This window comes from Puma concolor, chromosome B1, assembly GCF_028749965.1.
Source record: "Puma concolor isolate L17-30 chromosome B1, mPumCon1.1.hap2, whole genome shotgun sequence".
Taxonomy (NCBI): domain Eukaryota; kingdom Metazoa; phylum Chordata; class Mammalia; order Carnivora; family Felidae; genus Puma; species Puma concolor.
In genome coordinates, this window is record NC_141670.1 from 187,667,630 (window position 1) to 187,739,718 (window position 72,089).

Below are 72,089 nucleotides of genomic sequence, written 5' to 3' on the forward strand. Positions count from 1 at the left end.
AGCATCAGTCACCTGTTCTTAGGTTTGTGTCCAAAGGCAGAAGGAAGTTTCTCCCTGTGTGTGTGTGTGTGTATGTGTGTGTGTTTAAGAGCAAGAGCAAGAAATCTAGTTCTTGGCACATTTCATCGGTCAGAATTATCGCATGCCTCTGTCTACACCAACGCCTGGCAAGGGAGATGGAATATTCCTGCGAAGGGTTTAGGTTCCGTAAGATCACCATGGCAACTAGGGAGGGCCCGACCCGGGACACGCACACTCTAAAAGGGTGAACACCAAAACAAAATCAGGTCTGAAGAAGTACAGGAAAGTTAGAAATGGATTTAAAATAGACCACCGACAGCATTGTCTCTGAAGTCCATGTCTGATTTTGTTTCATTGTCTTCCCTTTAAAAGCCAGAATGTTGCGTTACTCATGGGTTTGGAGGTGGGGGGAGGGGCAGTGGTTGTTTGTTTGTTAAGAAAAATGCCATCTTCTCTCTGCTCCTCCCTGGCTTCTTTATCATCTGTTCTGTTTTGCAGCTGGAACGTTCCCACCTTTGTTCCCATACTCTTCCAGTATGTCTGTCCTTCCATTATTTTTCCAGCTCGGTTCCCAGCAGAATGCAGAGCAGTCTGGATAAATGAAACAGAGCTGACAGGCCTCTTAATGAGAGCTTGTTTGCACACACTGCATTTCTTGTGACGGCTCTGTACCTGAGAGCCTTTAGGTGTGGATTTTTACATACGAGCGTTTGTCCTTCTTGTAATTAAGGCCCCTGGAAACGGATTGGCTTTTTAAAATCAGGCATTTCTCTTCCTTAACTCCTTTTTCCATGCCTCCTCTGTCCACTTTCCCCTCCCCCTCTGTCATCTTCACCTCACGTGGCTATTCCAGAAGCCTCTCTAGCTAGGAGGCTCCTACTGGCATTCAGCTCAGTCCCTGCTGGGGCCTCCTCCCAGTTGGCAATCTTACGTTAAATTCATTTTCCCCTATGGGTCCTCTTGTGTCCTCAATCCCAAACACACACCATTGTGACGACGTGGAATTTTGTGACGACGTGGAATTCTAAACGACTGGCATCAGTCGTTCACATGTTGGGGTGAACTTGGGGATGTGTTATTCCCACTGGGGCATTTGTGCCCCTATTGACCATGTGACATAAAAGGTTCAATCTCTTCCTCAAGGAATTTCAAAGACCAGCTACTTGCCCATTGGTGTTTTCGTCCCTGTTTCTTTAAAATTCCAGCACGCCTTTGCCACGCTTTTCTCCTGGTTCCATCACTTTCCTGTAGCCCTTGGGATGGCTTGGTATCCGACTTCTCCTTGAAAAAGCCCTCTCTTTGCTCTGCCCTCTGCTTTCATTCTGGACGCCTCCATTTGGAACAATCTCTCTTAATAATACAGAGGGTACCATCACACAGCTCAGTTAGGATGTCAAAGAGCCAAAAGATTCCCCTTACTTAACTCACTACTTTAATATATTCCTTTTTTCCAGATGTCTTTCTGAACAGAGAAAAATTTGAAATTCCGAGATGCAGTAGAGAGCTCAGTAGTGAATCTAATTAGAAATGAGAAGCAGAAAAATAAGAAGGGCCTGTCTCTCGATATTATGATTGCTCACGAAAACAAAACAAAACAAGTTGATACAGCATGAAGGCAATTTAAGATGATAGATACAGATGTGCTGCCTTACATTTCATATCACCTCTTGAATGGGATTTTTTTTTTATAGGGAAAGTTTGTACAATACCGACAGGTTAGACTTTCTGGAATCTATGTAAACCCAGGAATATATTTTGGATCTTAGCCAAGGCCAGTGATAGCCTATTAAATTTAAAACAATTGGTGAAAGAAAGAAAAGAGAAAGAAAGAGAAAGGAAGGAAGGAAGGAAGGAAAGGAAGGAAGGGGAAAGAAAGAAAGAAAAAGAAAGGAAAGAAAGAAAGAGAAAGAAAGAAAAAGGAAGGAGAAAAGAAAGAGAAGGAAGGAAAGAAAGAAGGAAGGAATGAGAAAGAAGGAAGAAAAGAGAAAGAATGAATGAAAGAAAGAAAAAGAGAAAACCAGCTGCTATTTTGTAGTTTAACTTAAAGACAGAAGTAACTTCTATTCATTTGCAGACTTTGTGTTATTGGATTCTATGACCATCATGTAACATAACTATATATTTTTTTTTGTTACCTGAAATAAACATGCAGTAATTTTCCTGATACAGATGATTATCTTTATTATTTGCACCATTCTCCCTCTCCACCCTCGCCACAGGCCAGGCATATAGACTGAGCGTTCCTTCTGAACATATTGTAACAACTTATCAGTTGCAATCTGCCACCTAAAATTATTAGATCGTATGGTAGTCATGAAAATTATGGAGAATGTAAAGATTTTATGCATTCCATCAAAAATGCCAGATCTAAAATCAGTTAGTTTATTTCCTGCAGTCTTTCAAGTTGACCAAAGCACTCACTGATTTGCTCTATTTTCTTACGTTTTTAGTATTTCTGCATATATATATATATATATATATATATATATATGCACTGAAAAGCCCCACTCGGAAAAAATTTCACTGCAATTCTGAGAAAAAGCTTATCCTAAACATCTAAAGATAGCATTTCTAATTATTGTCTACATTGTGTTTAAACTGTGCAAACTCGAGCATTATTCTCACTTTACCAGCTGTGTCTAGGTAGAGTCATTACATCAAACGCTTCTAATTTTACAAAAAGAAATCAAAACAAGTGTGTGTTTAAGTCTCAGTGACAAATGCAAACCCTGTGAGTCAAACAGGCAAACTGATTAGCAAGCTGGCTGGGAAGTCAAAACAGCAAATATAAGGAGATTAACAAAACAGATCTGTAAGATGAGAGGGGTAAAAATAGCTTCCAGGGGCCAAGTGGGGTCCAGTGGGTGGGTCTGGCCGCACGCATCAAGTTCTGTGCCCAAAACCAGATGCCTGCCTGTACCACTCACAATCTTCCTCCGTCCCAGAACTCTACCTGCCCTCCCCCAGGAGCGGGGATCAAAGTTCAGCAAGCCAGCCTCTTCACCGGATGCAGAAACTTTCTTTCAAACCTACGTGGAAGCAACGTTTCCTCTACTTGAATCTTTCTAGTTGCAGGCACTCACTAGGACACAAGGTCGTTCAATCTGTTGGTACGTAGCTATTTTTCTGACATTAGCCATCATTATTAAGTAGACATTTATTAGATACTTAGGTCCTCCCTTTATACAGCTCTCACAAATGACACTCGATTTAATTCTCACAACAATACAATATAATGATCTTATCTTACAGATGAGAAAACCCAGGCCCAGAGAGGTGAAGTGACTTAACTCAGGTCACACAGCTTCTAAAAGTGTGGCGGAGCGGGGGTTCCAAACAGGCCACTTCACCCTTCTATTATTTCCTTTCATTGTTTCTCGTCTCTGGAGCCCCATGGAAGAGCTTATCAATCCAATTCCCACCGATGGACCGAAAGAACATGGAATGGGTCTGCTAGGTTACCTCTTTGGTCTTGGAGGGTTGAGGGTCATGAAGAGAGAAACTAAAACCAGAAGATACTATGATCTGAATGTTTGTGCCCCCCCCCCCCCGCCAATTCATACATTGAAATCCTAACCCCCAAAGATGATGGTAACAGAAGGTGACACCTTTTCCCAAAGGTGTCCCAAAGTCATGAGGGGGGGAGCCTTATAAAAGGAGCTCAGAGAGATCCCTAACTCCTTCCTCCATGTGAGGACACAGTGAAAGGCACTGGGTGTGAACCCCAAAGAGGGCTTTCACCTGACCATGCTGGTGCCATGACCTTGGACTTCCAGTCTCCAGAACTGTGAGAAATGAAGTTGTGTTGTTTATAGGCCACCCAGTCTGGACTGTTCTATGACAGCCCAAATGGACTACGACATAAGGTAAGTGATGAGAAGCACCAGCCTCCTTCTAAAAAAGAAATCCAAACCTCCCTTGATGATCCTGAATTTAGCCTATAATCGGGGCAGCGAGTGGAAGATGGGGTGTTGGGCATCCATCCGTGGGGTGTTCATTCCTCTCCACTGTGTGTCCTATGTGCTTCCTGCCTCGTTTTCACCACTTTAAACTGTGGGGATAGGCAAACACATCTGTTGGGATCAGGATATTTAAAGAAGCAGTTTGCTAGTCCCCTTTCAACGCTAATCTGCACGGTTCAAGCGAACGCTTCAAACCAGTGAGAACAGTTGGTGGAGCAAAGTCACCAGGCAAAAACCTTTCTCTCCAATTGTCACTTGGGTTCAAGGAAAGATTTGTAAATAACAAGTTAGTCCTAGTAAGCGATAAATATAGCCACCGGGGATGGGTTTCTGGCGAAGGTTCCGTTTGACTCACTGCCTCGAGTCTGGGAGGAATGGAAGTCGCAGCTAGAAAGTGGGTCTGCCCAAGGAGCGTAAAAAGTTGTTGGGTGCTTTTATTCCACAAATGAAGGTGGCTACGCATTCTAATCTAGTCTGTGTAGAGATTATAATTTTCAAAAAGACAGGCTGAACATCCAAGTCTTAGTCAATATCAGCCTGCCCATGGGCTTCATTGTTCCAACCGCCTCTGTGTCAAGAAGTCAAGAGAAGCCTTGTCCTTATCCTGACTGTGGAGAAGGCCAGCAACTTCAGATCCCAAAGCCAACCGCCCTGTAAACTGCTCTGTCACACTGCTTCACCGGCCCTCTCACCATCTGGGACCTCAGGCTGCCCTCAGAGGCACGTGTGAGGAGACACAGGGCCCAGTGAAGTGGCACTGGCCTTGTGTCATGCTGGCGGCCCCAGCATCAGAACCACCAGGAAGCTTGTTGCAAATAGCTGTCCATCTTTCCCTTTGGATTCCAGCCCAGGATGCCCAGGTTTTTTTGGGTTTTTTTTGGGGGGGGTTTTGTTTTTTGTTTTTTGGGGTTTTTTTTGGTTTTTTCTTTTCTCACTTTCCTGAGTGATCCTGGTGCCCTCCATCTTGGGAGCCACACGGAAGGACAATATAACCAGAGACCCCACGTCGTGGTCAGCAGATGTAGAGAGAGAAGAGGATAAGGAGAAATCCTGCCTGTTTTGGGGAAATATCTTTGCGGTTTCCAAATAGTAGCTGAGCCTAGGAGCAGAGCCTCAAACAAACAAACAAAAGTAACCAAGGCCCCAGTGCAAGACTGAATTGCTGAGTTTTAATATGCAACACGAAGACTGCCAATCGGCCTCTCTGTGGGTGGCAGCGGGCGAGCAACAGCCGAGGACACCGGGCAGGGGCGCCTAACTGCAGGCTGCATGTGCTGGCATGGTGTGTGAGAGGTCGGGGGTCGGCGGTTGGGGTGGGGGGCTAGGTGACCTCAGGAAGGGTCTCAGAGCGCCTAGAAGGACTCTAAGGGGTGGGAGGAGTTGAGCCCTTAGGGCATAGCAGGATTGGTTCAGGGCTCCTGGAATGAGGGTAGAAAGGAACCTGGGGTGGGGGTGGGGGGTCCGGGAGGGTAGGTGGGTTACTTCAATACGTCCAGGGCTCCTCAGAGCTCGAGATGGGGGTCTCAGAGGGCACGGCCTGCCCTCTGGATGCGGAGGGGTGTTACCGCATACGTGGTTGGAGGCCTCAGGGTGGAGGGGATTTTCGGGGAGACCTCAGCCGCGCAGAACTGGGACCCCGGGCGAGAAGGTGTCTCTGGGAGCTGGGGGGAGAAAGTCAAGGCCGGCAGGGGGCAGGTGCCTGGCGCGCGGAGGAGCGGCGGGGCCCGCAGGGGGTCTCCGCGGGCCCCGCCCCGGGCGGGGGGCGCGCTCAGACGGCCTTGCACTCGCTTTCCCGCCGCCGCTTCCGGCGCTCGGCGTGCTCCTGCGCCTGGCGCGCCCAGGGCAGCGGCCCGCACACGCCCACCACGCAGCAGGCGAGCCGGGGGCCCGCGTTGCCGTTCTCCACGCTGGCCGCGTTGCCGCCCCGGCCCAGGTCGTCCTCGCCCGCGTGGACCACCACGGCGCGGCCCACGATCGAGTGCGGGCCGAAGAGCGAGGCGGCCAGGCCGCCGCGGTACTTCCAGAGGCGGCCGTCGCGCACGGCGAAGTTGCCGAAGTCGCCCGGGTGCTGCGGGTGCGGCACGGCCCGCGGGTTGTAGTGCGCGCCGGTGGAGTCGCAGCCCTGGCTCAGGTCCCCGAACTGGTGCACGTGGATGGCGCGGCTGGAGTTGTTGGGCTCGGCCGGGAAGCCCTCCAGGTCGAAGAAGGCCTCGAGCCGGGCGCCGGGCACCTGCTGCCGGAAGAGCACGAGGCCGCTCACCCGGGGCTGCGCCGCGTCCAGCGTGGCCGACGGCTGCACCCGGCAGGCGGCGTGGAGCGCGGCGTCCGGGCGGTCGCCCGCCGCCTGCCGCTGCGTCATCTCCTGCCAGATCGCCGTCACTTTCTCGTGCATGTCGCGGATCTGCGCCGCCGTGCTGGAGCCGGGCTCCTCCGGGTCCGGGTCGGACCAGGCGCGCGAGGCGCGGGCCGCCAGCAGCAGGTAGGCACACAGCAGCGCCTGCGCCAGCATGGCCGGAGTCGGGCACCTGCGGGCGCCCCCAGGGGTGGAGCAGAGCGAGCCTTAGTCCCTGGCAACGTGAGGACCCCCGACCCCAGGGGCTTCCTCGCCCAGCGCGCATTCCTGCCTTTGGCCCCGTGCCTTTCTGGGCCTGCTTTGTTCCGGGACCTGGGTCAGGTGCTGTGCTTGCAAAGATGGCTTTGACACAGTCTCAGGCAACTCATGGGGATCTTTTTGAGCCGCCAGGGTGATCATGGCCCTCTCAAGTCCTGTCTGCATCACTTGGAGGAAGTCATGGGGCAATGGGGGGAGAGTCTCAGGGCACATAAGGATGGCCCTTCCAGACCTTCCCCTCCCCCATCACCCCTTGCCACCCTCGCTAAGCATCCTCCTGTACAGACCAGTTAAGACTTCCTACCCCGCATTCTCGGCCCTTAGAATAGCCGTGCCCTCTCCGAAGTGTCCTGCCCCCTCTTCTCTGCCGGGCACAGCAGACTTGAAGACAGAAACTCGGTTTTCCTCCTCATCAGCCCCAGCACCTGGGCCCACACCTGGCTGTAAGGAGACATTTAATATGTGATTGTTGAATGAGGACTTCACCGAGGGACAGGCGTGTCATCAAGTCATTCTAACACCATCCTGTGATTGGAGATGGATGAGCCCTGGGCTGGGGAAGGACAGAGAAAGTAGTAGCCATCCCACCAGGGGAACGCCAGGAACGCTTCCCCAGAGGAGATGACATTTGAGCTTGGTCTCCCAAGACAAGCCGTTTTTGAGCTGAACCAGACTGGAGACTGCTTCCAGGCAGGAGGCACACCCTGACGTGTTCACAGCCTGTGAAAGGACACGGCATGTCTAAGGGACGGGGGGGGGATTTTGTGTGGGAGAAGTAGAGACAGCCGGAGGGAGAGGAGTTGCCCAATTGCAGCAACCCCGATGCGAACCAGTGAAGGCCTTCACCAAGGTGGAGGCAGCAGTGCTGGAGGGGTATGGACTTGAGAGACATCTCGGATAGCACGGACAGTGGGGGGGGGGGGGAGAGGGGGGCACGAGCCGGCGCGATGACTGAGTAGCCAGCAGGGGAGACTGGGCTGGGCCCATGGACAGAGGCCCTGAGAGGACAGCAGGGAGGGTGAGTTCAGCCGAGCCCCCGGGGGTGAGAGTCTGGTCGGTGACGCACGTGGGGTGTTTGGTAGACATTTGGAAACACAGGTCTGGCACTTGGAAAAGGCAGCGTCACTGGGGGGGGTTTCCCGTGACGACTGCACGTCACATTCCGGTTCATAAAAGTCACGTGCCCAGGCCGTGCCCGAGAGCTTCTGATTCAGTGGGCATGGATTATTATTTTTGTAAAGCTCCGTCAGAGATTCTGGGACCCAGCCAGAGCTTGAGAGTCCAACACAGGTTCAAATCCCAGTTCTAACGTTTGCTCGCGGCGATATTGTGGGGGAGTTACTGGCTCTGTCTTAGCTACCTGTAAAATAGGGTAATGTCTCCAAGGATCACGGCGAGGATTAAATGAGGTATTATATGGCAGGCCAGTTTCATATTTTTAAGTGCATCTTCAGGGGTCAGGTCAGCGGCACTTTCAAGGGTCTTCTCCAGCCCCACAGCAGGTACCATTTTAAAAATAAACTCTGGGGTTGAGGATTTTTTTCTTTCCGTAACCGTTACAGAAAGGCAATCTAGTATGGTGAGTACAAGAAGGTGGTTCTGGAACTCACTGTCTGAAGCCTGCCTCTGCCACTTACTCTCTGAGGGTTTAGTTATTTTTATTGCAGAGTTAGGCAGAGTAACTGCCGGACTGAAAACTGGTGGGGCTCCAGCTCTTTCCTGAGCCTCAGTGTGTTTTTTGTTTTTTGTTTTTTGTTTTTTGTTTTTATCTGCAAATGGGGATAATAATACATACCTCAGGGGCTGGCTGAGACTTCAGGGAGACAGTTCGAATCGTTAACATTTATCAAACACACAGAAGCGCTGTTAAAAAGCACTTTGTGTATGTTAATTCGTATAAGTCTTCCATGAACCCTATGGGGTAGGTGTCACTGTTATCCCCATTCCAAAGGGCAGGAAACTGAGGCCCAGAGAAGCAAGTGTCTCGCCCGAAGTTACACAATGAATAGCTGAGGGCAAGATTTAAAAGTGTGTGGTCCAAGCCAAGGTTTAGCCGCTACACCGAATGGCTCTCAAGTCGAAGGCACTTAGCATAGAGCCTGGCTGGTAGAAAGTTCCTAGTATATGGCGACTCGTAGCGACCAGAGGGAAGCTGCTGATAGAAGTTTCGGGACAGGGGCACCTGGGTGGCTCACTAGGTTCGGCATCCAGCTCTCAGTTTCAACTCAGGTCATGATCTCACAGTTTGTGGCACCGAGTTCCTTGTCGGGATCTGTACTGACAGCCTGGAGCCTGCTTGGGATTCTCTCTCTTCCTCTCTCTCTCCCTCCCCTGCTCATCATGCTCGCTCTCTCTCTCTCTCTCCCCCTCCCTCTCTCAAAAATAAATAAACATTAAAAAAAAAAAAAAGGAGAAGAAGTTTCAGGACAATCAGGTGAGAGATGCTATTGAAGCCGTGACAGGAGGACGTGATGCCCGGGAAGGGCTCCCAGGAGGAGTGGCGGGAAGGCAGGAGAAGCCCAGAAAGTGAGGTCCAGGGAACCACCACCTCAGACATGGCCTGGTATGGGGTTACCGCCCTGGAGCCCCAGGGAGCAGGAGCGGAAGTGGGGGACCGTCCCAGGCCTCAGCCTCAAGCTGTCCACCATCATTGCCTGCCCCAGCCCCGCTGGCCGTCCTGCCCCCCAGGAGGGCTCTGCCAGTTGGAAAACTCTTCCTTAAAAACAGAACAAAAACAGATGGCGCGGGGTGTGTCGATGAAGCTTTTTTTCAGAATTGGCTGGGTAATAATTAACATTTTAAGGAGATCCTTTTCTCTTGAGAGAAAAAGCATCTTCCTCCACCTCAGGTGAGCCGGGACTCCTTGGTTCTCAACCTGGACTTCTACGTCCTGAGGCCGGTCCCCGGGAGGCTCCCCTTTCTCACACACACACCGTGTCCCCCTGAGATCGAGCTGTGAAGGACCAAGTGGTTTCGGGGGGCCCTGCTATGTGCCTGGTCTGGAAGGGGAGACAGGTCGTTGGAGAAAGAGGTCAAAGGAAGCCACCAGGCCTGTGCCTCCTTCCTGGGTCTGGATCTGGGAAGACGGTGGCCCTTCTGACACCTTCCCCGTGTTCCGGTCCCTCGGCCCACTCCCAGAAGGAGCCCTGGACGTGAGCCTGAACCGGCCAGGAGCCCCCCTCTGTGCCTCCGCCAACCAAGCAGGTGGTTCTGCAGGAGGAGGTCCTGGGAGAGGCGGCCTTCCTCACTCGGGATTCACTCCTGACACTAAAGTCCACTGGGACTGGCCTCCGCGGTGCAAAGGACAACAGTTTCTTTCTCCCCGGAGGCCTCCCTCACCCCTTCTCCACCTCTCCGCTCGTCCCCTCCCCAGCAGCCAGGTTCTGTCGTTAGATGACCAGTCGCTTTCCCAAGAAGCGCCCCCCCCATGCCCCGCCCCAGTTTCAGACTCAAAACACGCGCTCTGGGAAGAAGGAAACTCCAACTTGGCACCCACCTTTCCCGCTCTTCCAAGAGAGCTTTCCTCCTGAGAAGCGGGGAGCTGCACCCAGCGTTCCCGGGAATGCAGGCTGGCTCCTGAGGCCGGGCTGTTTGCGGGCAGCGAGGGGAAGCCGGCCCAGGGGAGTGGTCACGGCGGGGAAGGAAAGAAGGCCATTGGGCTGACTTTGCGAAGGAATGTAGGCCAGGTCCCTAGTTGTCTGATTGCCTCACCTCCTCCTCTGACTCCACCCGCCTCCGTCCTCCCCAGCCCCCCGGGCTCCCTGGCCAGTTGTTCCTTCCTGTGACTCCACTGAGTGGCGCCCAGACGGAGCCAGTGACCTTCAGCCGGCAGCAGGGGGATAAGAAGGAGACAGAAAGCAGCCTGTTTGGAGAGATGTACAATGGTCTCTTTCTTGAGCGGCCTTTAGCTCTTCCCTGATTTCCTCAGCTGTTGACTTATTTTTGCTCGATGCTACCAAGAAGGGAATGGGCCCCTTGCAGATACACGTGGTGTTTTCGTCCCAGAGCCTTTGAGAGGTGAGAGGCAGGAGGCTGGGGGGGGCCGTGCACTCTGGCTGCCCAGGCCCGGCTGTGTCACATCCTGACTTTGCTCCCGGACCAGCTCCCCCGGGACCTCCCTTTCATCATCTGTAAAATGGGGATATGATGTCAACCCGGCGGCTGGCACACCATCAAACTCCTCAGCAATCATCACCACTGTTGTCGCTTTATTATTAAAGTTCTCGAGAAGTCTTTGGAGGGTATGCGGCCCAGGGCACCGCGAGCCTTTTCCACATCCCCCCCTCCCCCAGTGGCCTTCCTTCCTTTGCTGCCATCATGTTTTCTCAATCACAGCAGCACTTTCCTGAAATAGCAGCTTTTCTCTCCCAGAAAAGCCCACATGGGAGAAGGCAGTCCTGTCTGCCTGCTTGTCTGCCCTCCAGCCTTCTTTCCTTCAACAAATGTTCTGTGGGTGCTCACTCCATGCTGGGTGCCCAAACCTGAAGGAGCCCCTGCCCTCTGGGGGTTCGTAGTCTGGGAGGGAACAGTGGTGTGGACAGATCCATCCAGTACAGAGTGCGGAGTGAGGCTGCAAAGGGACGGACAGGGCCCCTAGAGACCCAGATACTAGTCCTGGCAGCCGGAAAGCTTGTTCAAAATCTTAGATTCTGGGCCCCACCCGAGGCTGAGTGAATCAATTGCCAGCTTCCTAGAACTGTTTGTTTGTTTGCTTGTTTTTTCAGGGTGGTCATTCTGGCGGGCAGCCAGCTCTGGGATCTTCTGTTCGCCCCCACCCTTCCTTTGGCAACGGCACCTCAGTTTTCTGCATTTGCATTCCATGCAGGTGGAATTGACTTCATCCCTCACTCCAGAGGTGGGCTTGTGACTCATCAAAACATTGCATTGGTTCCAGGATAATTCACGCAGAGCCAGTGAAATGTAATGCCACTTCTGCCGGGACTTTTAGAAAGACTGGAGTTCTAGCCACCCCCTGGCCCCCACTGGGGGAGAACCCAGCTGAAGACTGGGCCAATGTGGAGGGAAGCAGAATAAAAATTGAGTGAAATCGTGACTCAGGGGCAGAGTTTGCACCCCTGGATCTAGCCGTACCTGAAGCTCTGTTTTTTTACGTCAGTCAATACGTTCTCATTTTGCTCAAGTTGTCTGGGTTTTGTTTTCCGAACTGGCAACTGAACACTTTGCGGAACACTTTCTCATACGGTATTTTATGTAACGTTTGTATTCATGGCGTGGGATGGGCATTAGCTTGCCCACTTGGTAGATAAGGAAAATGAGGTTCGGAAAGAACCCGGAAGGGGCCCGAGGTTGCAGAGCCTAGTAAGTGGCAAAGTCGAGAGCTCAACTCAAGACTCTGATCCCTAAAGCCTGCCTCCTTAATCGTTACACTTTACTACCTCGCAGGCTGAGAGATGAAAGAAAGAGACAACAGGTGAGCCGGCCCCCCACGGCTGTCTCCTCGCATCAGTGACTGCTTTGCAGCCAGACACTGAACTGCTGACCTCTCTTTCTTTTCACGTCGGTTAATGTCTAATACAACAACCGAAAAAATCAAGGGAGTGTTGTAAAAGCAGCAGTATTAGAAAATGCAGTCCGAGGTACTCCTGTCTGTGTAGAAGAGATCTCTGCTAGAGAACTTTGAACTTCCTTTGTGCAGGGACACCGATTATAGTTTCCTTTTCATTGTGTTCAGAAAACGCATAGAACAAAATTCCACCAGGAAATAAAGCGGTTCCCACGAGGAGAAAACTTTTCGAAGCAGTGATTAGGGCCTCCAGGTGGCGTCCCTAAAAGGCCAAATTCTGTGTGATGATAGTTTAACCCAACCCTAGTACTTTAGACACGCCTGAGAAGACTCCCAACTGTGTCTGGCTGCCTCAGGTTGGCCCAGACACCCCAGAGGGAGGGAAACGGAGTCAGGAAATGACAGGGTCTAAGTTTGGATCTGATCTGGGTCATTTTGTCCAAACACATCAGGGTAATACAGGGGCAAGGAGGTCCTTGTTAGTAAGGTTGGGCAAAGAAGCATCATTCTTAGTGATAGCAATAAACTAATAACATCTAGCATTTATTAAAGTGGCTCTTGTGTGCCGGGCACTTGTTAAACAATTTGTGTGCACCTTTGCGTCCCCGTGAATAGCCCCGCTCCTCAGTGAAGAAGGGAGATTGCATTCTGGGTCCGTGGAGCATTCTGGCAAGTTTCCTCTTCCCTGTGAACGCGTCACCCTTCCGCTCACAGGTCAGGACAATGTGGGCGAATCAGAAGGTAATGAAAGCCAGTCAGAACCAGGACCTTCTCAACTAATTATACTTGGCTGGCCATGTGACGAGAATGACCAATGACAGGACACGACAGCGGTGCCTTTTCCGACCAGAAGGCTAGGGTGTGCGAAGGAAGTTACTCTCAGGAAAGCACCAGAGTGAGACCCTTCCAGGCGAAGCTCTGCACGCGCCCTGACCCTGCCTCCGGTTCCCCTTCCTGCCCGTATCTGCGAGAGGAAACAGGTCATTCCTGCTTTACCTACCGTCTGAAAACAAGATAGCAGCGTGAATAACCAAAAAGCACATCGGGCGTGGTGCCTCTTTCCTCAAAATAATCGCACAGTGTATTCCTCTTGGGAAAAGGGAAGCATTTTCAGCTTACTTTCTCGTCATACTTTAAAAAAAATACTTGCCGAGCGCAACGACCACACCTGCCCTTCCCTCTTCTTGCCTCCCCCCCCCCCCCACTATAGAAGCTGGAAAGTCAGACACTTGCTTTCACCCAGGGGCACTCATGGGACCCAGTAATCCGGCAGTGAGATCCAGAACCTGATGTCGCTTTGGGGAAGGCAGAATTTTAAAAGGGGCAGAAATGGTTGGTGCCTCTTTCCTCTTGCTCTTGCCTTGAACGTGGGTGCGACGTCTAACGACGTGGCAGCCACGTTGGGACTACATGTCGGCAAGAGTGAGAACAGAAACCAACAGAGGGGAAAGATGGAAAGAATCTAGGTCCTCAGAAACCTCATGGAAAACGTGGTGGAAAAAAAAGAAAAAAAACTAAATGAAACCCAGTGCCCCACTGAGCACCTTAACCAACACCCGTGCAGCTCTAGTCTTCTTGTTCTAGGAGAAAAGAAACCTCAATACGTTCTCCTGTTAGTGAGATTCTGTTATTTGCAGCCAAATTCATGCCCAACTGATATGGTTAGATGCCAGACCCTTCGGTGGGCATCATGACTAGGAACTTGTAGAAATCAGAGCCTTCCTTCAAGCAGCTTGTAGTCTATTCGGAGAGACCTATATATGAGAGACCAAAGCATACTCCTATAGGGAGGATATAGTCACTCCCATATTTTACAGATAAGGAAATAGACTCACAGGAGTTAACTGACTTGTCCAGTGTCATACCTATAGGTACAGAGGAGGGACTCATGCCCAGGTGGCTGAGCTGTCAGGCTCTTGACCTTGTACCTCACCAGTTTTGAGGCTCCATTCACCATCTCTTCATTTTTCCCATGCTGTCACACACACACACACACACACACACACACACACACACACACCCTGCAACCTCACCCTGAAGAAGCAATACTGTCCTCACTCAAGACCCAAGAATGACCAAACTAACAGAAAAGATGGGCAGAAAAACTCCTCAGGAACTTGCGCAAAAAGCACAAACGTCGCGACATGTAGAGAGTGAAATCTAGAGACAAAGGCGATAGAATATTCTCTACTGCTAGGGTTATGGAAAATTGTTGCTGGAAGCAGCTATAGAGAAAAGAGAGGTCCTGTGACTCAGCTTCTGTTCTAGAAGAGAAATTAGAAAATCTACATGCTAACAGGATTCAAAAAGCCTTAGAATCAAGGCCCGGGAACGAAAATAGGGAAGCAGCCATGTGATTCATTCAGAAAACAAGTCCAATATGGTTCTGGCCCTTCTTAAGTGATGGTTCCAAAGGGAGTGGGTTGGAACCCCCATCAGAGCTTCCAAATCACTGTCGCCCACCAGGCCCACTGATGGGGGCAGCAGCAGCTGGAAGATTGGGACAGTTAGAGTAGTTAATAAATTGAATTAATTTTGGAGCAATCTAATAAAGTCATGAACCTCCTCATAGTGCTTCTGGGCCCTGGCCCAGATGTACAGGGCACCGCCTTGCCCTCTCTGGAAAGAACAGGAGAGATAAAGTCGGGTCTTATGACATTCTGCTCACAATGGAGAGGTGAGAGGATCTACTGGTGGCTCCAACCAGGGACCAAGACATGGAACTTTTTGAGTGTTTCCCTCAACTTTTGTCCATCGCGGTGTAAGAAGCTTTTCACGTTGGTCTTTCTCCACAAAACGTACATCAAATACAGGCGTTTATCTATCATTGGCCTATTTCCCTCAAAAGCCAAAGCAAAAGAGATGGGATCTAACTATTGGTTCAACTCTTTTATTTTACTTATGGAGACATGCTTAATAATCAGAGCATTGTTCTAGTTGGGTTTTGTCTATCAGAATAAAGTTGTCTTTTCATTTGTGAGCATATATTCATTATATAATCACTAGTATAGACTTGAAATTGCTTTTGCAGCTGAGAGCAGCTATTTGTAAAAGAAAATGGCTATGCATAGCCTGAAACCAGCCTCCCTTTTCTTAATTCTAAGCCTCAAAGTTAGATCATCTCAAACGGAACTTGAATATTTACTGTAACAGGAATTGAAAATTCAAATGCCTGTGGGGGCCAGACAGGTTATACAATGAATAAAATAGGCCAAGTGCATGCCCTTTCCTTTTTGCCTTTAAACACACAGCCTTCTTATTTACCTCGTGTCTTCATATTGTAGTGGAGATCTTTATCTGAAGAAATATTTGCAGCTCATTGAAAAATAGCAATCCAGCCCCCGGTGCGTGGGCAGAACGCAAGATGCCAAGTCTGTTGGGGGCAGGGGCAGCCCAGCCATGTGTTGCCCTGTGTTGCCATATTGGAATGCAGCCCATTACCGCCAGATCTTCCACTCCTCAAGAGACGCCAGAGATTCAGATTTCCACGTGATACCTCTCATTTTTTAGAAAGTAGTTAAGGGGCACCTGGGTGACTCAGTCGCTTAAGCATCTGACTTCGACTCGGGTCATGATCTCGCGGTCCGTGAGTTCGAGCCCCACATCAGGCTCTGTGCTGACAGCTCATAGCCTGGAGCGTGCTTCAGATTCTGTGTCCCCCTCTCTCTCTCTACCCCACCGCCCCCCCTCACACTCTGTGGCCCTCTCTCTGTCTCAAACAAATAAACATCAAAATTTTTTTAATTAAAAAAAATTAAGAAGTAGTTCATTAGGGTTATTTGCTGCCTACAAGAGTTACGTATGAAATATAAAGACACAGATAGGTTGGCAGTAAAAGGGTGGAAGAAAGATACACCATGTGAACAGTAAGCATAAAAATGAGCATGGTTGTCTTTTTTTTTTTTTTTTTAATTTTTTTTTTTTTCAACGTTTATTTATTTTTGGGACAGAGAGAGACAGAGCATGAGCCGGGGAGGGGCAGAGAGAGAGGGAGACACAGAATTGGAAACAGGCTCCAGGCTCTGAGCCATCAGCCCAGAGAGCCCGACGCGGGGCTCGAACTCCCGGACCGCGAGATCGTGACCTGGCTGAAGTCGGACGCTTAACCGACTGCGCCACCCAGGCGCCCCGAGCATGGTTGTCTTAATAGCAGATACGGTAGATTTCAAGACAAAGACTGTTGCCATGGTCACAGAAATTGGACAGCTCATGATGATAAAGGCACATTCATCAGAAAGACAATAATCCTCAGTGTTTATCTCTCTAATAGCAAAGCCCCGAAATACACTAGACAAAAACTTACAAAGCTAAAGAGAGAAATAAATCCACAACCATAGTTGCAGATTTTTAACATACCCTCTTACTAGTTGATAGAAGAAATAGTATTTAGGTTATCTGAACATTATCAACCGACATGACTGAAATGATATTTTCCCAAGAATTCAGAACAAGTGTTCTTTGCAAGTTTACACGAAATGTTCACCAAGATAGACCGTATCCTAGTCTGTCTTGTTTCATTAAATTTGAAAAGGTGAAAGCTTTACAGACTATGTTATCTGGTTGCAATGAAGTAAGAAATGGAAATCAGTAACACTGAGAGATCTAGAAAATCCCCAAATGCATGGAAATTAAATCATGCACGCTAAATAATCTGTGAATCAAAGAACCCATAAGAGAAATTAGAAAATATTTCTGAGTGAGTCATAATGAAAGGAACATACCAAAATTTGTGGGATGTATCCAAAGCAGTTTTGAGAGGAAAATGTATAATTTTAAATGCCTAGAAAAATACAAAGGTTTAAATGTTATGAAGCTATAAAAGTAGCAGCAAATTAAACCCAATGTATATAGAAGGAAAGAAATAGGAACGTAAATCAATGGAGTTCAGAACAGATAAACATTACCGAAAGTTAAAAAAAAAAGCCAAAAGTAGCTTCTTTGAAGATTATACAATTGATAAAGCTCTAGCAAGCCTAATTAAAAGAGAGAGAAATCTGAATTACCATTGTGAGAAATACAAAAGGCATATCACTTCATGTCCTATTGCTAACAAAAGAATAAGGAAATATTTTGAACAAATTTATGGTTATAAATGCAATATAGCCCCATATATTTAAAGTCTATTTTCTAATTAAAATTTTTTTTCCCACAAAGTATAGTCCACATGGATTCACTGGTGAATTCTACCAAACGCTTATCAAATACTTGAGAAGTTACACCAAACGTACACAAACTCTTGCAGAGAAGAAAGGAGAAAATTCTTCTCACTTCATTTTATGAGGCTCGCATAACCTTGAAACCAAAATCTTGATAGACCAATATCCCTCGTGGGCCTGAGAAAAATAATAGCAAAAGAAATCCAGAAAATATATGTGGAAAATATATCATGGCCAAGTACAATTTATCTCAGAAATGCAAGATTGGTTTAACATTTGAAGACTCACGGATGCAATTCACCACATTAACAGAATAAAGAAGAAAAATATTTTATTTTCGTGATAAAAAACTGTTAGCAAACTAGAAATAGAGGGGACTTTCCTCAATTTTATTAAAGGCAGCTATGAAAAACTTACGGGTACTAGCATACTTAATGGAGAAATCTTGACCGCTTTCCACTTAGGGAACAAGGCAAGGATATTTGCTTTCTCCACCTCCATTCAACATTGTAGTAGAAGTCTAGCCAGGGCAATATGACAAGAAAAAAACATAATAAAAAGCATGGATATTGAGAGAGAAGAAAGTAAACATACAAACGTCACGACTATCTACATAGGAAAGTCGAAGGGCTATTAAAAAAACACTACTATGAATAACAAGAGAACTTAAGGTCATATAATACAAAGTCAGAAAATAAAAATCAGTTGGAACTTTATATACTAGCAACAAACAATTGAAAATAGAATAGATACTATTTATAACGGCACCAAAGAAGAAAATACTTAGCGATAAATTTGGGAAAGAGTTTAAGACCTCTGTACTTAACGTGTACAAAATGCACACAAATGTAAAATGTTTCTGAGAGATATTAACGTAGATGTAAAAGCGGGTATTCCATATTCACGAATGATAAGATTCAGTATTGTCAAGATGTCCATTATCTGACTGTAATTCTAGTCAAAATCTCAGCAGACTTATTTGTAGAAATTGAAGAAGTGGCTTCACATCGTACGTAGAAAAGCAAAGGATCTAGAATTGCTAAAATAATTCTGAAAAAAAAAAAAAGTTCACAGACTAATACTACCTGACTATTGTAAGACTTTAGAATAGGAGGTAAATCTTTGTGACCCTCAAGAGGGTAACGATTGCTTAATAGAAGGACGACAAGCAGAAGCCATAAGAGAAGAGATGGACAAACGGACTTCATCTTAAGTAAAAATGACACCCCTGTGAAACTGAAAAAACAAATCACAGCCTGGGAGAAAATACTCCTAATACATAGATCTACCAAAGGATTTGTATCCAGAATATATAAAGAACTCTCAGAACATAAGAAGAAGAAGAAAGATGACCCAATTTTAAAAACAGATCAAAGAATTTAACCAGTGGCTTCACAAAAGAAGATATATAAATATAAGTGTCTTTATTGGTCATCATGAAAATGCAAACCAAAATCACGATCAAATGCCACTTGATCAGGGTGCCTGCTAAAAATAAAAAGACTGGCAATGTAAACGTTGGTGAGGACGTAGATTAACTAAAACTCATACATTTTGGTGGGAGTATAAAATAGTACAACCACTTTGGAAAACTGTAAGTTTCATATAGGGTTAAATACATATTTAACATGTGATCTGATTTTTTCCCCTAGATATTTACTCAAGGGAAACAAAAATGTATGTCTATACAAAGACACAAGAGTATATGTAAGAACTTTAATTGTAAGTTCTACTGGAAACATCACAAATGTTCATCAGCAGGTGAATAGATCTTTTGTGTTATATTTCCACAGTTGAATATTGTTCAGAAATAAAAAGCTGTTGGCACATACAACAATGTGGATGGACCTCAACACTATTTAACCCTGAGTGACAGAAGCCAGACACAAAATAGTGCATACTGTACGATTCTGTTCACATGAAGTCCTGGAACAGCTCAACTAATCTATTATCATAAAAGTCAGAATCGTGAAGGGGTTAGGGTACAGGGGCATTGGATATGAGTGTGTTAGACTTGGCTGCAGAGGGACTTGAGAAGTTTCTCTAGGGTGATGAGGTGTTCTATATACAGAATATTGAATATGGGATGCTTACGTGAGGGTTTACATTTGCCAAAGATCATGCATTTTATTGCTTGTAAGTTATACTTTAATAAATTTGGAAAGCAGAAACGTTTGTAAATGGCCTGATAACAAGGTTGGCAGCTGTTGGGCTGACCTCATTGGTGTGAGGATAGCCTCAAGTTCAAAGTCTTTCCAGGCAAAGTCATTTAAATGGAACTTTGTATGATACGTTGTTGGTCCTTAAAATTCAGTCTTGCAGCATTTGAGATCAGACCTCCAATGAGCCAGCATTCTAGAGTAAAAAGAGAAGACTTCATTGCGGGGCTGGGTGTCTTGTTGAGGTGTTAAAACAACTGAAGCTAGCTGGACCCGCTCTCCCTGAGACCTTAGGAGAGGTGAGAGCACTGCTCTTGACCTCATGCTGACTGAGTTGGCACCCCTCCCAGCATTTGCCCACTCTGAACCCTGGGGTTCTCACACGTAAGAACAGAGACCGGAATTGGGTGAGGATTAAAGGAGATATGGATGTAAAAGTAATAAGAGAGTGTGTGGCATATGGTAACCACATTGTGTAATTTTATCACTTGTTTTTGAGGATGTCTCATTTTCTACACTGAGCTAGGAAATAGACAAAGATATTAGGGTGGAGTTAGGAGACAGTTGTGAATATAAAATTAATTTTTTTATATAGTCACGGGTGACTGTCTCCTCTTTAAGACTCAAGAGACTGGCACTATGTGTTTCTTGTATTAACTGGATCTCCTTACATTGCACAAATGCAACTCCTGTCAAATTCAGTAATTGGGGTTTTTATTTGTTCATGTAACTAAAAACCCCAGGAGCTTACATTCCAGTAGCTCTGCAACCCCTGATAATTCCAACAGAGTCCCAGGTTGAGTCTCACAGAACCTATTTGGGTCATGTTTGCCCATCAGAACCAACTCCTGAGATTGGAATACGAGATTGTGTCATAGACCCATCCCTCTAGCCAGGAGTTGGGCCAGCACACCAGAACCGCACGGGGAGAGAGGGAAAGACAGGGTTCCCCAACGGAAAACACAGGTGCCTCTCTGTCCTGTCCTGGCTCTGTCCGTCTGGCAGGCGGTTCCTGGTACAACTTGTTCTCCCCTGGTTCTCCACTGAATACCATGGGGCTTTATGTGTTAGCAGATTAGCATTCTGGGGAGGAATTAACTCTTGCGAAGCTGCCTATACATCATGTGATCCTGTCATCACTTTTCACATCCATTCCCAGTGAGGCACCAGTTCTGGAAATTCCTAAGAACATTAGCTCCACACTGAAAAAAATTAAAAAAAAAAAAAAAAGACTATTTCCAATAAGCAACCATGATTTTGCTTTGTTATTAAACAGACTTTGGAATCTTTTTCTTTCCACTTAAACAGAGTTTGGGTTGACTTCAGCACGCTCTAGTAGAGTGAAGGTGACTCAGTTGGAAGGAAAAAGAAGGGAGGAATTGTGTTTTTTTTCTTCAAATATTCCCTTTTTACAAGTAGACTGTTTGGTCCCTTGGGAAACTTTAATTGCTTCCTGTTATGAGACCAGTCAAATAGGATGAATGAATTAGACCATTCAGTTGGAACCATAAATGTTAGCTGAATGGACAAGAAAACAAGCCCTCCTTTTTTAAGTAGCAGCCAGACAGTGTTGAAACCAACGTTGGCAGTAAGCTGGTAGAATCATCGTCGTCATTTTGTACTTTGGGGTTTTCTGCATTCGCAGATGATGCAACGTGTGTGTGGAGCCCACTTTGGTTCCCTGGGCTGATCGATCCCTGCGTTTCCTTTCCTTTTGTTCAGGTATCCAGCTCTACCCAACAAGATGCAGGGGCTCAGCAGGGAAAGTTTCCGATTAGTCTAGTTTAACTGGCACACAGGGTTCCCCAAGGACGGCCAAGCGGAGGGATGGAATAATCTGGGTCCCTGAGGCTATGATGGTTCTGCACCTGTGTCTTTTTTACCTCTGGACTTCCCACTCTGTGATTTGTTACGTAAATTAGTGCAAGCCAGGGGTTCCTTTTATTTGGAGCCCAAACTAGCACAGCGTACCCTGCAAGGAAGTGGCCTTTTATGCAGGCGGTGTTCAACAAAAAATGTTTTTTCCCTTATCTCCTCTGGGCACCAGAATTCAGACTGCAATTTGCAATTAGCTCAACCCAAGAGTGACTGCCAAGGAGGGCTTTTGGCTGCAACTAACGGAAAATATGATAAAAAGTTGTTGAAACACTTAGATGTTTGTCACATAGAACACAAAGTCTAGAGCCGGCAGGGTGGCTCCGTTATGCCGTCAGGGCACAGGGCTTTCCCGCGTGTAGACTTCTGACCTCACGCCTGTTGCCTCATGGCTGCGCCGTGGCTTTTGCACATCTGGATGTTGACTCTGATTTCAGGCAGGAAGAAGAAAGGGGAGGAGTAGCAGCCCCCTACTTCCCAGGCTTCTTTGGCTTATGTCTCGTGGCCCCGGGGCATCCCTCGACGCTTCAGAATTTGGCAGAGCAAGTGCTCTTAGCCGAACGTGTTGCTACCCTAACAAAATTGAGTTTTCCTTATTAAGAAGGAAGGGAGGATGTGTACTAGGTAGGCAGCTAGCCCTGCCACACGGGTCCAGGTATTTATCTTTAGTTCTTTAGGGCACTAAGGAAGTTCTGTAATGTAGGATTTTTCTAAAGACAGCGAGAAGGTCAGATGAGAAGGGTTCGTCTCGGTCCATGAATTAACTGCTGCTGGTTACCTTGAGCGTGAATAGAGGCTGTCCACTAGAAACTTGGGTTCCTTCTCGCAGTTGCCGTCACTGGGCGGCTGGGGCTGCCACGAAGCTGGGTGTCTGAGCCTCAGGTGCTCAGGGCATGGCCACAGCTTCCCTGAGCTCAGAATTTCTGGAGCAGCACCAACTGCCATTGGTCAAAGCATTCGGGTTTGAATTCCACGAGAAGGGGAAGGGAAGGGGCTGAACAAACCTTGCCTGTCTCATGACTTGCCTCGTAGCCAGCACCAGCGCCCGGCCCCCGCCCCCGTCACGTTTATTTAGGAGACAGCCTTGACGCAGGAGGCAGGCCGGGTGGTGAAATAGGGTTGCGTGCAATTTTGGAGTCTGGCTCAGAGTCAGAGAGACTTCAATAATGCACTTATTCCCACTCCGTAGCTCCACATGTGTTTTTAATCATCCATCCTGCGGAATGAAGGCAAAGCCTGCTCTTGAGCATTTGGAGAAAAGCTAGAGGGATGGTCTCACTCTGCTCTGGCCAAGGCTGACTTCGTAGCCACGTGCAAGAGCACCTTATCCAAGCAAAACGTGTTGATTATTTTTAGCATAACTTAAGCCCCGGGAGACTAATGAGGTGCTAACAGTGTGTGTTAATTATGCGATTTTTGTTGTCTTCATTAAAGTTAAGATTCTCAATCCTGTTTGCCACCTGAAATCCCAGAGGGGCCCCATCACTCTTCTGACCCTGGCATCTTTTCGCTTCCTGCGGTTCACACAATCACGTAAACATATTGTGTTCCCCCCGCGGAGAATCCGATGAGCGCGGCTCACACACCCGGAAGACCTCGGATACCCCCGTTCTAATCCCTGTCCGTTTTTCATCTCCATTGCTGGTTGTTCGATCTTACAGTAAGCTCATGGTGCAGGAAGCGAGCGACATTAGCTCATTTTTGATCATCTAAAATTGACTGCCCTTCAACTCACAGAAAACTGCCAGAGAAGCTGAATACCAGGAAAAGGAGAAATACAAAAATCAGCTTTCGTTGCTTTTCCCGGCATTTTAATTAACCAAGGAATTGCGTCGCATACACACGACTCTGATTATTTTAAACTCCTGCAATACACGATATACCTCTGTCCCGAGTGACAATACATCCCACCCAGAATAACCTTTTCTCAGGAAGAGATAATCACCTATCCCAGACTCATTTGAAGCAGCAATCAACATCCCTTTCATGACTTTGTCTGCAATGCTGATGTTCTGGAGAAGCTTTATTTGGCAATGGTGTTAGGGGCCTTGTTGCAAGTCCAGGAGGTAATGGGGTTCCGGATTTCAGTTGAGGGCGTCTTAATGATGGCCTCATCAGGGTGTATGAGGTTGTAATGAAAAGAGCAGGCGAACCTGAGTGGCAAATAGCACATTAGGAGTCTTCCTAGTAATTGGGGTTGTCTAAAAATGGAAGGGGCTGTCACATGAGGTGGTGAGCTCCCCATCACCGAAGCAGGGATGTCTAAGCAGAGGCCCTTGTCAGGTGGAGGTTAGGCTCCATACTCTTTTGCGCCCCTTCCAGCCTTCGTCTGCATTCTCTGATTGTTCTAAGCCCACACACAGAGCAGGAGTGTTGACTTTGGGAATTTGAAAGTTGGGTTCCATAGCGGGGTGCGATAAAGCGGAAAGTCAGGCACGCCTGGGCTCCAGTCTCCGCTCGGAACTTTGTTAGCACTAGGTGACCATAAGCAGGTGACTTAACCCTCTGTGCCCTGTAAAATGAAAATTGAAATCTATCGCTTCTAGGGCTGTTGTAAGTGTTACAAATAGTACACGTAAAATACGAGGCCCAAGGTAAGCACTCAATAAATCTCAGCCCCAGTTACTCTTTGGAGCCTACTTCTGTCACTTTTTTATTCCCTCTCTACTTCAACGATAGTCTTGATTTGTAAAGGCAAAAGAAACGGAGGGCTCATAGATACTGGAGAGAGGTCGTGCTAGCAGCTGGACTCGTTGCCCAAAGAAGGCTGAGCAAATTTTCGTGGTAAGTCCCCGGGTAGATTCTCCTGAGCAGGCAGAATCCTGCAGCACGTCCGTCTTCCTGGGAAAGAATATTGATGGCGTCGAGTGCCTGTCACATGCTAGACATGCCCGTATTTTATCTTAGTTATACCACTGCCATATCAATTCTGAAAGGCAGGTCTGATCATCCCCATTCTACAGAGGAGAAAACTGAGGCTCACAGACATCATGTGCCTGACCCAAGGACATATGGCCGTTTCCCAGATCCACCTCACCTACCCCATGACCGGGCCTCCCGAGCATTCTGCTGCGTCCTCCATTCACGGGGCAGAGTAAATCCAGAGGTCCAGTTGCCCTCTGGAGAAGATACTCCCACCTGCTGGAATATGGGAGATTTAACCCAACCAACGGGCGCCTGGGAAGCTAGTGTTTGGAGAACTGAGATAGGACCTTAGTTTGTAGATTCTGAGCCAACTGTGATCTGCCACTAACTTATGCTTTACTTATTTATCTTGCACTTTGTAGAGGGTGTGCATATATCCGCTGCATCTTCATAGCCTCTCTTGGCCACAGGCTTCGACATTTTAAAGTACAAAAAGGCATGGGGCGCCTGGGTGGCTCAGTCGGTTAAGCGGCCGACTTCGGCTCAGGTCATGATCTCGCGGTCCGTGAGCTCAAGCCCCGCGTCGGGCTCTGTGCTGACAGCTCAGAGCCCGGAGCCTGTTTCAGGTTCTGTGTCTCCCTCTCTCTGACCCTCCCCCGTTCATGCTCTGTCTCTCTCTGTCTCAAAAATAAATAAATGTTAAAAAAAATTTAAAAAATAAAGAAAGTACAAAAAGGCATACAAGGCAAACTCACCCTTGTGCCCTGTTTCCCAAATACCGAGTTCTCCTCCCCAGAGACGATGAGTTTACCTGTTTCTATGTGCAGTCTCCCAGAGGTCTTTTTTGTTTCTTCAAAAATTGAAGTTCACATATAGCTATTTTAAAGTGCACAGTTCACTGGCCTCTAGCGTGTTCATAATGTTGTACAGCCACCACCTCCCTCTAGTTTCCAAACTTTTTCATCAACCCAGAAAAAAAAAACCCACAAAAAATCACCGTTAAGTAACAATTGCTCCCCACTTTCCCCTTCCCGCATTCCTTGGTAACCACTAAAGTGCTTTCCATCGCTATGGATTTGCCTCCGTGTGTGATACATCATATAAAAGGAATCACACGCAGACCATATGACCTTTTCTTTTGGGCTTTTTTTCACTTAGCATAATGTTGTCGAGGTTTTGGCATGTATCTGTTCTTTATTCCTTTTTACGGCTAAATAGCATTCTATTGTACACACATACCACAGTTATTTATTGATTCATCCGTTGATGGACATTTGGGTTGGTTTTTGTTTTTTTTTTTTAATTTTTTTTTTTCAACGTTTATTTATTTTTGGGACAGAGAGAGACAGAGCATGAACGGGGGAGGGGCAGAGAGAGAGGGAGACACAGAATCGGAAACAGGCTCCAGGTTCCGAGCCATCAGCCCAGAGCCCGACGCGGGGCTCGAACTCACGGACCGCGAGATCGTGACCTGGCTGAAGTCGGACGCTTATCCGACTGCGCCACCCAGGCGCCCCTGGGTTGTTTTTTTTTTAAATTTTCTTTAAATGTTTATTTATTTTTTTTGAGAGAGAGAGACAGAGTGTGAGCGAGGGAGGGGCAGAGAGAGAGAGAGGGAGACACAGAATCCGAAGCAGGCTCCGGGCTCTGGGCTGTCGGTACAGAGTCCGACGAGGGGCTCGAACCCACAAGCTGCGAGATCATGACCTGAGCCGAAGTCAGACGCTTCACTGACTGAGCCACCCGGGGGGCTCCTGGGTTGTTTTTATCTACTGGCTATTATGATTAATGCTGCTACAAATACTTGTGTACAAGTTTCTGTATGGACGTATGTCTTCATTCCTCTTGGGTATATACCTGGGAGTAGAATTGCTGGGTCATATGGTAATTCTGTACTTACATATTGAAGAATCAGAGGTTTTTAACGTGTAGTGTCCCCGTTGTTATACAGTTGCTAGCACACGAGGCACAGTGTGCTCCCGCTTGCTTTATTTACTTGACAGTAGGTGGTGGAGATCTTTTCAGTGTTATGCTAATAGATGTTTAGCACCAGCGCTTATGGGCTAAGGAGGGCTTGGATGGGGTGGCATGTACAGATTCCCATGACATAACTGCCGCCATAGCCAATGTCAAGCTGTGTGAGGTCACTGACTGCAGAATTAGGAACACAGGCTAATAATCCGCCCTTACGAACTGGTCCAAGCTACCTCCAACACACAACTGGATCGTTCCATATCAGAGCATGAAGAACTGCCTCATTCCCTTTTATGACTGCATAGCATGTCATTTTAGGATGCACCATAATTTTTTAACCAGTCCCTCGTGGTAGACATTTAGGTTGTTTCCAGTCTTTTACTTTCATAAACCTGGTTTTAATGGATAACCTTGTGTGTGTGTCATTTTTGCTCATGTGCAAATATAGCCGTAGACATGGTTCCATGACTTCATGAGATTCACTGTGGGAAGAAATTCTCCAAAGGCAATTTATTCCTTCATTGGACAGTTATGGTGTTAGGAAGAATTCTGTGCAAAGAAACTGTCTGGTTTTGCCCCGGTTTCCTTGTGAATAAAATGGATGCAAATTAACCCTCCACTTGCCAGCATTAAAAAATTAATGTCAAACTTTGAGATGAAATTTTAAAGCACTTTTTTCTTCTTGGAGGCAGGAATTTGTGTTAACACAGAGTAACGTGGTTCACACCTGGCGACCTAAAGAGCTCTCACAAGTAGGTTGATGAGAAAAACATCCATTCCCTGGACATTGTGACCCTGCTCTACAGCCCGATACACATGTGATTTGTAGCAAAAGGATCCATTCAGCTGGTTAAGAATAGGATAGTTGAAGACTTTAGCCCAGTTCTTACTTAGATTTTTTGACCAACGGACATAGAAAAATGTTTTTCAACCATGATTGCACTTTTGAATCATCTGGGAGGCTTTTAAAACCTTGATGCTCAGGCTACAGCCCTTGCCAATCAAATCAGGCTCTGTGGTCGGGGGACACGGGCATCTGAGTCTCTCAAAGCTCCCTTGGTGATTCCACTGTTCAGCCACGACCGTGAAAAGACTAGAAGAAGGGAATCAAATTAGGGAAATAGGAAAACACATTGGTATTAGTCAGGATTCCCCAGACAAGAACCAATGGGATATGTATACACATAGAAGGAAATTTATTTTAAGTAATTGGCTCATGTGATTACAGAGGTGACAAAATTTGTGGGATGGGACTGCAGGCTGGAGACCAGGGAAGAGCCAATGCTGTGGTCCAAGTCTAAATACCACCTGCTGATGAAGTCCCTCTTGCTTGGAGGGGTGTCTTTGGTGGATGAGGCCCACCTACTTTAGGGAAGGTGACCTGCTTGACTCAAGGTTCACTGGTTTCAATGTTAGTCCCATCCACAAACACTGTCACAGAAACATCCAGAATAATGTTGGGACCACGTATTTGGCCACTGTGGTCCCGCCAAGCTGACCCATATAATTAACCATCACAGTTTCACAGTTGTTTGGGGTTACTCAAAAACGTCATCTTGAGGATGGAGAGACAGGAGTTTAGTGTGCCTTTGAAGGTGTGTTTCTCTCGTATGGTTACAGATTGTCACCGAAATTCCTTGGCTGCTGCCTCCAAGAGGAACTAACCATTTACTTGTCATTTGTAAGTCTTCCTCCCAGAGCCCGCGGATTTTATTAAAATTAAGAATTATGAGAAGATAAAGTATTTTTTTCCATCATCTTGCCATTGGATGTTTTTATTAGAAGATTATCAACCCCTTTTGTCAGCAGGAATGAGTGTTGTTAATTGTGCAAGGAATTCACTAGAGTGGATGTAAAAAGGTTGATCTTAAGCCAGGAATATATTCCTTTAAGATCTGATTCTTTCTGCTCTCTCGAAAGAACCCCAGCATCAAAACCCAGAATTAAAAGAGATTAGTGTTGAGAATTCTATCAGTCACCACAGTAAGGAATCCGTGGTTTATTGGGAAAATCATGGACAACCTAATTATCCCTTCTCCCCTTTATGTAAAGCACGTTAGAGCCCTTCCACATCACCAGCAATAGAGTTTATGTTCTTCCAGAGTGACTGGGGATTTCATCCAGAATCCAGTTTTTCTAAATAGCTGACCGTTAGGTTGCATGAAAATCCCAAGGTATTTGATTTCGAGTAATGGATGAGGAGTTGGGAGGCCTTTGGCTCAGCAGCAATCTCAGCCCTGTGCTTCCACCTGGCCTGGCATTTGCCACTCTTGTTCAAGCTCTCATTCCAGAGTGCACCCTGGAAATGCTCAACCTAGCAAGGAGGTCTAGACCATGAGGACAGTGCAGGCAGCCCGAAGACTCCTTCTGAGTCTCTCGTAGTGGCCCTGTGTGATACTCTGATTCCCAGGGACCTTGTGTTCTGCCTCGTGCCACTTGTAACCTGTGGAACCAGCTGACTGATAGGGCCAGGGCTGCTGTGAGTCAGCAGGAAACTGAGTCAGCCTTATTGATTGGGAGCAGGAGGGTGTGGGTTGGATTTGTCGGGACCTTGAGTGGGTTTCTGTGGTCATGGAAATAGTTTCATTTTGCCAGCTACGAATCAACTCGCATTCATGCAGGCCCAGAAGCAGAAGAGCTAAAGTTAAAAATAAGTCAACCTTTTATTTTTAGGCAAGGCAGAGTACAGCCCTAAAATGGGAATTGGGGCATGTGGACCTGCTTCTCTTTGGAAACTCAAGGGGAAGGGGCAGTAGCCCAGGGTCTCGCTCATGTAGCTTCCCTGCCTGTGGAGCAAGGTATGCCCCTCCCATGTCTGAGCACGGGAAGCGGCCTAAATTGAAGCATGGTTGCTCACCTATCCCATCCCCAGCTAAAGTCGGGGGGGGGGGGGGGAACAGAGCCTCAGCTTGCTATCTAAATGCTGTCACGAAACAACATCAGGGTGCGGACACGTCCGTTGTATACGGATTTCGTGTGCGTAAGACTGGTGTGCATCAGTACCCAGCTGCCCTGGTTTTCAAAACTTTGGAGTATTTTCATGCTACTTGGTAAATAGACATTGACCTAAGTCCTCTATTTTCCTCTTATTACTGGCAGCTACCCATTCCCTCCTCTGGGGCTTCACCGACTTCCCTGGTGCCCTGCAACTAGAGGGTTAATTCCTGACACAGCAGGACATCCAGAAAATCTGATTCCCTCTGTTCTCTAGAAAGAACGTCAGCATCAAAATTCAGAATTCAGAAGCATTGGTGTTGAAAATTCTACTGGCCTCGGGAATGAATCTGTGGTTTGTTGGGAAAATCACGGACAACCCAATTGCCCCCTTGTCTCTTTTGTAAAAGTGTTCTATAGCCTTTCCAAGTCACCGGCGACTTTCGTCTACAGTTGGAAGCTTCAGCACCAGGGCCAGCTACATCCTTTTGAACTGGTCCTTGTCAATACAGTAGCACAGTGGTTAAATACAGTGAGCATCACCACTGACTGGGTAGAGGTATGTGTGTATTCTATCAAAGGAAGGTGTTGGGCTGGTGACCCAAGGGACTATTTCCATGACCCTGCCTATTTAGTTGCAGAAAATACTCCTCCATTTCATCACAGCATTTTCCGCCTATTTCAGTCCTTGGGTTGCCGTCTCCCACGTGCTTGGGCACAGACTCTCGGATTTTGCCATTCAGACCTCTTCATCATGCCACCATTCAGTGCCTTTACCCCCCCCCCTCTGTTGGTGACACCACTGTCGCTGCCAGCTGACCTTAAGAAGCGAGGGCTCTCCTTCTTGTGTCCACCAAATCCCCAAAGTAGGCAGCCACTTCCATTCGGCTTCCACAGGGGATCAGAAATCGGGATGTCACTTTTAATGAGGCCTAGTGTAGGTGAGGCAATAATGACAGGAAAGCAAAGTACAAACAAAAATTTATAGCTCTGATGGGCCCCAGACCCATCTTGGAGTCCCAGCAGGTCAGTTTCCCGGACATGTACTCTTTTGGCTGCTTTGTGGCTTGGATGAGCTTCACTCAGCTGCCTTTAGAAAGGCCCCAGATGTTACCACATGTTGGAGTTTAGGCAAGGCTGACTCTGCCTAGCTCCACTACAAGGAAGAAAGGGTTTTCTCACCCAGCTCTAGGGCTTGCCAGAAGACTGATAGCTCAGTCAAGGTGAAACTTCACTGGATTCAGTCAGTCTCTCTGGAAGGGCCTGAGCATCCTGCAAAGGAATCGGACCCAGAGTCAGCCAGGTACAGACCCCACTTACCATGAGTGTGTTTGTTATACTGTCATTCCCATTTTACAGAAAAGAAACTGAGGTCCAGAAAAGTTTAGTAACTCAATGAAGCTCACATAGCCTGTAAAGCTTCTAAGGCCTTGTACGGGGACGATCACTCTAAAACCTGAGCTTGAGCCACTACACAAACACATTTCCTATGTGGATCTAAGAGTTCTTAAAAATTTCAATTATCAATAAGTTACAAAGGTGCAAAAGGCATATGGCACTCATGACTTAAACAGGACATTGAGCATGAAGACCTCTGGTGGGTTTCATATGGAATAAGTCAACAATGAGAAGCTTAAAAGAGGACACACTAGCAGAATCCTTGTGAAATCGTCCAGGTAATTTCTTCACTATCTTATGGTAATGTCAAGACAGCAGCGTCAGCCACGCATTCGTGGCTTGAGTTCTTGCCACGTGGCTTCAGGCATTCGTGTTCTTGAGTTCTTCAGTTGCCACGCTCCTGCGAACACTATAAGGTCAGCAAACATAGGTGGGATGATCACAAAAGCCAAGTGGTTTCACAAGACCTTGATCTGTCCTATTCTGTAGTTTCTTTTGTACCAGCCTTCTTTCAGCTGTGATAAATAAAGCTCCACGTGGGGTGATCTTTTCCGATCCGATTTCTCACTGCCGTGTCTTTCTGCTTTCTTTCTTTTAAATCGGTGCATCACTTGGATTACTAAATGAGTCATCTGGTTTACTTGCCAATACCAGAAAAATGTCCTTGTATATACTAGGTGATGTCTCTGGTTGCACATGGAGATGAGAATCTACCCCTAGATTATAAGTTCCTTGAGGACAGGAACTGTGTCTCAAGCATTTTCGTCTTCCCCTCAGCTCCTAGACCTGTGCCTTTTGTGGCAGACGCATTGGAACTGCTGGGAATTGGTTTATGTGTTCTAAGTTTTCCCTCAAAGAATAGTTCTCAGTTCATGCCTGGCTTGTTCCAATTGTGTAAGTCCTCCATTTCTCCTTACTACCCACCCAAGTCCATCCTGGGCCATTTCCACTTACCTGTCCTGTGCAGAGGGGGTAAGAACTGCACCACCCTTATCCTTGAAAGAGCTCCTCATTTTCTTAAGTTTCGGTTAAGTTCATTTTCAGTATTTCTCGCATCAGGAAAAATTACAAATGTGTGTGCTTCAAAATTTGTTCTTCGTTCTCCTGGAAAACAATTGTATATGGTGGCATACATATTGGGCTTATTGCCTTCAAGGTAAGATATTCATGGTTTGGAGAATTAAGATATGGACATCTTTGGGATGGGTGGCATTATTCTGCCTTCCACAGGCACGGAGGACATTAGATGACCTAAAACATCACGTTGTACCAGAAAGTACTCAATGATGGGGACATATCAAAAGGACTCCAGAAGCCAAGTTGAAGGGCCTAGTATTCGTCTGCTCTGGCCGCCATAACAAAGCACTACAGACTGGGTGATCTAAACAACAGATATTTTATTGTCACATGGTTCTGGGGGCTGGAAAGTCCCAAGATCAAGGGGAAGGTTGGATTACTCCTGAGGCCCCTCTTCCTGGCTTGCAAATGGCCACCTTCCCTCTGTGCGTGCACTGAAAGAGTGAGCTGTCTTGTGTCTTCTCTTCTTAGAAGGACATCAGTCCTGTGGGACTAGGGCCCCACCCTGATGACCTCATCGAACCTTAATTATTTCATTATAGGCCCTGTCTCTGAATACTGTCACACTGGGCGTTATGGCTTCAACATACAAATTTTTGGAGTACACAGTTCAGTTCACAATAGTTCTTCCACCTATACTGTGGTTTAGGCCCTGCTGTGTGAGCAAAAACAGATCAAGAAAGCTCTCTGGATGTCAGAATGTGGGGAGCAAGATGTGCTGTGGTGTATAACATACAGGTGGCCTTTGACTCTGCACTGGTTGGGTGGCTGAAAGCAGGCACAGGTTTGTACCGTTTTTCAGTTTCATTGATTTATTTCTCCTGTTAGTTATTTCGTGAGGGAGACAGAATTTCATTGTAATGGAATGTATTAACCTACCTTGGGAGCTCTTGAGCCTGTATCCAAGAAGATAACAGCTGTGGGTGCATTCCTTCCTGGCCCTAAATTAGGTAGTCCTGGAAGTGTCATATAAAGGCAAGTCAACCACTGCTCAGTCAGTTCCCACCGCAGTCAGTGCTGCCTCCCTGTCCAACCAGTCACCCTGTCCGTGCCCCCTCTCACCCCCACTGTTCATGGTTACCCCGAGTGTAAACTATGAGAAAAATGGGAGAGGCCAGAAAGCAAAAATATAAAATCACTTAGAAATAGGTCGCATATGTTGTTTTCTTGTCTTTCCTTCTTACTATAAAATAAATGGAGAAGATCATCCTTAACAACAGAATAATTGTGATAATGTTTGCACGTATTTCCAGTGTTTTCCACGTGCCTATTCCTTGTGTCTCACTTCAATCGCAGTATCCACACAATCCTAGATTCTGCCTTTCGTATTTGATCTTAGAGAATTTAATGTGTTGTGTGGCAGTTTTTAAAACATACCTGCAAATTCTTTGTCATTCCTCTGTTGAGAGGTGGCACTGTGTTTCCTCCCCTCGTATCTGGGGTGACTTTAGCGACCTCCTTGTAGCCATTAGAGGGCAGCAGGAGTGATGCTGTAACATCCAGAACTGGCTCAAATGGGGCCATGGTTCTTTGGGAGGGGAGGGGGGGTTCAGCTGTTGCCTGGTTCTTTGGGGATGTTGGTTCTAGGGGAAAACTAGCACCACGTAAGAAGGCCAAGTATCCTGAGACAACCATGCTGGAGAGGCCATGTGTACAAACTGGTTGATGACCCTGATGTGCTCGCAGCTGACACGAGTGTCAACTCCTCACCGTATGAATGAGCCATCTTGGACATCCGGCCAAATCATCAGATGTTTGCAGCCCCAGCTGACCTCTTACTGCAACTGCATGAGTAACTCCAAGCAAGAACTGTTCAACTGCGCCCTTTTCAAGTTTCTGATGCACAAATTTTTGAGAAAAGTTAAACGGTTCATTTAAACTGGTAAGTTTGGAGGCAATTTCCCATGCAGCCATATTAACCAAAATTAATTTTGGTACCTGGAGATGAGGGGTTGCTGTAACAAAAACCTAAAACGTGTGGTGCTGACCTTGACACTGGGCAAGAGGTAAGGGCTGGAAGGACCTTGAGAAGTACGTCAGTGAGAGCTTAAAGGAAAGTGAGGAAAATGTTACAAGAAGCTGAAGACCAGTGTTGTGTAATGGTGGAAGGTTCAGCAAAACTATCACCTGCAATAATTAGAAAATGCATTCAGTAAACTCTGCAGTTGAGCTAAGAAAACTTCCAGGCAGAATGCTTAAGATCCCACCCGCCTTTGTTGGACTGCCTATAATAAAATGAGAGCAAAGAGATATAAACAGATAAGCTGAAAAACCAACCATTCAGTTTTCAGGGAGAATTTAGAAGAAATACAAAGGGCCCAAGAGAATATTTTGAGCCAGCAAAGGGTTCTTAAAGTAAGAAAGAGCCTTGGAAAAAGATTTTTAAGAAAATGTGATCATAGGGTAAAAATGACGTCAGAGGGGTCACTTTAAAACATGTTTTTAAAGACTTCAGAAGGATTCAAGGCGGCATCTCATAGACATTGTCAACCAGAAAAAAAGTGTCTGAGGATCTTCAAGTCTTGCTTTGTAGATCATACCTCTTAAATAATAGAGCTTCTGGGCTCTTTGGGATATTACCCTTAGCAGCCTTACAGGCAGTCTAAGATAGAGAAGGGTCAGTCTCAAAGACCTTTTGTGGGTTTTGTCTAATGAAGAGAACTCTAATAAGATTCATAAAAACCAGACATTTTTCAAACGAATTTTTTTGACCAAAGCAATGCCATCTTGACCGAAAGAGTCAGAAGCAGCACAAAATGAAAAAAAGGCCTCTGAATCTCCAACCTTCTGTAGGAAGGAAGCAGAATGAGAAAGGTACCCAGCTGCAAACACAGGCTGTTTATTACAGAAAAGAATGGACTATCCAAAGCCATCTACAAATTCAGTGCAATCCTTTTCAAAATTCCAATGGCATTTTTCACATAATACAAAAAACCATCTTATAATTTGTGTGGAACCACAAAAGACTCCTAATAGCCATGAAGTCCTGAAAAAGAGGAGCAAAGCTGGAGGGATCACATTTCTTGATCTTAAATTATGCCACAAAGTTATATAATGATCAAAACATTATGGTACTGGCATAAAAATACACACATAGACCGATGGAACAGAATCACGAGCCCAGAAACTATCTGCAAAGATTGGGTCAACTAATATTCGACAAGGGAGCCAAGAAGACTCAATGGGGAAAGGATGGTCTCTTCAAGAAATTGTGGTGGGAAAGCCAGATAACCTCATGCAGAAGAATGAAATTGGACCCCTAACACTACTCACAAAAATTAGCTCAAAAATGGATTAAAGATGTAAATATAAGACCCAAAAGCATAAAACTCCTAGGTGAAAATACAGGGATAAAGCTCCTTGATACTGGTCTTGGCAATAGTTTTTTGGATATGATATCAAAAACACAAGCAACAAAAGCAAAAACTAACAAGTGGGACTGAATCTGACTAAAAAGAAAAGTGCACCGTTGGTGGGAATACAAATTGGTGCAGCCACTGTGGAAAACAGTATGGAGGTTCCTCAAAAAATTAAAAATAGAATTACCCTGTGATCCAACAATCCACTTCTGGGTATATATCCAAAGGAAGTGAAAATAGGATCTCAAAAAGATACCAGCATTCCCATGTTTATTGCAGCACTGTCCACAAGAGCCAAAACATGGTTACCACCTAAGTGTTCATCAGTGGATGAATAGACAAAGAATGGATATAGAAAGTGGCGTATATATACAATGGAATATTATTCAGCTATGAAAAAGGAGGAAATCGTGCCATTTGCGATACTATGGATGGACTTGAAGGTATTACCCCGAGATAAGTCAGAGAGAAAAACACTACATGATATCATTTATATGACCTAAAAATCTAAAAACAGCAAACTTACAGAAACAGAGAGTAAAATGGAAGTTACCAGGGTATGGGGGTTTGGGGGAGTTGGGGAGTTGTTGGTCAAAGGGTAGAAATCTGCAGTCAGAAAATAAATACATTCTGGAGATCTAAAGTACAGCAGTGTGATTATAGTTAACAATACTATAGTTACATACTGTATTATGTAATTGACAGTTACTAAAAGATTAGATCTTAAATGTTCTCATCACAAAAAGGAAATAACAATGATGTCACATGATGATGGTGTTGGCTAATGCTGCTGTGGTAGTCACACTAAAATATACGTTTCAGATCGATACATTGTGTATCTTAAACTTACACAATGTTAGATGTCAGTTGCATCAATAAAAAATAAAAGTTACTATAGCTGCTTCCTCTTTGTTTTCTCAAATACAGATAAAAATCGCTTCCCTCATTTTCCTTCTTTTGGATAATTTTTTAGAACACATTTTCAAGTGAAAGAGTATGAAAGTGAAGGAGCATGAGCATTTTTGTAACTTCTAATTCACACTGCCAAATTACCTTCCTAAAAGATAATACCGGGGCGCCTGGGTGGCGCAGTCGGTTAAGCGTCCGACTTCAGCCAGGTCACGATCTCGCGGTCCGTGAGTTCGAGCCCCGCGTCGGGCTCTGGGCTGATGGCTCAGAGCCTGGAGCCTGTTTCCGATTCTGTGTCTCCCTCTCTCTCTGCCCCTCCCCCGTTCATGCTCTGTCTCTCTCTGTCCCAAAAATAAATAAACGTTGAAAAAAAAAAATTTAAAAAAAAAAAAAAAAGATAATACCAATTTGCCACTGAAAACTTATGGGTGTAGCAGCTTTATTGCAGCTTCTTCAGCTTTGGGTGTTGTAATTTTAGGCATATTTAAAAGCATCACAAATTTAAAAGCTGTTCTTGTGTATGTACTGCAGAATTCCGCTAACCCTACTCCTAGAAAGGAAGGCTCCTCAGTTGTAGCCACGGAGCTCTCTCCCATTCAGTCTAACTCAGTCCTTTATTATCTGGTTGGTATGTTTCTTTTTATCCCAACAAAATTACTCTATTGTATCCCCAGTCTCCTTCTGGAAAGTTGGCCAAGGAGAACCTTAGCAGCCTAGGCTATATCTAGCCCTCCACATTGCTGGCCTGTCTCTTAAAAATATCCCTGAACTATATTGGCTTTCTGGTCTACCTCTAGCCTGCTATTGTTACTGTTGATGGAGACTTTACTATCTTTGCTGTGAGACCTACATATGTTATTTCATTCTTTCGCTCAACCACCTTATAAAGTAGACTTTGTTCCTCCTTTTCAGATAAGGATTAAGATCAGAGACCTTAAGTAACTTACCTAGGTCACATGATGCATAAGTGATGAGACAGGATTTGAACCCATGTTTTTGGTTACCACACTACCTCAGACTACCAATCTGCTGGGTGTTTCCTTCCTACTCACCCAGACTTTGGGGGAGGAAGGTAGAAGGTGATGGAAAATTCTCATGCGCACCCTCCAAACGTTGTCCTGATCCATACCTTTGAACTATACCAATTGAAAAGTCAACGTCCAGGTTTTAACTACGTCTGTACCTCTACGCGACAGTAGCGTTAAGATGCATTTTCTTAGAAATTATTTGGAGAAAGCAAAAGTGAGTATGCATACATAAATATATGAACATCTTTTCTGAAAAAATTTATTCACAAGCCTGAGAAATTTTATACTTCTTAAATAAAATGGGAAGAAAAAAAGTATTTTAAGTTATTCTACTTTTCTGCAGTCCTTTATATTTCTTCTCCTTTCTCAGGATAAGCTGTGATATGAAATATTGAAGCCAGAAGAAGAATCCTCTGAGTTTTGGGGAATGAGTTGTAAATGTGACTTTGCTTCTCTGGAATGTGAACTCCATGAAAGCAAGCATTTTGGTCGTTCAATGCTGTGTTCCCAGCACCTTTCACAGAACCTGGTGCTCATATCTTTGGAATGAATGAATGACCTGGCTCCCTGCCTGACACTCCTCTAGTCTCTACAGCCGAGATAATTTGTCACATGACTTCAGGCTCAGCATCTGCCTTGGAACCAGTCTGAGTCCCTTCCTACTCAAATCCCGGTCCCCGGGCCAGCACCTGGAAACTTGTCCAGGGAATACAGATTCTGAGGCCCCAATCCAGACCCACTGAATCGGATTCTGCATTTTAACAAGGTCTCCAAGTGATTTGTTCCCACATTAAAATTTGCAAATGACTGTCTAGGGCAATCTCAGAGTATGATCCCTGGATCAGCATCATCAGCATGACCTGGGAACTTGTTAGATCAGAAACTCTGGGGGTGTGGGGTCCGCAGTATGTGCTTGAAACCTCCAGGAGGCTCTGATGCACCCTCACATTTGAAAATCCCTGGCACAGCCCCACTGGCTTTGTCCTAATTCTACTCAGACTTGAGATCTTGGTTGTAGTAACTAGACTGCTTTCTAACTTCCGATGACCAAACTTTTGCTTGATCCCCTCTAATCGTGGGGAATCCACTTTCCTTTAAAGCTTTACCTTTCAAGTTTGGATAGCTGTGAAAGTTCACCCTTACCAGTTGTATGTAAGGTAACATACTCCATTCCATTCCAAACACAATGAATAACCTCATTCTTCTAACACAGCCCTTGAGGAGTTCAGATACAGAGCTCTGTATATGGGTTTCAGAGTATAGGAACAGATCATGTCAGGACTCTCCAGGTCTGTGGAATCAGCTATTCCCTGCATGGAGCAGCTCAGTGGAAGGGGGATGAGAAGTGTAAAGTCCAGCCCACGTTCCACTCTATGAGGGATTCACCTACAGAGCTGTATGTACCCAGCAGGAGAACTTTTTCTAATTCACCCAAAGGTGTTGGATGAGCTAGCTGTGGACCTGAGTCTTACTCCTGTGACTATGGATGATCATTTCGATTACTGTTACAGTAGGGTACCCCTGTCCACGATCAGTGCACATGGCTCTAGCATTTTCTAAGCTGTGTCCATCTGCCTTGATTACAGTGACAGATTATTCTCTGCTCCTCCCGACAGTTGTCAGGCTGTTTCCTCTTCTGTTAACTCCTACACGTTTCCTCCAGGTTCACTGTTAGCCTTTCACTGTCAGCTATCTGATCTCTCCTCTCCTTTAAGGCTTTATTGACGTATCGTCTTCCATTTCTCAAAGCTCTTATACACGGTTCTGCAAATTGTTTTAGACTCTTAAACACCCTTAAGCAAATAAATGCTCAAAACACACATCGTTCTTTTACAAATAGTGTTTGTACACTGTATTAATTTTAAAACAGGAAACAAACATTTGCTATTATAGGTTATAATGTGTAGTATGGTTGCTAAGCTAAATTTTTAAAAAAGTAAAAAAAACCTTACATATGTATGTGTATACACACACACACACACACACACACACACACACTTCATATAGCCATAGCCTACCTGCCATGTATCATTGTCAGCTTTTATAAACTAATAGCTTTGGTTTTCATAGTAATACATTATTTGACTGGAATTATAAAGTGAAAACCCATTTTCAGGTGACGTTTGGGAAAACATATTTAAGTATTTCACATAGAGGGATATGGAATTAAAATGTGTCTATCTGTAGCTTCTGCCCATTGATCCCAGATCTGTCACTGGAGGCAGAGAGAACACATTTTATCCTTCTTTCACCTGTCAGACCTGCAGGTTTTTAAAAATAGCTATCCTACCTCCCATTCTCTGTATCTACCCCCTTATTTTCTCCTCTATGAACTAAATGCTTTCTGTTCCTTCCATTGTTCATCACATGGCAATTTAAGTCAATTTGCCGCCTTGATTGTTCTCTTCTAGATGTGTTCTTATGAGTCTGTAGCACGCTAACTATATGATGGCAAAATGAAGCCATAACGTTGAGTGCTCTGAGAAACTTGAAATAGAGAAGGACTATCATCTCCCTTGTTTAAGGTAATCTATCTCTATTAATGCTTCTTAACATTACAGATTACTGAGGTGCCTGGGTGGCTCAGTTGGTTAAGCATCCAACTCTTGATTTGGGCTCAGGTCATGATCTCACAGTTCACGGGTTCAAGCCCCGCATCAGGCTCTGCGCTGAGCATGGGGTCTCCTTGCGATTCTGTCTCTTGTTCTCTCTGCCTCTGCCCTACTTGTACTTGCTCTCTCTCTCTCTCTCTCTCTCTCTCTCAAAATACATAAAGAAGCTCTAAAAGAAATCACAGATTACTTAGCACCCACATCCTGATGCTGGCCCACACCAAACAAACCCTAAATGTGCATACATGATGTTAGTAAGTAACCCATGTCTATCCAGTACTCCAGGCATAGTTTTTAGTATGACTTCTTTCTACCATAGCCTTCTGGGGTTTTCCTCCTAACCTCCTGCCCCTCCAGAAAAGACTACCAGCAGCCAAGTCCTTCTATGCCATGGTCCTAGGCCCAGTCCCGATCCAGTCCCTCGACAGCCCAGGACAGCCTTTAAAACAATTGCTGGCTGCTTATTCACCGGCAGACTCGAAAACTTGATTTTTAACAAGAGCAACAAAAAAGAAGTGTTATCTATGAGGAAATCTGGTGACAATGATTTGTTATTATTACTGCTATTCCCAGCCCAGATGGTTCTCCAGATGAAATGGATAAAAATTGGATCCTCTTTGTGGATGGTGACAGGTGCAGATTTGGCCCCTCCAGTGGGATCTCATCAGACACACAGCACACTGCCGGCTCAGGAGCTTCCCACAGGCATGTGTGTGTTGCAGCAGTCCTGAAAACTGTCAAGTGAATAATTGGCCTCTTATCTGGAGTCTTTAGAAGATTCCCTTTTGCACATCCTTTGAAAAGCTGTATCAGTCAGGTTCTTTGTTTGCACGCAACAGAAACAGGCTCTGGCTAACTTGAGCGGGAAGGGTATTTTTTGGATGGACATAGAGGTTCTTCCACAATTGATAAAAGGCCAGAGAACGAGGCTTTGTACATGGTGGGAACCGGGGAGCTCTGGAAACGTAGGTAGCAGGAGATCATTGGGAATGTTGTCAGGGTGGGGCTAAAATGAATGGAGTATAACCTTTTTCTGTTTTTGTATCTCTCCTGTCAAAACTTAATATTTGAATCAGGGGAGTTTGATGGCTTAGCTGTGTCTTAGAGGTACCCCCTGGCAAGAAAAGGGCAGGGCCTCTAGTCAGCAGTCTCAGCAAAGCGGCGCACAATAGAAAGATAATGACCCCAAATTATACTGAGGAGGTGGGATTTCCAGATCGGCAGAGAGAAGCTCTGCAAATTCTTTCTCCCGCCAGACAACTGTAAAGCTGGACAAAATTATCAAAAACAACTTTGAGACACTGGAGACTGACCAAAGGCATGCAAAAAAAGAGAAGTGTTTATTCAAGTAAACCTACTGAAACTTGGCTAAGGATGGCTGGACCCTAGGGTGTTTTAGCCTGGGGCTGTTCCCAGTATCCCCTCAGTTCCATCAGTATAGTAGGTCTACCAGGGCAGGGCAAGCTGTGAAAAACAACAGATTTTTCTTCCAGAGGAGGCAGACCTGATTTGGAATGGAGCATGGAAAAAAACCCTACACCCTCAGAAATCATGGGAAACGGTAGGGATTGCATTATCAAACATCTGGGGAAGGCCAGTATCACAGGTATTCTGAGGCTGTGATACTGGTTGGGACAAACAATAGACTGGAAGCCCAGGCAGAAATTTGACAGGGACACATAGGGAACAAAACAGGCATAGTGGGCCTAGGAAAGCTCCAAGCTTCCTAGAGGTCTGAGAGGCTGTAATCACGCTCAAGGCTGAGTACAAGCTCAATAGAGAGTGGAGAAGCCCCCAGCTAAGTACACATCCCCAGATGAATGTGAGACTTTGTGGACATGCGGAGAAGGCACAAACAGGCTCAGTAGAGAGTAAAGACAGGAGCAGATTTATAAAATGCCTGGCCTTTAAATATCTTCCCCAATCCATGAAGAGATCCATTAGCAAAGGGCAGAAGGCTTGGTGGCTCAGTGTGTTGGTGCCCAACTTCGGACCAGTTAGTGAGCTGTGCTGAACTGAGGGTGAATGGTAGGAAGCCAAACTTCGAAATAAGAACAAGAACAAAAAAGATATCAGCTATCAATACTGAAGTAAGGAGATACTCTACAGAATAAGTCCAGGCAAGTCAATAAACAAAACAAAACAAAACAAAACAAAATAGCAATAACAGCAACTCCCAAGAGAGGGAGTGAGACTCCAGAGCTACTATAATGTATAATCTAAAATGTCTAGCTTCCAAAAAAAAATTACAGAACATCCAAAGAAACAGGAAAATGGGAAAAGCGATCAATAGAAACTGTCTCTGAGAGGTCCTCTAAGACGGTGGAAACAATTTCAAAACGACTGGTCAAAATACATTCAACACCTAAAAGAAATTGCACTTTAAAAATTAAGGTAAGGGGTGCCTGGATGGCTCAGTTGGTTAAGCGTCTGACCCTTGGTTTCAGCTTAGGTCATGATCTCACAGTTTGTGAGTTCAAGTCCTGCGTTGGACTCTGCACTGGGATTCTCTCTCTCTCTCTCTCTCTCTCTCTCTGCCCCTTCCACTTTCTCTCTCTTGCACATGTTCTCTCTCTCTCAAAATAAATAAATAAACTTTAAAAAAAATTAGGGCAAAATATGCCCAATGACTTATCAAATACAGAATATAGACATCCAGATAGAAATTATATTTTAAGGGGCACCTGGGTGGCACAGTCGGTGAAGTGTCTGACTCTCGGTTTCAGCTCAGGTCATGATCTCACAGTTCATGAGTTTGAGTTCCACATCAGCCTCTGTGCTGATAGTGCAGAGCCTGCTTGGTATTCTCTCCCTCTCTCTCTCTCTCTCTCTCTGCCCCTCCCTTGCTCGCTCTCTCTCTTTCTCTCAAAATAAATAAACTTAAAAAAAATTAAGAAATTATATTTTAGAAGAACCAAATGGGAAACCTAGAATTGAAAAGTAAAGTAAGTGAAATGGAATTTTCACTAGAGGGGCTCAATGTCTTATTTGAGATAGCATAATAAAGAGTCCATGACCTTGGATATAAATCAATAGAAATTATCCACTCTGAAGAACAGAGGAAGGAGAAGGAGGAGGGGGCAGAGAAACTTTAAAGAGCTCCATCAGGACTCCATCAGGCATACCAAAATACATGTATGTAATTGTAACCTCAGAGGGAGAGAAGTGAGAGAATGAACATAAAAATATTTGAAAAATAATGGCCAGAAAATCCCCAAATTTGATGAGAAAACATTAATCTACAGATTCTAGAAGGTCTAAGAACTCTAAATAAAATTAATATAAATAGATCTACATCTAAATACAAATCCACACCTAAATCATATACAAACTGGTGAGTTAAAGACAAACTTGAATGTACCAAAGAGAAAAATGACTCATTACACATAAAGAGAATTAAGAATTAACTCTTTATTAAAACCAATGGAACTGAGAACAAACTGAGGGTTGATGGGGGGGTGGGAGGGAGGGGAGGGTGGGTGATGGGTATTGAGGAGGGCACCTTTTGGGATGAGCACTGGGTGTTGTATGGAAACCAATTTGACAATAAACTTCATATATTGAAAAAATAAAAATAAAAATAAAATAAATAAAAATATTAAAACCAATGGAGGCCAGAGGGCAGTGGAAGGACATATTGAAGGCGTTAGGGGGTAAAAAGTCCAATCACAAGGAAATAAGTCAGAAATCAGCAATAGAAATAAAATTGAGAAATCCACAAATATTTGGAAATTAAATAACACACTACAAAATAACCAATGAGTCAAAGAAAAAATTCACAAGCAAAGTTGGAAAATATTTTTAAATGCATGAAAATTAAAACATATCAACAATTTGTGGGATGCAGCTAAAGCAGTGCTAACAGGAAAAGGTATAGCTTTAAATGCTTGTATTAAAAAAGAAGAAAGATATCAAATCAAAAATTCTCATTTCCATCTTAAGAAACAAGAAAAAGGAAACAAACTAACCCTAAATCAAACAGAAAAACGAAGAAAAATTATACTTGGACATCAAGAAAACAAAAAATAAAGTAACACTGAAAAATCAATGGAACCAAAATTAAATTCTTTGGAAAGATAAACAAAATTGACAAAGGTTTAGTTAGATTGACCAAGAAAAAAAAGAAGACACAAATGGCAAAAATCCTTGGTGTGAAAGAGAGGCTATCACTACCTACCCTACAGAAATTAAAATAATTATAACAGATTAGTGTAACAACATTATGGCAACAAATTAGACAACATAAGTGCAATTGACAAATTCCTGGAAGAACACAAATTATCAAAATGGACTCAGGAAGAAATTTTAAAATATGAATAGACCTATGACAACAACAACAAAAAAGAAATTAAATTGCTAATTAAAAATTCTCTCCCCTCACACACACACCAGATCCAGATGCCTTCATTAGTGAATTTTATCAAATATTTAAATAATAAATAATACCAATAATTCTGAAACCCACCCAGAAAATACAGGGAATGGAAACACTTCCCAAATCATTGTGTGAAGGCACCATTACCCTGATGCCAAAGTGAAAGATATCACAAGAAAATAAAGCTACAGAATAATGTCTTCATGAATATAGATGCAAAAATCTTCAACAAAATATTAAGAAAATGAATCTAGAAACATATAAAAAGAATTATACACCATGACCATGTAGGATTTCTCTCAGTAATTCAAGATTGGTTTAACATCTAAACATTAATTGATGTAAAGCACCACATTAATAGAATAAAACACAAAAGCCACATGATTAACCCAGTAGATGCAGAAGAAGTATTTAGCAAAATCTAACACCCATTCTAGTAAAATATTGTCAAACAAACTAGGAATAGAAGGGAACTTCTTCAACCTGGTAAAGAGCATCTCTGAAAACCTTACAGCTAAATTTCATAGTTATTGGCGAAAAACTTAATGCACTTCCCTCAAGATCAGGAACAAAGCAAGGATGTCCTCTCTTGCCACTTCTTACTTAACATTAGGCTAGAGCTTTTAGCTAGTGTAGTAAGGCAAAAGTGTTTAATTAAAACCATTCAGATTAAAAGGAAGAAGTAAAAGGGTCTTTATTTACAGATTACATGATCCCGTATGGAGAAAATCCTAAGGAATCCATACAATTTCATTTTTACTGTAATTAATATATGAGTACAGCAAGGTCACCGAATATAAAATCAATACATAACCTACAACTATGTGGTCAACAAATCTTTGACAAAGCAGGAAAAAATATCCAATGGAAAAAAGACAGTCTCTTCAACAAATGATGTTGGGAAAACTGGACTGCGATGCAGAAGAATGAAACTGGACCACTTTACACAAAAATAAATTCAAAATGGATGAAAGATCTAAATGTGAGTCAGGAAGCCATCAAAGTCCTAGAGGAGAACACAGGCAGCAACCTCTCTGACATTGGCTGGAGGAACTTCTTATTAGACACATCAGTAAAGGCAAGGGAGACAAAAGCAAACACGAACTATAGGAATTTCATGAAGACAAGAAGCTTCTGCACAGGGAGGGAAACAATCCACTAAACTAAAAGGCAGCCTACAGAATGGGAGAAGATATTTGCAAATGACATATTTGATAAAGGGTTAGTACCCAAATTTTATAAAGAACTTATCAAACTCAATACCCAAAAAACAAATAATCCAATTAAGAAATGAGCAGACGGGGGCGCATGGGTGGCGCAGTCGGTTAAGCGTCCGACTTCAGCCAGGTCACGATCTCGCGGTCCGTGAGTTCGAGCCCCGCGTCAGGCTCTGGGCTGATGGCTCAGAGCCTGGAGCCTGTTTCCGATTCTGTGTCTCCCCCTCTCTCTGCCCCTCCCCCATTCATGCTCTGTCTCTCTCTGTCCCAAAAATAAATAAACGTTGAAAAAAAAAATTAAAAAAAAAAAAAAGAAATGAGCAGACGACATGAATAGATACTTTTCCAAGGAAGATATCCATGTGGCTAATAGGCACATGAAAAGATGCTCAACATCACTATCAGGGAAATACAAATCAAAACCATGATACTATACCATCTCATACCAGTCAGAATGGCTAAAATTAACAACACAAGAAACGACAGGTGTTGGCAAGGATGCGGAGAAACGGGAACCCTCTTGCACCATTAGTGGGAATGCAAACTAATGCAGCCACTCTGGAGAACAGTATGGAGGTGCCTCAAAAAACTGAAAATAGAACTACCCTATGATCCAGCAACTGCACTATTAGCTATTTACCCTAAGGGTACAAAAATACAGATTCAAACGGGTACATGCACCCCAATGTTTATAGCAGCATTATCAACAATAACCAAAATATGGAGAGAGCGCAAATGTCCAATGACTGATGAATGGATAAAGATGTGATACACACACACACACACACACACACACACACACACACACACAGTGGAATATTAGTCAGTCATCAAAAAGAATGAAACCTTGCCATTTGCAATGATGTGGATGGTGCTAGAAAATATTATGCTAAGTGAGATAAGCAGAGGAAGACAGTGTCAGACAGATGATTTAACTCATATGTGGAATTTAAGAAACAAAACAGATGAACATATGAGAAGAGGGGGAGAGGAGAGAGAAACAAAGCACAAGAGACTCTTAATGATACAGAACAAACTGAGGGTTGATGGAGGGCGGGAGGTGGGTGATGGGCTAGATGGGTGACAGATATCAAGAAGGGCACTTGTGATGAGCACTGGGTATTGTATGTAGGTGGTGAGTCACTGAATTCTGTTCCTAAAACCAATATTGTACTCTATGTTGGCTAACTCAAATTTAAATTTAAAAAACTCAGTATGCAAAAATCAATTACTACATAGTAATTACCAACAATCCACCAAATGAAATGAAGAAAGCAATATCATTCATAATAGTATCAAAACGGATAAAATATTTACGAATGGATTTACCAATACAGTGTAAGACTTGCGGACATGTGTACTGAAAATTATAAACCGTTATGGAGAGAAGTTAAAGAAAATCTGAATATATGAGAAACATTACACATTAGTGGATTGGAAAAAATTTTTAATCAGTTATCCCCGTAATTAATCTTTATTTTTTTCCTAGTTGCATGGTCTCAATTTATTAATTATATTTTTTTTCTTCTTGGCTCAAAAGGCTGTGGTTTTAACTTTGTTTATGCTACATTATCATTATTTGCCCATGCGGTGCATTTAATTATTAACAATGTTCTATGTAGCCCATATTAATCTTTAGCTTCAACATACTCTCTATTAAAATTCCAGAACTTGGGGCGCCTGGGTGACTCAGACACTTCAGCATCTGACTCTTGATTGTAGCTCAGGCCATGATCTCACAAGCTGTCAGCACAGAGCCTGCTTGGGATTCTCTCTCCCCCTTTCTCTGCCCCTCGATGGCTCGTGCTCTCTCTCTCTCTCTCTCTCTGTCTCAAAAGAAATAAATAAACTTTAAAATAAAATAAAATTCCAGAAAGTGACAAGACTGATCTTAAAAAGGCAAAAAGTCCCAGAATAGCCAAACCAATTTTGAAAAAGAATAAAAACTTTCACTTCAAAATTTACTATAAATTTATATATAATTTTATAATATATAAATTTAAATGTATATATATATATATTTAAATTAAACAGAATTGAGATTAGAAATCAACTCAAATAAAAATAGTTATGGTCAATAGATTTTCAACAAAGATTCCAAGACAGTCAATGGGGGAAGAATAATCTTTTCAACAAATGGTACTGGGACAATTGAATATCCATGTGCAGAAAGATGAATTTAGACCCTTACTTCACACCATACACATAAAATGAATTCAAAAGGGATCATAGACATAGATTTAAAACTAAAATTATAAAACTTCTAGAAATTAAAAACTGGAATAAATCCCTGTGATGTGACCATGGATTAGACCAAGAGTTCTTTATATGCAACACCAAAAACATGATCGACAAAAGAAAACATTGAGAAATCAGGTTTCATCAAAATTAACAATTTTGTGCTTCAAAAGATATCATTAAGAAAATGAAACGAGTCATAAACCAGGAGAAAATATTTTCAAATTATATATCTGATAAAAGGCTTGTGTCCAGAATGAATAACAGAATAAATAAAAAAGACAACAGCTCAGTTTAAAAATGGGCAAAAGATTTGAATAGATGTGTCACCAAAGAAGATATATGAATCGCTGATAAGCACGTAAAAAATGTTCAACATCATTAGTTGTCAGGGAAATGCAAATTCAAACCACAATGAGACACTACTTTGCACGAACTAGAATGGCTATAATCAATAAGACAAGACAATAACAAATGTTGGCAAGAATGTGGGGAGCCTAGAGCCCTCATACATGGCTGACAATAATGTGAAATGTTTACAGCTGCCTTAGAAAAAGTTTGTTTCTTTTAAAGGTAAATATGAACTTTTTTTTTTTTTAATTTTTTTTTCAACGTTTTTATTTATTTTTGGGACAGAGAGAGACAGAGCATGAACGGGGGAGGGGCAGAGAGAGAGGGAGACACAGAATCGGAAACAGCCTCCAGGCTCCGAGCCACCAGCCCAGAGCCTGACGCGGGGCTCGAACTCACGGACCGCGAGATCGTGACCTGGCTGAAGTCGGACGCTTAACCAACTGCTCCACCCAGGCGCCCCAAAGGTAAATATGAACTTTTTATATGACCTAGCTATGCCACTCCCAGGAATCACCCTAGAGAAATGAAAACGTATCTCAAAAAAAAAAAAAAAAAAAAGACTTGTTTGTGAATGGTCATAACACCATTAATTATAATAGCAAATACTGGAAACATCTATATGGTCATCAACTGATGAATGGATAAACAAAATGTGGTGAATCATATAAGGGACTACTATTCCACAGAAAGAGAGAGAAAGAGAAAGAAAGAAAGAAAGAAAGAAAGAAAGAAAGAAAGAAGAGAGAGAAAGAGAAAGAAAGAAACAAAGAAACAAAGAAACAAAGAAAGGGAAGGGAAAGGAAGGAGGGAGGGAGGGAGGGAGGAAGGAAGGGGAGAAAGGAAGGAGGGAGGGAGAGAGGGAGGGAAGGAAGGAAGGAAGGAATTATATTCAATAGTTGATATATGCTTGTTATGTAAATGAGCCAAATACAGTCTCTGTGTATTGAGCTCTAAGTTGGTTATTCCTGCAGGCTGAGACCCATTAGCAAAAAAGCCTGATGAAACCAAAACTCTTATACATCCAATTATTCTAAAAATAGTCCAAACAAGCAGATTTTTAACCATTTAGAGCTTGCATGCTTTGCATTTCCCACTAAACGTCATCCTATTTCTGCTAGCAGTAGATAAGATACATCCTGGGTCAAAGAGACCCCAAGCTACTCCTGCGCTTCTCTCAGACCCAGAGACCACTGCTGCACTAAGTGACATCACTGAGACACAAAAGCCCCTTTCTGACCCAGCTTTCTGTCGGGAGTTCCTCGTTCTCTTCCCTTTCTGGATGGTGGTCCCAGAACCATAAGCCTCTGGATGGTCTCATCCCGAAAGGGATTTACCCTCTCATGCAATCCTGAGCACCGTATATATTGTTTTTGACCACCCCCAAATCCTTTGAACCCTCTACAAAGCTGCCACATGGATAAACCTCAAAAACACGTGAAGTGAGAGGCCAAACACAAAAGACCACATATTGCAAGCTTTCATTTGGGTGATGTGTTCAGAAAAGGTCAATATGTGGAGACAGATTAATATTTGCTTGAGGTTGGGTGTGGGGGTGGGGACTGACTTCAAATAGGCACCAGGTGATGGAAACGCTGAATTGGGGTGATGGTTGCACAACTCCGTGAATCTAAAAATCATTGAAATTTGTCACTGGTAAAATTTGTGGGACGTAAGTTAGATCTCATTAGGTTGTTTAAAAATTATGTTCGAGGGGCACCTGGGTGGCTCAGTCGGTTGAGCGGCCGACTTCGGCTCAGGTCATGATCTCACGGTCAGTGAGTTCAAGCCCCGCGTCGGGCTCTGTGCTGACAGCTCGGAGCCTGGAGCCTGTTTCAGATTCTGTGTCTCCCTCTCTCTGACCCTCCCCCGTTCATGCTCTGTCTCTCTCTGTCTCAAAAATAAATAAACGTTAAAAAAAAAAATTTTTTTTTTTTTTAAATTATGTTCGAGCACCAGTTCCAAAGGGAGGAATTAATGGTGGGTCTCAAAGCACGACGAATACTCAGAGCTCCTTTCCTCAAACTGGCATTGACACGTGCTGTCTTTGTTTGGAGTTAGGTGTGTGTGGTCAGGCCGGACCACTGAAACCCCCCGGGCTGATCACTTTTTGTAGCTCATCAATGTAACTTTCAGTCCTCTGCCTTCAGAGCACCTGGTGAGATTGCACTTTCTGGGCCCCTGCAGTTGATAGAACCATTTAACTAGTTCTGGCCAATCAACAGTGAGTGGAAGTTATGTGGGTCATTTCTGGGCTGTTTGCCAGTGGAAGGAGCTCTAGACTATTCCTCTGTAGTCTCATGGTAAACAGCATCTCTAATGCTCCATAGGACTGAAACTCCGACAGCTCCCAGCCAACCTGTGATGACAAGAGTCCATTGCTATGTTATGCCCCCTGAAATTTAGGGGATATTTGTCACCACAGCATAAGTTAGGCGATCCTGACTGATCCATGGCAGCCACATTTGAACCCAGTTAATTTTTGGTCTGGATCTGATCAATATCAATTACCACTAATGATTGCAGTACCATTTTTTTTTTAAGTTTATTTATTGGCGGGGGGGAGCAGAGGGGGGGGGGAGAATCTCAAGAAGGCTCTGCGCCATCAGCATAGAGCCCAACATGGGCCTCGAACCCACGAACCATGAGATCATGACCTGAGCTGAAACCAAGAGTCGGACACTTAACTGACTGAGCCCCCCGGGCGCCCTGATTATAGTACCATTTTATTAACCAACTACTATGTGCCATATGCACTGCAAGGTACTTGACATATTGCTAATTCTCAAAGCATCATTTCCAAGTAGAAATTACTTTTCTCACTTTCCCTATGAGAGAACTGAACCTCAGCAAGTTGCAGGAACCTGAAGCCGGTGGTAGAAATCCTATCAGTTGCTAATATGAAACTCATTTACTCACCTGTTCACTCAATATTTGCTGTTGCTGATTGCCTGCTGACCATATGCATTAGGCACCAGGAATATGATGGTGAGCAAGGCAATCACAGCCCCTCCTCGCTCAGGGTTTAGATGCTTCAGAATCACCCAGATGCTTCAGCCCTACCCCTGGAGATGGTCCAGTTGTCCGAGGAAGTGTTTTTGACATCAGTGTTTCTTAAAAGCTCCCAGGTGATTCTGTTGAGCATACGAGCTGTGAGCCACTGGTTCAGAGTCTGAAAGACACAGGCCTTCTGGACTCCAGACCCCTACTACCCGGTCCCAGCACACAGCCTCTCCCACAACCTGGACCGGGTTTCACCGGGCCAGAGCAATCGGGGAGGTTGACGTTCTCCTCACCTCCTCTCATAGACATTGCCATGCTCGCCTCCTGTTTCCTCAACCTCTCCTCCTCTCCACCTGCCTCTGTTACAAAGGCAGCTGAACGAGACCTTAGTTAGAAAGATTCGTGCTTCTCCGGGCACCTGAGTGGCTCAGCTGGTCAAGCATCCAACTCTTGATTTCAACTCAGGTCATGATTTCATGGTTTGTGAGTCGGAGCCCCACAACAGTTCCACGCTGACAGTGTGGAGCCTGCTTGGGATTCTCTCTCCTTTCCTGTCCTCCTCCCCTCCCCCCCCCCCCCCCACATGCACACACACTCTCGCAAAATAAAGAAACTTTAAACGACAAGAAACGCAAAGCGAAAGATTTGTGGCTTTCTAACATTTTTAAGCTCTTAATGACTTTCTTTGTTTTTGAAGAAATTCTTATGAAACACAATATATGATACAGATTCAAGTAAGACTTGAATGGGATCTTTGGCCCCTTGTCTGGGCCATCTCTCTGGAACCCCCAGTTTCTGAAGGACATAGTTTGAAAATTACTGACATAGCCCTACTCCCTCACTGGATGATGCCAGGAACGTTCCCAAGGTCCCACAACCTCCTCAGTGGCAGACACGCAAGAACCTAGGTCTCCTCGCTCCCTATCAGCTGTGAGCCACTGGTTCAGAGTCACGGGTGCTTTGGCCACCACAACCCAGGGCCCTCTAGGCCGTGTGAAGGCTAAGGGTGGAATCCGTGTTGTTCTAGAATCTGAAAATATCCAACCAAAGCATGGCAGAGTATCAGAAAAGGCCTCCTGGAGGAGGGAGTGGCTGAGCTGAAGCCTGAAGAATGAGTCAACACTGGGCAGGGCAAGAGAGGTGGGTAGCATGTCATCTTGAGGGAGCTGCATATGCAAAGGTCCTGCGGCAAGAGAGAGACAATGAAAATTTCAGCAGTTCGAAGTCTGCCCAGAGGACAGGTAATAAGAGATGAGGCTGAAATAGCAACCAGAAGTCAAATCGTGAATGACAACGAACACCAGGCTAAGAAGTTTGGACTTGAACTTTGCTCGAAAGACAATGAGAATGACCTGAAAAAATTATATATTACAGAACATCGCTCTGTCTCAGTGAAGAGAATGGTTTAGGTCCATCATGATTTGACACAGAGAGTCCAGTTAAGCTACTATGATGACACAGAGGAGGGAGGATAGTACCAAGGAAGTGATGGCTGGCCAGACTGAAAGCCAGTAAGGAGGTCATTGTTAAAGCGTAATGAGTGATTAAGTTAGAGGGATGAGGGAAGAAGCAGGCAGCAAGGATGACAACCAGGTTTCTCCTTTGGGCATCTGGTGATGGGTGATGATGGACAGATGGTGACGCCATCGACAAAGACAAGGAACTCGGAAGGGGGCTCTGTCTGAGCACGGAAGATGTGAGATCAGTCCATTAGTCAGATGCACTTGTCTGCAAGTATCAGAAAGTTCAATCCCAAATGGTTGAGACAATAAGGATACGTACTATCCTTATTACAAGAAATTTAGATGTAGGGCAGTTTCTGAGCTGGTTAATTCAGAGGCTCAACAAATTTATCAAAGACCCATGTTTTTCTGACTCTGCACCATAATCTTCAGTGTGTCTGTAAGCAGCCCCAGGCATGACATCATCATACACGTTTGTTCCTGAGGGCTATTGTAGAAAAGTGCCACAAACTGGTGGCTTAAGAGAATACTTATTGTCCCATAGTTGTGAACACCAGAGTCAGAAAACAGGTGTGGGCACGGTTGGTTCCTTCTGAGAGCTTCAATGAGGGATCTCTTCCATGCCTTTCTCTTACCTTCTGGTATTACAAAATCCTTAGCATTTCTTGGCTTACAGCTGTATAACTCCAGTCTCTGCCTTTGTCATTACCTGGCCTTCTCTCCGGAGCTGTGTCCAAATTTCCATCTTTTTATAAGGACACAGTCATGTCGGAATAGGGCCCACCCTATTCCAATTTGACCTCATCTTAACTAATTATACCTGCAAGAACCCCGTTCCCAAATAAGTTCAGCTTCTAAAGTACCAAGGGTTAGAACTTCAACATATCTTTTTGAGAGACACACTCAACTAATGATATATACCAAATCAGAAAGGGAATGTGATGGCCAGTTTTATGTGTCAATTTGACTAGACCACAGGTTGCCCAGATATCTAATCAAACATTCTTCTGGGTATTTCTGTGAAGGTATATTTGGATGAGATTTAAATGAATATACTGAGTAAAGCAGATTGCCTCCCCTAATGTGGGTGAGCCACATCTAATCAGTTGAAGACTTGAAAAGAACACAGAGACTGACCCTCCCTGCCAGGTAAGACAGAATTCTTCTGCCTGACTGCCTTCACATTGGGACATCAGTCTTTTTCCAGCCTTTAGATTCCAACTGAAACATTAGCCTTTATTAGATCTTGGGCCTGCTGGCCTTCAGATTAGAACTCCACCACTGGATCCTGGTTCTCTGAACTTCAGACTCAGACTGGAACTAAACCATAGGCTCTCCTAGGTTTCCAACTTACCAACTCACCACGCAGATCTGGGAACTTACCAGTCTCCATAATCATGTAAGCCAATTCCTTGTAGTAAATATATATCTACATGCACACACACACACACACACACACACACACAGATCCTATTGGTTCTCTGGAGAATCCTAATAATATAAGGAACCAGTTCTTTGTGGTATCCCTTTATCCCTTTTTTTAAAGTTTGTTTATTTATTTTGATGGGGGGGGAGGGGCAGAGACTGAGATTCTGAAGCAGGCTCCATGCTGTCAGCACAGAGCCCATCGTGGGGCTCAATCCCACGAACACTGAAATCATGACCTGAGCTGAGATAAAGAGCTAGATGCCCAACTGACTGAGTCACCCAGGTGCCCCCCTTTTATCCCTTTTTTTAGAGTTAAGAAATCTTATTCAGGAGTTCAATTCTCACTGGCTACATTTGGGGAATGGAACTACCGTTGATTGGCTTAAACCAGTCTGAATTCCTCTAAATAACTTGGGAAGATATGCAGACTGGAAAAACTAAGACTCGCCCAACATGGAAGGAGGGGAAAGACTTGCCAGTGTCATCTACAGGGTGTTCAAGGGCCGCAAGCCTTAGGTCGGGACCCAGACAGTCAGGTGCCAGCATCCAAGAGGCCATGAGATACCAGAGACCCTGAGTTGAAGCTCTAGCCCAGCAAGCCATTTTCTCCTTTTGCGACTAGAACCTACCCCATCTTATGAGCCCGCTGGTGGCCCTCATAAGTGAGACTGGAAGAAGAATGTCTTTGTCTGGAAATGAGGAGGTGCTGAAGGCAAATCCTATGATGCAATCTTAACAGGAATCTATTTCCTCAGCCATGGAAATGGAGAGATTTTCAGATACTGCCCACGTATGTCATTCCCAGAACTCATTCTTGCCCTTCAAATAAACCCAAAGATTCTTCTGCTCTCAGTGAGTCCTCTGAGAGGCAGTCACATTGTCTGTCTTGAACAGATAGGCTGTGAGCATCTATTGCCACAGAAAAGACCACGAAAAAAATCTCCACGTGCTGAATGCTATGAAGGATCAGAAGGTCACCCAGTCCAAGGAGCTAACGATCTATCCTGGACCGCAAAGTTTAGGCTGTAATTAATACTGCTCCTATTTGTAAGGAGTACTACTTGCTAAATTCCAGGCACTTAACAGAGGACTCAACATGCATCCAATCCTATACTTCCTACGACAACGTAATGAGATATATGCTGTTATTCCCATGTTACAGAAAAGGAAGTGGGAGCTCAGAAACATCCGTGAACTTGTTCAAATTGAGATGAGTGGCCGAGTTGGAACTCACACCCAGCTCAGTTGCCCACCAAAGCCTGTGTTCCTGCCCCTAATACATGGGACAAATGATACCTCTTGGATTCTGAGAAAGAGAGAGATTTTTGTGGGTGGGATAGAGGTATAGAGCAAAGATCTCCGGAAAGGAGAGTAGTTTAAGGAAACTCACCTTGAACAATGAATAGAATTGATTATAAGCTTTCTTTTCTTGCTTGCTTGCTTTCTTTTTTTTTTTTTTTTTCCCAGAGTGAGACAGCGAGACACAGCAAGGGAAAATGAATCTTCCAAGGTCATGCCACAAGTCACCAGCCAAGCCTGGCCTGTCACTCAATGTTCTGAATTCCCAGCTCACTGAGTTCAGCGGTTGAAGCATGTGTGGTGGGACTATGTCAAATTAGCCTGGAAGGAAACACGTATCTGCAATGTTTCTCCTTCTCCTTTCTCCACAATGTCCCTTGCCCCCTCCACAAACAACCCTCTTATCATCCCCACCACCAATCCATAAACTGTCCCAGGAAATGCCAGGATCTGAATACCACATTGGCCATGAGGGACTCGGTCAACTTCTTTGCCTTCTGGCTGTTCTAAACAAACAAAGGGCAGTGCACAAGTTATTAGTAAATACCAAGGCTTAGTTTATTGTATAAAACTTCAATCCAACAAATAAATGAGCCATCAACTTTGAATTTATGTAGCATTCAGAACACATTAAAGCCATTTGACCATGACAAAGGCCTTTCCTGCTTTGAATGATGAAGCCAGCATTGCAAATACCCTTCGGATGAGGCATTTAAGCGAGGTCCTTTCAGTTTGTCTCTGGGGACTGTCAAGGTGGAAGGTAAAAGTTCTGGCACTTTTTCTAAAGAATTCTTTTGGGAAAATCCCATCTTGGCGAACATCTCATTTCTCTAAAAAAAAAAAAAAAAAAAAGGGTTTGTGAGCGAGCCCATAACGGTCAGAACAATTACAGTCACTCAGCTAGGGGTCATCCAGCTGACCGCCACAAGGTCCTTACTTACCTTGAGATGCTCCCAGAGAGATATCAAGGAACACACGAGTTCTCATTAAAGGATACTGGCAGCTGATCACAGAAGGTTCCAGATGCTGTCGTGGCCTGTCGCAGAGCAGTTTCTCCATCTGCAAATTGGAAGACAAATGAACGAGATGATACAATAAAGAGCATTTTATCAATTCCAAAGCCCTGTTCAAACAATGATGTTATTGTTAATAATATGTGAGAGAACTAGTTTAGCCCCACCTTCACACTCCAGTTTCGTTTTTCTTGCTTTCACTGCAGTCAGTGGGAAGTTTCTCATATCAGCTGGTATTTCTGCTTTTGCAGGGAGCTCCTGGGGCCCACAGCTGTTATTGATGATTGGGGTTCACTCGCTGGACGAGAGCTCCATCTGGCCAAGGACTGAGCCTCTCCATAAGCAGGCAGTTTTCAGGCAGGCATTGCCTAGACATGTAGAGACCGTAGGAGAAATTATATTTGTATGGTCTTGTTGCACCCCCCCAATTCCCACCCAGGTGAAGATCAAAGACAACTTTAAAAGTAGACCCTCTAAAAAGCGCCCTAACCAGGTAAAGGTCCAATAATATGGGTGAGAGGGGTTGGAAAGGAAGTATTGATTCAACAAATTGGTTGGACACCCACTGTGTGCGGGCACTGGATTGGCTGGTGACTTACAAAGATGAGTAAGATACTGGGCCTGCTTTCCGAGGGAGTCAGATATAAACAGACATGCCCAGTATTAGATAGGCTCTGGCTGGTGGTAGTGACCAACCAGCTAGCTGTGCCTTGCAAAGCCCAGTTGCACTCAGTATCAGGACCCTTAAGGTTAGGACTGATTGGTATGTATAAGACCTCCAGATCATGTTAGCCCCTCTTTCATTCCCACAAGGAAATGACTGGGTCATTGACTTCTTCAGTCTCCCTTTGGGGTCGTTGATCTCAGTGGAGGCCCCAGAAGGTACATCCCATACAAATTCTCTACTAGAAAGTTGGAGGGGGGGGGGGGCGCATCTGGGTGGCTCCGTCGGTTAAACATCTGACTCTTTTTTTTTTTTTTTTAACGTTTATTTATTTTTGAGGCAGAGAGAGACAGAGCATGAACAGGGGAGGTGCAGAGAGAGAGGGAGACACAGAATCGGAAGCAGGCTCCAGGCTCTGAGCCATCAGCCCAGAGCCCGACGCGGGGCTCGAACTCATGGACCGCGAGATCGTGACCTGGCTGAAGTCGGACGCTTAACCGACTGAGCCACCCAGGCGCCCCAAGCATCTGACTCTTGATCTCAGCTCAGGTCTCATCTCAGGATCGTGAGAACAAGCCCCATGTTGGGCTCCACACCAAGCGTGAAGCTTACTTAAAAAAATAAATAGATAAATGAAAATAAAATAAAAAGACAAATTCTCTACCAGGTGTACTGGGTGGGCAGGAGAGAGCAGAAAGCAACCAAGGGTTCAAAGAGGATAAAGAAGACAAAGTGACTGAAGAAAATAAACACAGTCCTTGGTCTCTAGATGTCTGAACTTTTGTGGAAGGGCTAGAAATAATTACGGATATTTACTAAATTCCCATGCTGTGCTCTCAATCCTACTTAACTGTCACCACAACCACAGGAAACAATTATTCAGTAAAAATCCATGTCAATCCATACAAGCGAAGTCACGATTTGAACTCATGTCTAGTTGACTTCACGTCTGGACTCTGAGCTGTGGCCTGCACTACCCCTGCCTGCACCTTTTCCCTTTGACTCCCCTGTCAAGGCCCCATCTTTTGAAAAAATACGCCTTGAAGATTCAAGTTCAGACGAGATGATGGGTGTAAGGCACCCTGTGTAAAACCTGGAACCTACTAAACGTTGACTATATGACAGCTACTTTTCCTCTGTGTTCAGGGCAGGACCCAGGTCCGAAAAGAAAAGACAGAACCGGGTGAGTTCCTGAGGCTGCCTATGGAAAGGAAGGTGGATCTTTGTGCTAAGCAGCAAGCCTTGGAGCAGACGCGTCGATCTGTCCAACCATCCATCCACCCAACAGAATTTTTCTAAGCACGCCTCATGTGCCTGGCCCTGAGTGGAAAAGGACGAACAAAACAGACAGCTCTGATCCCATGGAGCTCATGGGGGGGGGGGGGGGGGGGGGGAGGAGAGTAAACGCGGAAATCAACCTGCCGTCACATATTGAGAAAAGCAACACAAATGGGATGTACAGGGTGCTATGCTCGAGGACAGCTCAGGAGAAAACCTGAGAATACCCAGGAAGACCTGTCTGAAGAGGTGAGGTGACATAAAACAGACTTGAAGGGTAAGGGGCCAGCCAGGGGAAGGAGTGATGAGCAGACTGAACAGAGACCTGCCCCTGCTCAGAGCTGCCCAGCAGGCCACCCGATAGCAAACCTTGTTGGCCCTCAACCCATGAGAGAGTGAAAGCTGGTGAAGGACTCTCCCTGAGACACCGGTTTGGAGACTGGAGTCCCGGAGGAGGCCAGAAGGAACAGGGATATCAAAAGCAAGGACACCCACCAGTAGGGACCGATGAGTAACAGGGATATCAAAAGCAAGGACACCCACCAGTAGGGACCGATGAGTTGCAGTCCCGATTCTCCCCGAAATTCCTCATGAGACATTTTGAATGGTGGGGTTGGGAGTGGGTCTGGGGAACCCGATGGGGACGGCCGCCCAGTGGACTCTAATCAGTCTGTTTTCCAAAGCCCCGGAAAGAACACTAGTGCTATTTACATTTCAATGTAAATCAAGCCGCCTTCAACAAGCCAGGCTGTGTAAACTTGTGTTTAATGTCAGGTTTATATTAATATTTGCATTAACAAGATTGATCGTTTACATAACAATGCATACGTAAAGTCTGGGCGAGGTTTGGGTTTACACACATTTGCATAATGTTTATAGATCGATTGATTAGACAAACTGCATAAATCCAAGTAAACTACTAGTTGTTTGTTTATTTTTTCTATCGGGGCTTGATAGCCTATATCTTAATAAGTGGGCTAAACTGAACCTGAGTCCTCTACTGTAACCTTCATACAAGACTTTATCGTTTTGAAAAGTAATGTGCACTCAACAGGCGTGAGATGACATCACTGGGGCTCTTTTGTCCTTTAATCTCCTGCCCTGAGTTGTCAGGAGGACCCCGGCTTTAAACTGTGCTCCAACAGACAGAAAACCAGGCCATAGGCAGAAAAACCTGGATTCAAGACTCCTCCTGCCTTTGCTGAGGTAGGAGAGCTTCTTAGAGACGGTCAGGTTTGGCAGGCTACCCACGTGTCAAGAGACGCCAGGGAAGAGTGCAGCTTCCTTTGATACCTTGAGCACCTTCATCTGGCTGAAGAATGATCTGGATACTTGCCCCCAAGCCCAAGCAGAGCAAAGCCTGGAAGCAGGCAGTAGAAGAAATTTCAGAAAAGGAAGGTACCATGCAGAGAGAAATTTAAACCAACATTTTTAAAATGTCTTTGTTTAGGGGCACCTGGGTGGCTCAGTCAGTTGAGCATCCAACTCTTGATTTCGGCTCAGATCATTGATCTCGTGGTTGTGGGATCGAGCCCCACGTTGGAGCTCAGTGTGGAGCTTGCTTAAGATTCTCTCTCTCTCTCTCTCTCTCTCTCTCTCTCTCTGCGTCTCTCCTCCCCAATAAATAGTTTTTTAAAAGGAAGCTTGAAATAAATAAATAAATAAACAAATAAATAAATAAATAAATAAATAAAATGTCTTTGTTTATTTTTCACGGCCCTCTGAAAGTTCTGTCCATCCCTTCCTCACATTTGTGGCATGCAGTCTACAGGGGTCCATGCACAGCCCTGATCTCCATTCCAAGTCATTCCCACTGCACAAAGGGTGCCACTCAAATGTGCCCGGCAGATCTTTGGAAATCACGGAAATAAACAAAGACCAACCAAATGAGAATAAGCAAAGGCTATGCATTCCGAGCTTGTTATTAGCAAAGGAGTCAGCCACGGTCACATGCATGTTGGCTGAGACTCAAAGGTAGGCGGAGGAGTGGGAAAGTTTCACGGGGAGAAGGGGGAGACTTCGTGTTTGCCCTGATTAGAGGCTGTGGGCCGAAGCTGGAGGTGGCTAACCAGAAGCAAAGCATCCTGTGTGGCAAGTTTGGCTTTCTCCGATTGGCATCTTAAGTTGGAAGTGGGGACAAATATTAGGGAAGCTGTCGGTTATTAATCAAGTTCTGGCCATTTTGGATCAGAAGTTCTTGTTTAGCTTCTGGATTGTCTAGCAGTCTGATTCCTACAAGAATGACATAGCAGGCTGGCTTCCTGGGCTGATTAGCATAGATAAGGGTTTGGTCTCCTGGGGAGGTTGCTGCACATCCTGGGTCAGAGTTCTATCCAGCCATTGTCTGTTTGTATATTCAATCTCAAGATACAGGTACCTTACAAAATCAGTAGCGGGTTTTTTCTGTGTGCATGCGTTTTTAATTTACTAAAGAGCATGTGCATAAATCTTTTGATGTCACTACTCTTTCTTTTTTCACTCAACACTATCAGCCAAGGGTGTTTCTGGGCCGTTGGATGTATATAGCACATTGTACCTGTGGCCACATATGTTCCATTGTATACATCCGTTCGTATGCACCTCCCACTTTCACATCAAATTGCCTCGAGTATCCACCAGCACTAACACTGAGATCAAGATCCTGATGTGTGTTCACTTAGGAAACAGCATGCCAGAATCCCCTGTTCATATACTCAGTGTAGGAGAGCTGAGTCATAGGACATGCACTCCCTAGTTTCAGTATCATTCTGATTGTTCTCAGAGTGGTTATAAAAGTTTATATCCTATCACCAGGGCATGAGGGTTTTCATTTTCCCACATCCTTGCCAACACTTGGTGGTTACGGGCTTTTTATTTATGGAAAATGGGAGGGTGCAAAGTAGTACCTATTCCACTGATGTTTTAATCTTCTGATTATTTATTACAAGTGAGGTTGAGCATCTCATTATGCACTAATTACACATTCAGGATTTTCCCTTCTGTGAACTGTCTGTTCTTATGCTTTACCCACCTTCTGCTGTCTTTTCCTGTCTTTTCTTATTGATTTACAGAAGCTACTTGTATGTTCTAGATATTAATCCCTTCTTGGTTTTGGAGGTGGCAGTTTTCTCTGCCCGTCCCCTTCTTAAAGTCTAGTGAGCTTTATTGAACAAAACTGTTGAATTTTAATGCAGATAAATTCATCAATTTCTTGTGTGTTTGGGGGCCACTATAAGAAGTTCTTCCCTTACAGGAGTGCTGACGGATAGGGGCACATGTACTCCAATGCTTGTAGCTTTCAACAATAGCCAAATTATGGAAAGAGCCCAAATGTTGATCAACTGACGAATGGATAAAGAAGAGGTGGTTTATACATACAATGGAATACCACTTGGCGATGAGAAAGAATGAAGTCTGGCCATTTGTAGCAACGTGGATGGAACTGGAGGGTCTTATGCTGAGTGAAATAAGCCAGTCAGAGAAAGACAGATACCATATGTTTTCACTCATATGTGGATCTCGAGAAACTTAACAGAAGACCATGAGGGAGGGGAAGGGGAAAAAAACAGAGAGGGAGGGAGGCAAACCATAAGAGACTCTTAAATACAGAGAACAAACTGAGGGTTGATAGGGTGTGAGGGAGAGGGGAAAATGGCTGATGGGCATTGAGGAGGGCACGTGTTGGGATGAGCACTGGGTGTTGTATGGAAACCAATTTGACAATAAATTGTATTAAAAAAAAAAAAAGTTCTTCCCTAGCCTAACGAACATAATAATGTCCTCCACTTCTATCAGCTGTATGAAAGGAGGTTTTTTTTTTTTTTCAACGTTTATTTATTTTTGGGACAGAGAGAGACAGAGCATGAACCGGGGAGGGGTAGAGAGAGAGGGAGACACAGAATCGGAAACAGGCTCCAGGCTCCGAGCCATCAGCCCAGAGCCCGACGCGGGGCTCGAACTCACGGACCGCAAGATCGTGACCTGGCTGAAGTCGGATGCTTAACCGACTGCGCCACCCAGGCGCCCCTGAAAGGAGGTTTTAACCTAGAGGGCATTAACCTAGAATCCTAGGTGTCAGTGAACTTGGAACAAACTAAGTATATCTTCACCTTCTATTACAGTTGTTATGGATATCTCAAAATTTTCTTCATGTTCATCACTATTTTTTTTTTAATTTTTTTTTCAACGTTTATTTATTTTTGGGACAGAGAGAGACAGAGCATGAACGGGGGAGGGGCAGAGAGAGAGGGAGACACAGAATCGGAAACAGGCTCAGGCTCTGAGCCATCAGCCCAGAGCCCAACGCGGGGCTCGAACTCGCGGACGGCAAGATCGTGACCTGGCTGAAGTCGGACGCTTAACCGACTGCGCCACCCAGGCGCCCCTCATCACTATTTCAAAATTGCATAGTCATTGGATTTACTACTAGAGCTTTACTTAATGCTTTCATAAAGAAACATGTATTTTACCTCAGAATTTTTAAAATATCTGCATTTCTACTTAATTGGTTTCCTTGGTAATCCTATCTAGTTCATTTTAGATGTTTAAAAACATTATTCTGAGAAAGAGCCCATAGGTCTCCTCAGATTAACAAAAGGTTCTATGTTAAGAACCCTACTTTATAGTTTTACCTTTCACATTCAGGTCACAATTTGAATCAGATCCTTACCTCACACCATATGCCAACACAATATGCAGAGCAATCCTTTTAGTCCAAACTGATTTTTGGTGCCATCTTTACGAAGATAAAGTTTCCATGCATACCTAGGTCTGTCCCCAAGTTTCTGTTCTATCAGCTTGGCTTGATCCATGCTAAAATTCTAAAATATACAGTGAGGGGCACCTGGGTGGCTCAGTCAGTTAAGCATCCAACTTTGGCTCAGATCATGATCTCACGGTCCTTGTGTGGTTTCAAGCCCCGCATAGGGCTCTGTGCTGATGGCTCGGAGCCTGGAGCCTGCTTTGGATTCTGTGTCTCCCTGTCTCTCTCTGCCCCTCCCCTGCTCACGTTCTGTCTCTCTGTCTCAAAAATAAATAAACATTAAGAAAAAAAAAACTTTAAATGTTATGGAAATCTTTCACAGTGTATGCAAATGTTTATGCTATAATGCAAACTTGAAAATAGGACAAAAAAATAACACATATAAGCTATAAACTATGTTTAAAGATGCATAGAGAAAAAACCTAAAAGAAAAAGTGTTAGTGACAGCATTGGAAGCATGAAATTACCAGTGATTTTTATTTTCTTCTGAGTATTGTCTGAGTTTTCCATAAGTTCTGTAGTGAAGCTGTATTATATTTAACACAAAAAATCCATTTTCTAAGAAATTTTAATGGGTGGTATCCAAAAAACAGTCTGGAAAAATTCCCTTAATGTCAAAGAACACCGAGCAGACAGACAATGGAAAACTCTTTTTAGGAACAGCTCCATAATTCTGAATGTATCAATTCATGGTTTTTTGGTTTTTTAAATTTATTTTTGATGGGGTGCCTGGGTGGCTCAGTCGGTTAAGCGTCCGACTTCTGCTCAGGTCACGATCTCACGGTCCCGTGAGTTCGAGCCCCGTGTCGGGCTCTGTGCTGACTGCTCAGAGCCTGGAGCCTGTTTCAGATTCTGCGTCTCCCTCTCTCTCTGACCCTCCCCCGTTCATGCTCTGTCTCTCTCTGTCTCAAAAATTAATAAACGTTTAAAAAAATTTTTTTTTAAATTTATTTTTGAGACAGAGAGAGACTGAGCATGAGCGGGGGAGGGGCAGAGAGAGAGGGAGACACCGAATCCAAAGCAGGCTCCAGGCTCTGAGCTGTCAGCACAGAGCCTGATGCGGGGCTTGAACCCACAGAGTGTGAGATCATGACCTGAGCTGAAGTCGGCCACTCAACTGACTGAGCCACCCAGGTGCCCCCAGAATGTATCAATTCAAACCAAAGCCAATTGTTACTTCTCCTTTGTGTTGAAAAAGCAAGCAATTAATAATGGACAAATATCTCAGAAAATATTGAACGTATTAATCTTGTGGGCTCTCATCAGAGCCACACTGGTTCGTTAAGAGTTTTCCTGGAATTGTCTCAACCTTTCCAACAGCCCTCCAAGGTAGGTTTTACTGCCATCGTTATCTTCTTGATCGTCTTTATTCCCATTTTAGACCTGAAGAAACTGAGGCTTACCCCACTGAAATATTTTATCCAGGCTCTGAGTATCTAGCCAATAGGGGAGGTGGGATACAAATCCAGGGAGATCTAATGCCCAACCAAGCTCTGGAGAAATCAAACTCTTTCCCAGCTCTTCAGAAATAACTATCAGAAGCTTGGCATTTCCATCAGTTGGGGGGCTGGTTTCAAGCAATTCTTAATTATTCACCAAAGCAATTTCCAGCAGGACCTCGATTTGCCCAAACTTGGTCCGGCTCTCTTTCTATTCTGATCTCTGGAAGGGCTTCATTTCTTTAAAAATACTCACCAGTCACACCTTTCACTGGTTCCGGCAGGAAAGCCTCCCCACTTCCTTCTGGCTCTCCCCTTTGTGACCCTTTGTGATGCAGAATCACAGAGCCTGTGCCTTCCCGCAATGTACTGCAGGGGATGCAATGGCAGGGCTTTGACTTTGGACGGCTTCCTGGGGAAGGTACCTGCTGGTCCTTAAGCACTGTGCTCCCTCTCGCTTGTATTTCCCCCACATTGATTTCTCTGGCTTTGCTCCAATAGCCCAGCTTGCTCCCTCCTCAGGGTATCTGCACTGAATGTTCCCTCAGCCCGGGATAGCTGTCCCCCAAATCTTCCAGGGGCTGGCCCCTCACCCTCAGGTGTCAGCATTAACATCATCACCCCAGGGGAGCGTCCATGATACCCACATCTAATATATCCCCCTCTTTGCCCGGGACCAGCCATGCCATCTCACTCCTGTGGCTTAATTAATTCTTTTCTTCAGAGCACTTTGCACTGTCGATAACCATCTCCTTAATTTTTAAACGCATGTTGTTGATGTCCTCCATTGGAGTCTGAGTTCTATGTGGACAGAAACCCTGGTTGGCTTCTGCATTGCTATGCTCCTTGTTCCTGGCACCTAGGAGATGCTCAGCAAAGATGTGTTGAGTAGATATCTCACCTAATCTTCCCAGCAGCCCATAAGGCATGCCCTACACTACAGTTGAGGGAACTCAGGCTCAGAGTAGCTAAAACAATTTGCCCACGCCACCCAGCTACACACTGGGGTAGCAGGGCCACAGAGGGGTTGTCCACTAGGGGACAGAGTGGACCACGGGGCCCGCGAGAGGCAGGCTCTGTAGTATCGAAAGGATGGTGTGTCCCCTGGTTCCAGTGGGAAGATATGATTGGCTTGTTTCAATAATTCTGCAGGCCAGTAAATAACTGAAAGCCGCTACTCAGGGATACACCTGGTCCTTTTAAAAAAATTTTTTTTCAACGTTTATTTATTTTTGGGACAGAGAGAGACAGAGCATGAACGGGGGAGGGGCAGAGAGAGAGGGAGACACAGAATCGGAAACAGGCTCCAGGCTCTGAGCCATCAGCCCAGAGCCCGACGCGGGGCTCGAACTCACAGACCGCGAGATCGTGACCTGGCTGAAGTCGGACGCTTAACCGACTGCGCCACCCAGGCGCCCCGCACCTGGTCCTTTTAAGAAGGAAGCTTGTTTGTCTCCGGGACCTCATCCGCAGGAGCAGAATGGGAAGGGGAGCTGGGGTCAGGCCATTCGAGGCCCTCCTGATTTCACCAGATGTCAAGGCAGCACGTGACACTGGAGCTTAATTTTAGACTTTTGATTACACCCATATTACAAACTGTGTTGGGGGCGCCTGGGTGACTCCGTCGGTTAAGCGTCCGACTTCGGCTCAGGTCACGATCTCGAGGTTCGTGAGTTCGAGCCCCGCGTGGGGCTCTGTACTGACAGCTCGGAGCCTGGAGCCTGCTTCGGATTCTGTGTCTCCCTCTCTCTCTGACCCTCCCCTGCTCATGCTTTGTCTCTCTCTGTCTCAAAAATAAACAAAACATTAAAAAAATTAAAAAATAAAAACTGTGTTGGGGCGCCTGGGTGGCTCAGTCAGTTGAACATCGACTCTTGCTTTCGGCTCAGATCGTGATCTCGCAGTTCATGAGTTCGATCCCCACACCCAGCTCTGTGCTGAAAGCATGGAGCGTGCTTGGGATTCTCTCTCTCTCTCTTTTTCTCTGCCCCTCCTCCACACACGTTTTCTCTCTCTCTCTTTCAAATAAACAAATAAATAAACATTTTTTACAAATAAATAAAAACTGTGTTGATGGTGAGAGAGAAGAGGGGTTGACAGCAAGGAGGTAGAGCAGAAGTCACCACTGACTAAGCCCCAATTTAAAGACCATCAGCGGACATCCCCTCAGTGTGGTGCACAGCTCTCTCCAAAATGCTCTGCAGTCTCCAGAAGATTCTTTCTTATCTCAAGATATACTGAAAAACTGGCAGGGCTGGTCTTTCTGGAAAGCACCTCAAGGGCAATATTTTAGGGCATTTGAGCTCATGAAGATGATGGACATTGGCAGACTCGTGTCCTGGAGCCCGTTCAACACCTACGTGTGATTTTAAACACCCATAAAAATCAAGCTTTATTGATGGGGAAAACATAATATCTTTTTGGAAGTGGGCCCTGTTTTGTGCGAAGACAGCATACACAATGTTCCAGCTATAGATAACCGACCTAGGAGTCCTTTGGGGCCATCATGGCCTCGAACATAAACTCGTTAAAGACAGCGTGATTGGCATCTAAGTCATGCCTCTCCTGCTGCACTTCAGATGCTCAGATGGGTCAAACGTCAAATACTTCTCAGTGTGTGGGCTGAAGAGGTATTTGCAGTTCTTTTCTTTTGCTTGTGCACATGGGTATGTGTTGCTGTTGGTTGTTCCTTTTTATCTTCCGTGTCTTTGGATTGAATTCTTTCCGCACCTTGACATCCCCACACAGGAAAGAGGAGGTAAGCATTGAGGTTGACAGTTCCCTGACTTGCTGGGCAAATACGTAACCTCCTCGAGTGCGTCACTTGAAGAAGTGCCTCGTGTACGCCCTTCCCTCCTACCCAACATGCATGTGAGTGCACACACAAACACACACGCAGACAGACGTGCACATATGCACGCACATGCACACGCATGCAAAGTTGTATACTCATGCCACAGACACCCTGGGTCTAGCCTACCTTTTGCCACTTGCCACCTCGCCCTTTCACTCCTGCCAGAGAGAATATTACCTCCCGACAGCCCTTCCTTCTGGAACACTGTCCCTGCCTCTTCTCCTCTCTTCGATGCCTCCCGCCCCACCCTCTTTCCACCAGCCGACCCATGGCTCCCTTCGGAGCTCACTTCCTCAGAGAGGTACGTGGTTTTTTTTTTTAACATTTATTTATTTTTGAGAGGAGGGGGGTTAGGGGCAGAGAGAGAGAGACAGAGGTGCTCCATGCCGTGAGCGCAGAGCCCAATGCAGAGCTTGAACACACGAACCGCGAGATCATGACCCGAGCCGACTGAGCCACCCAGCTGCCCCAAGAGGTACATACTTTAATTAGAAGCCTGTATTTCCCCTTTTGTAATCCTCTGTGTCTGGGGTCTGCCCTGGGGGGGTGCAGATGGCAGCCTCTTCAGCTGCAGCGTGTGACCTGATCAGACTCAGCAGGGTCAAGACCACAGGAGCAGCCCGGGGGGGTGGGGATTGGGCCTGTCAAGTCCTCCCCCTGCGCTGCTCTCCCTCTTCAGGCCTGTCTCCTCCACCTTGGTTCAGACCAGCATTGACATCCCACGAACTACAATAGCAGCGCCTTAACTGGCCTGGCCTCCAGGCTCACCCCCGCCCAGTCTGGTCCAGCAACATGACTCCCTGCCCTCGGGCTCTCTTCTACACAGGGTCCGGCTCTGGCTCTCCTTTTTTTTTTTTTTTTTTTAAACGTTTATTTATTTTTGAGACAGAGAGAGACAGAGCACGAACAGGGGAGGGGCAGAGAGAGAGGGAGACACAGAATCGGAAACAGGCTCCAGGCTCTGAGCTGTCAGCATAGAGCCCGACGCGGGGCTCGAACTCACGGACCATGAGATCATGACCTGAGCCGAAGTCAGACGCTTAACTGGCCAAGCCACCCAGGCACCCCTGGCTCTCCTTTTGCTTCAGCCCTCCCCCCACACAAAGGGTCTGCAGGCCAAAGGGATGTTCCCACTAAAGCCCGTGGCCCCAACGCCCTCCTATACCCTCCCCCCCGCCCACCAACACAAATTCTAGACTTCCCTCCTCACATCCATTCTCCTGCAGACAGAGCCATGAGCTCTGCACACACCACCAGGCCTGAGGTATGGCCAAGGAGCGGCTTGTTGCCTGGGAGTAGGGTTTGCGTGGACTAGTACACGGGCTGAGGAAAGCATACGTCCGCCAAGTGGGACAGACACTGGGGTGAAGAAAGGTGGGGAGTGGGTTGGGGGCCCTGTAAGTGTCAGGGGCAGGCCGAGGGCCTCCCTGTTTTGAGCCCCTGGGGACTCGTTCCTGCCCTCAGGAACATTCCAACACCTGAGAGTGTGATATAAGGCCCAGAAGGATCTTTCCCTGCTGTGCTTCTCCAGCTCTGGCCACTTTCCCAGCTTCCCTGTCAAATTTGCATTCCAGACCTACTAAACAATTTGGACACCCTGAGCAGACAACGTACCCTGTTTTATCACTATTTCTTTACTTTCTAATGCTCTTCCTCCCCACTGTGCCTTAAGGATCAGCCCAAAGACTTGTTGACCCCTGGCGTCTCCCCGGCTTCCAGGACTGGGCTGCACACACGGGAGGCTCTTGGGGAACATGTAGGGAAGGGAAGGAAGAAGGAAGGGGTCACCAGAGCCAGATTCTCTGCCTGCGGTGTCGATGGCCCCTCGTCTCTGAGCAGCCCCAGTCCATAGACCCCAGGAACCTCGGCTTTGCTCCTGTAGGTTGGAGGTAGGAGTGGGGAAAAGAGGAATGAGTGGGATAAAGAGCATATAATAAGTAGCAAGAAATGTTTACATGGAGATAATGGAGATAATGAGGAGACAAGCCCTCGTTAGAAGTTCCTCCAGAATGAGAAACTCCAGACCCCACACTGTCTCTGTCCTGAGCTTACGGGGTGGGCTAAACCAAGCCTAAACTTCTTCTCAGCTCTAGCTTGGCAACACAAAAGCGGCCACAGACAACGCACAGCTGAATGGACATGATCGCGTTCCAATAAAACTTTATTGACAAAAACAGACAGGGGGCCAAATTTGGTCCACTGGCCATAGTGTGCCAATGCCTGATCTCAGTGATCTCAAGCACTATCAAAACCTTATCTCCAAAAAAAAAAAAAAGAAAAAAGTTGGGGATATAATATACACTTCATAACAGCTGAAGAGATGTTATATGAAATTATCTTGAAAACTGTCAGGAACTAAGACACGAGAGAAGTATACATCAGTCGCAGTAGCAGCAGTGACGTTAATACGTTAATATGTCCCATGAACAAAGCACATTTATTAAGCACCCACTCTGTACTAGATGCGTAGCGTTCGTTATTTCCCTCAGTCCTCACAAAGATCTTGCAAAGAAAGAAACCGTTACCAGTTTGCTGATGGGGAGGCTGAGGCCCAAAAACTAGCTTAAGCATCACAGAGTGTTGGAAGAGGGGCTGAATTCGAGTGAATGGCAGATTCCAGATCCAAAACGGCGGTCTCAGAAAAAGAAATGGAAGTGTGTGAGCGATGTAAATCATAGACAAGTAGACGAATAAGTGACTGCAAACGGACTGTTGTGTTTAGACGGGAGGGCAGGACCAGGTAATGTGCCCCTGGCTCCCAAACAATCACCCTGTGCCTGCCCTGGCATCTGGGGCCGGACACTCTTCCCTGGAGGAGAGAAGCTTTTCCTGGGCAGGGTCCCAGATTTAAATCCTGAACAAGGCAAGCTACACACGGTGGACCCTGCCAGCGGCGGAGGGCTGGCCTTCTCTGCGAGGGATTTCCTGAGTCACAAGGCAGCCCTCCAGAACTTTCTGGGCCTGCCCAAAGCCAGGCCTGCATCAGCCCTGAGGGGAGGTGCGAGCAGCCGGTGCCACTTGAACACCGAGTCCCCTGCACGGAGGAGGCCAGATTTAGCAATCTGTCACACACAGCCCGCCTCATCGTGACACGGGGCGCAGAGAGGCAGGCAGCACAGGCAGGCAGAAAAGCATCTGTCGGCATGCCACGCGGACAGGGATTAGAGAGGACGGGGGAGGATAATTATGGCATTTGCTTGCCTATAAAGTGCGCGTCAGGAGGAAAGGATTAAGCTAATTGAAGAAATCTCCAGCACTTACGTCAAAGGTGGCTGCAACGCGATTGCTTTATCTTGCGTCTCACCTGCTTCTGAGAGCCAGCTCGAGGAGGCCTACCCACATCCCCACTCGGTCCCCAGCAACTCTTTGCAGAAATAGTTTGAGTTGGCGTTAGCCATTCTGCAAAAGAGAGAGGAGCTAAAAATAAGCGCACATGAAGGAGGATCCCTGCCTGTTGTGTTTTTTTTTTTTTGTTTTGTTTTTTAACTTCCAAAGCTCCCAACTAGTTTCCCAGAGAAAGATGGAGAGCCAATTTTCCTGAGGTTTTGCATATTTGTGCACGTGTGACAGGTGAAATAAATGGCAGGGAGTGTGCGCACTAGGCAGAGACGGGTGGCAGCCTCTCTCAAACTCGATCTCCTTTCCGTCTCTCTGGAACATTAGCTCGCGCTCCCGAGGGCCATGTTGCCTGCAGAGAAAACACAGCCTCCACCATCACTTATCATCGCTCTCCACTGGGTCCCACGCGCCACCTCGGGTCCCAAACCTCCAAACCCCGAACCCACTGGAAAGCGACAGGCTTTTGTCTTCTGTCACACAGACGGAACTTGGTCTTGGAGGTGCCAGGTGACAGATTTCGGAGTCCTCTCCCCAGTGAATTTGGAAAAGCAGTAAATAGTCAGAAAGGTTTCCTCTTTCTTTTAGCTCAACGTATTACACTCTGTCTACCCGAGTAATCGTTGACAAATGGACTGCTATTTCCCGATGGGTAAAATATCACATCTGAAAAACACAGACAGTTGCCTGGTTTTCGCCATGATGCATTCTTAGACTGCCTTAAAAAAAAATGGATTGCCAGATGAATCCAGAAATATTTGTTTGAGTGCCTCGCACGGGAAACCTGGCTCCGTTCTCGGTCACTGTCTAGCTTTCTGACCTTGGGTGAGATATTTCAAGTCACTTTGGTTTCTTCATTTGTAAAATGGGGGAGTAACAACTCACCACACTGAGTCGTTGTGAAGGCTATAGGAGATGGCTCAAGGGGACAGGAGACTCAAGGGGATGGGAGCTGTCCCCATTGTCATACCTGCCAACGAGGCATAACTGAAGTGTTGTGTTGGGTTCTCCAGAGAAACCAGACAATAAGATGTAAATATGTATATACATAGTGTATGTAAATATAAATACGTAAGTGTGTGTGTATATGGGCATGTAGAGAGAGGGTGGGGAGTGGATTTTAAGAAATTGGCTCCTACACACAGGGCACCTGGGGGGTTTAGTCGGTTAAACGTCCAACTCTTCATTTTGGCTCAGGTCATGACCTCGCGGTTCATGAGTTTGAGCCCCGTGTCAGGTTCTGCACTGTGATACTCTGACAGTGAAGAGCCTGCTTGGGATTTTCTCCCTCCCTCTCTCTCTGCCGCTTCTCCACTCGCACGCGTGTGAGTGCTCTCTTTCTTTCTCTCTCTCTCAAAATAAATAAATAAACTTAAAAAAAAAAAGAGAAAGAAATTGGCTCATGCAATTGTGGGGGCTGGCAAGCCCAAAATTTGAAGGGCTGACTGTCAGCCAGGAAGTTCCAGCAGAAATTAAAGTTCCTTGAGTCTCAAAGGAGTTGGGAGGCAGAATTCCTTCAGCTTCAGGGACCTCGGCTTTTTCTCTCAAGGCCTTGAACTGATTGGCTGAGGTCCACCCAGGTCGTGGAGGGTAATCTACTTTATGCAAAGTCTACCAATTTGAATGTTAATCCCATTATTAAAAAAAAAAAAAATGCTTTCAGAACAGCATGTGGATTGGCATTTGACCCAACAACTAGGTGCCACGGTCCGGCCAGGTCGACACGCAAACTAAACATCACAGGTATGTCATCGGGGAAAACTGTACCTGACCAAGCAGTGAGAAAGGCATCAACCTTAGATTAAAAATGCACCATTAGGGGCACCTGGGTGGCTAAGTCGCCTGACTCTTGGTTTCGGCTCAGGTTCTGATCCCAGGGTGGTGGGATTGAGCCCTGAGTCGGGGCTCCGCACTGAGTGTAGAGCC

The 72,089-nt window shown here is 45.3% G+C and overlaps 1 protein-coding gene and 1 long non-coding RNA gene across 2 annotated transcripts; one reads left to right on the top strand and one right to left on the bottom strand.

The window, feature by feature from the left end:
* Window positions 1-5,130: 5,130 nt before the first annotated feature.
* SOD3 (superoxide dismutase 3) lies at window positions 5,131-10,308 on the bottom strand. The gene is made up of 2 exons (XM_086705318.1): window positions 10,091-10,308; window positions 5,131-6,508 (listed from the first exon to the last, which is right to left on the bottom strand). The coding sequence occupies exon 2, from the start codon at window positions 6,490-6,492 to the stop codon at window positions 5,752-5,754; it is 741 nt and encodes a 246-aa protein (XP_086561444.1). The 5' UTR covers window positions 6,493-6,508; window positions 10,091-10,308; the 3' UTR covers window positions 5,131-5,751.
* Window positions 10,205-11,684, top strand: LOC147582073 (uncharacterized). Its single transcript, XR_015250547.1, has 2 exons — window positions 10,205-10,611; window positions 11,420-11,684. It is a non-coding gene; the product is annotated as an uncharacterized LOC147582073 (long non-coding RNA).
* The last annotated feature ends 60,405 nt before the right edge of the window (window positions 11,685-72,089 follow it).

Excerpts from the sequence above, each read along its gene's own strand:
- SOD3 (XM_086705318.1), bottom strand. The coding sequence starts at position 6,492 with ATGCTGGCGCAGGCGCTGCTGTGTGCCTACCTGCTGCTGGCGGCCCGC.